This window comes from Lygodium microphyllum, chromosome 1 (assembly GCF_053477565.2).
Source record: "Lygodium microphyllum isolate KBCC chromosome 1, Lygodium_microphyllum_v1.1.10, whole genome shotgun sequence".
Classification (NCBI taxonomy): Eukaryota; Viridiplantae; Streptophyta; class Polypodiopsida; order Schizaeales; family Lygodiaceae; genus Lygodium; species Lygodium microphyllum.
The window spans coordinates 88,875,502-88,947,590 of NC_141135.1; the positions used below are offsets into that span (position 1 = coordinate 88,875,502).

Genomic DNA, 72,089 nt, shown 5'->3' on the forward strand with positions numbered 1-72,089 from the left:
ATGATGATATTATTATAATGTTATTATTTATTATTGTTTAGATTTACATATTATTAGTTTTTTAGTTTGTTGTTAGTTTATAGATTATTTTATTGTTGTGGTATTATTTTATTTAGAGTTAGATATTTATTTTTTATTATATTAATTTTATATGTTATTGTTATGTTAATAGTTATAGTTAATAGTTAATGGTTAATAGTTAGTAGTTAATTAATGTTATAGCTAATAGTTATTTATAATTATGTTATAATTTATTTATAATTATGTTATGGTTATTATTGTTATTGTTAATAATTGTTATTAATAATATTATTTTGTTATTTTAATTAGTCTCTTTAATTGTTATTATTATATTATTATTTTATATTTTATATTATTAGTATGTAGATGTAGATGTAGATGTAGATATATGGATAAATAGATATATAGAATATATAGATATAGATATAGATAAAACAATATAAAATATTAGATTAGATAGATATAAATATTAGTTTATTGTTATTGTTATCTTATTTTATTATTGTTGTTATCTTGCTACTAAACGTTTTAGGATATGTGTTTTAAGACATGGAGTGGAAGGTAACTTTAAGATACGTGGAGCTAAATTATATAAGATAACTAGCGTTCCTGGCCTCAACGGTCATGCCCTCCCCACCCCTAAAGTTATACCAATTTATACCAGCTTTACTCTCCTCTGCTCACAACCCCTCTATCTCTCATCCCATTTACACCTAAGCCCTCTGTATCTGTTATTGATATTAAATATAGATGTAGAAGATATAGAAGATTAGATTAGATAGATATACGTACAGATATAGATATACATATACATATACATATAGATACAACTATCCTTCAGAACTCATTACGATTTGTGGGGTTGGTATGGATGTAGTAACCCTTCATGGCATTAAGAATCCATTATTGATGTTTTTAAACTTAGGAGATTGTTTTATTGGTAGGGGTGGGGAATGTTGCATTGTCTTGGGGTATGATTTTCTAAGGATATTTTGTGGTGTGCACCGTGCAATGTTAAGTGCACCACCTAAAATACCAACTCACTGGTCATTGTGGCGTTGGCTTTTATCCTTGACTGGATACAGGAGCCATGAGAATTTGCTTCAAATAATCCAAATGCATCTTGAAGACCCACTCGAGTCATATGGTTTAATGCACGTATATTTAAATTTAATGCATTGGAAGTTAATCTAATGTCATCTAGGATTTTTCATTGTTTCTAATTTTTAATATAAGATAAGAATAGTTGATATGCACCTTGATGTTGACGCATGTGTTTTGCGCAGCATGGAGGAAAAAAATGTGTATGTAGCAAGTGATGTGCAGTGCGCTCCCAGTGTTATACGGAATGTGTACAAAGGGAAAGAGGTTATAAGGAAGAAGGCAATTCGTCGTGCAATCAGGCACGTTGGAGGATATGAAAGTTCGGTTAGTTTTTTGAGAGTCATTCATCGCTTGGATGGGCTTGAGAAGCAAGTAAAGGCACTCTTTCGACATCAAAGGGCTTCAGTTTCTCTTGGTGAGAGCATTGATAGCCGTCTACAAAGGATTGAGAGAATTTTGGAGGAGAAATACGAAGGAAACCTTTGTGATGGGGTGAGGATAAAGGATGAGTTGGAAGAAATCAAGGGTTACATAGGGGAGATATATGAACATGTCCGCAAGTATTGGCCATGTATTGGATCCTTGGATGATCATGATGAGAAGATGAAAGATCTTATTGACAGTGCTGGTCGTATAGAGGATGGCGTATGTGAGTTAATTGCTCACAAAAACGAAAACGTTTCCTTTGATGTGCAACTTACTTCTTTGAAAGTTTCCCTTAATAGGTTTTCGGCAATGTTGACCCAGATGAATCACCGTGTGGGGTCATTGCCTTTCACTCAAGAGCATTGCCCTTGATGTGCGATTTGCTTCTTTTAAAGTTTATCTAGATAGGTTTTTGGCAATGTTAACTTGGATAAGTCGTTGCTGCATAAGCGCGTCCTTGAAAATCTCCATTTTGAAAAACATTCTCTCTTTCAAATTGAAAATCGCCACATGCTTGATATATATAATCTTTGCAAGACTTTTTAAATGAGTTGTGTTTTATTCAATTGTTGAAAATCTCCATTTTAAAAAGCATTGTCTATCTCTTTCAAATTATTAAGATTTTTTTATCTCATTTTAATAGTTTATATATTTCATATTTTCACCTTGGTATTCATTCATCTTTGACACATTCGAGCCTTTGGCAAGATCTATGTATGGATCTACACGAATGAACATCCATTAGTAGGGCTTGGCTGGAGAGAGAGAGAGTGTGTGTGTCGGAGGAGAAGAGGTAAGGCATGGCTATATATTTCGTGAGTGTCATGTGCTCATGTATGATTATTTACACGTGTTTGTGCATGACTATTCTTTTGTCTTTGAGTTCAATACACTTTCAATTTGTGGTTTTCGGTTGAAAATGTGTTTGTCTTCAATGGCTTTGAGATTGAGATTTCTCTATTGGGACTCTTACTTATACTCTATTGAAAGTGTAGTGTAGTCATCATGGAACAAAGCAAAGCTATGGATGATGTTCCAGACATAGTGCATTCGACTCCATTGAATGCAATTGATTTGGTTGAATCAAAGAAAACAGCCACAACATCATCTCTTCGACGCTTGCCTGCTTGGAGCCATTCGCATGGGTATGGGAGATAGTTATTCTAATAAATTGTATATTTTTTCCAAGGTATTGTGTTTTTTTTTTTGGAGATAGTCATTAGTGCATTTTGTTGCAGCCAAAGTGTTGAGTTCAATGGAGTGAATAAAGTTAATGTGCGAAAGATGAAAGAAGTGGCGAGGCAACAGGGAGGGCATGTTAGTAAATCCACAAGGACATCAACGATCTGAAGAAACACAAAGGTTGCTTCAAGCTCTTTGGAGTTTAAACGCCTCGAGACCAAGATGAATGAGTTGATGGAATTGCAGACGAGTTTATCCACTCGTGTCGATCATGCACTTGCTATTTACTTTGCAAAGTTACATGAACAAGCTAAGGATTTGTTTGGTGTTGTGTGCGAGACAAAGCACACCCAGAGTGTTCTTCAACAAGTCTCGAGTGGTTGGGTGGTGAAGTGAGGGAACTTTCAGCAATTGTCTCTGAGACAAGTAGGTTGATGAATTTGTTGTTGAATAATATGTGGGCATCGTTTTGGGGGGCTTGGAGATGGCCACGAGCCTGTGATTTTCCAGAGGGGTTGTCGACTACCATTTTTGCAGTTCCAAATGAACGTTAATAGGTTCAATACCTTGCTACAACAATTGAGTCGTCAAATGAACGGTCCCAATTGAGAAGATCTATTATCGTCTCGCTTATATCTTACTTGAAAGTGCTTGGACCAATGTTTTTTTTTTGTGATGATGTGTGCTTCCTTTTTGTGAAGCTTATATTGGTTTTAATGTAACGATGTGATATCTCTTTCTTGAGGTTTGATCTCTCTTTGTCTCTCTTCAACATTTGGATGAAGGTTATGATCTATTGTTGTCTCGCTTATGAAGATATTGAAATGCTTGGGCCACTGCTTTTTATTTATTATGTGTGCTATCTTTTTTTGTAACGAGACTAAATTGAGTAGACTATATTGGGTATCTACAGTGTGGTGTGATGTCTCTTTCTTGACGCTTGATATCATGTGAGTAACTTTATTCATTTTTATGGTGTAATGCATGCGAGTAATATTTTCTAATTCTATGGTCTAATTGTAATATTCTCTCTGTCCCTCTCTCTCTTTCTCTCTCTCCAGTGTTTGCTTCAATTTATTGGGGGTGATGCATTCTTCTCTCTTTTAAAGAGTTTGTAAACATTGATCTGTAGTTTATTTATAGATATGGATTATTATGTCTTGCAATATAGTTTATTTATAGATATAGATATAGAGTAATATTCTCTGTAAAATACGTTTCAATGTCCAGGTACTTGCTATGGATTGGAATAAGATTATGTATTCTTCCTCTTTTCAAGAGTTTGTAAATTTTAATTACATTTTTATTTTTAAGTATGCATACATATATATATATATGTATGTATGTATGTATGTATGTATGTATGTATGTATGTATGTATAGCCTCTTTCTTGAGGTTTGGTCTTTACAAATACTTATTATATCTTAAGTATCCTAACGTTTTATAGTTTGTTGCGCATTCATGTTGAAGAGTGATGTTTGGGTTTGAGTTATAGTTTTCTTTTAAATCTTTGGGTTAGATATATCTAATTGTATAGAATAGATAAATATATATAATGATTCTAATTTTGACTGTTATTGTTCCTTGCACGTAGGAGGATTGTGCTGATTTAAATTGTCGTGCTGTTTTTCGATTATGTGATTCTAGATTGATTCTACTTTTAAGTCTTTTTGGAAATACTAATCCCAATCAAGTCTCTGCTTGAAAGAATGCATGTTTTCTCTTGATGTGCAAGCTTTGTGAGAATCCAAACAATATGGGATTAAATAATCAAAGAACTAGCACGGATTATGTGTTGCGTATTCATAGGCATAGACTCAACTCTACACGATATAGACGATGACAGATTGCTAGGCTTAGGGCTCAAATGGCAAGACATGACCGGAGGGGGTATAAAGAGATGTGTTCTACTATAGTTGAGTGCCGAAACGTTTTGCAAGGACGGGCTCTAAATCATGATAGCTTGATACGTGAGGGACTTCACAGTTTGGTTGAGCAACAGTTTGCTAATGATTATAATTGTGATGCTGGAAATCACCAAAACTTAGGAGATGCTGTGATTGATGAGTCACGTGTCAATAATGCTCCAACCTTTAGTGCTCGAAATGGGGGTTTTTGCTCCATTTTACATGCTTTGCCTGCAATGGATATTCATCCTGCAACTATAATATTGCTATTTCAAGACCCGATTATGCATTCCATGGGGAGTCTTTCTGAGATGTGTGAGCGATGTTCGGCTAAATTGTGGAGATGTGAGGCTCAAGTGCAGGGGTCAGTTTTGTTTGGTAAACATTGTTGTCGAAATGGAAAAGTAATGTTGCCACGGTTGCAAGATCCACCACAACTATTGCATGATTTGTTGCATGGTATGCATCCTCAAAGTAGAGTATTTAAAAATAATATACGAGCATATAATAGTGCTCTTGCATTTGTGTCGCTTGGTGCCAATATTGATGAGCTTTTGTCTGTTGTGGGAAATTCTTATACCTTTAGAGTGCATGGCTCCATTTATCATCGTATAGGCCCTTTGATTCTTGATGTGCAAAGACAGGAAAGGCCAAGATTTGCACAACTTTATGTTTATGATACTGAGCATGAGTTATCTAATCGGTTGGATGTTATGCCTAATTTATTGCCAAACTTGCTTGGGGAGCTTCAGTCTATGATGCATATGCATAATGCATATGCACAAGCTTTTAGATCCATGGGTATGCAATTGCAAAACAATCCCTTGCATGATTTAAGAATGACTATTTTTAGGGTTCAACGTGCTAATAGACAATACTCAGCTCCAGTGGCAACTGAGGTTGCAGCTATCATGCCAGGACAAGGCGATGAGAATACTCTTGATCGTCGAGACATACATGTTTATAGTCGGGATGGACGATGTATTGCTATTTCAAACTTGCATAGAGCATATATGCCAATGCTATACGTTCTTTTTCCTATGGGTGATGATGGTTAGCATGTAAAGGTACCTTATAGTGGTGTTAATGTTCCAATTAATATACATGGATTGTCTAATAAGGATTGTGTTACTCAGATGCAATTTTATGCATTTCGACTACAAGTGCGTGAGGACACTGAGGTGTGCATGTTGCGGGGTGGCCGATTGTTGCAACAATTTATTGTTAATGCTTATTGTAGAATAGAGCAATGTAGGTTAGCTTGGTGTCATCAAAATCAATCAGTTTTACGCTCGGAAGTTTATAAGGGCTTAGCAGATATGGTGGGAGTGATGGATGATGGGCCCATGGGGATTGTTGGTGCCTCTATTGGAAAAAGGGTGGTTTTGCCGTCTTCTTTTACTGGTGGGCCAAGACACATGTATCAGTTGTATCAGGATGCCATGGCTATAGTGCGAAGTAAGGGAAAACCTGATCTGTTTATAACGATGACATGTAATCCAAAGTGGTTAGAGATAACTAATGCTTTGTTGCCTGGACAGACTGCTTATGATCGTCCTGATTTGACTGCTCGGGTATTCCATAAAAAACATGCTGATATGATGCATACATTGTTGAAAAGAAATCTGTTTGGAAATGTTGCAAGCTATGTTAGTGTGATTGAGTTTCAAAAGAGCACCCTTTTAAACCCTCTGAAGCATGCCATTATGATAGATTTGTTTGTGCTGAGTTTCTTGATAGAGCAAAGTTTTCAGATTTGTTTGAAACTATCTCAAAATGCAATGTCCATGGTCCTTGCGGTGTAATGAATCCCAAGAGCCCTTGCATGCGCAATGGTCGATGCACTAAAAAATTCCCTCAGAGGTTTGTGAATGTAACAACTGTTGATAGCTCTGGCTATCCTGTTTATAGAAGACCAGATGATGGAAAGACAGTCACAATAAAGGGTAATACTATTGATAATCGATGGATTGTTCCATACAATCTGTACTTGAGTAAAAAATACAATGCACATATAAATGTTGAGGCGTGCTCAACGGTGGCAACTGTTAAGTATTTGTATAAGTATATATACAAGGGACATGATCGTGCAACAATCAAATTTTTTGTTCGAAACTCAGGGTTAAATGGTACGACCATTCGTGAAGTGGATAAGATCGAGAGTTATTTAGATGCACGGTATGTTTCTGCTTCAGAAGCGTATTGGCGAATATATGGCTATGCATTTCACAATGAGAAGCCTGATATACAGCGGTTGCAGGTGCACTTACCTAATGAGAATTATGTAGTGTTTCAAGATACAGACAATATATCAGATGTTATGCAAAATGAAGATATCAGGAAAACTACTCTTACAGAATGGTTTGTGTGCAATCGTATTCATCCAGAGGCTCGAGCTATTCGGTATCAAGACTTCCCGGTGTATTGGGTGTGGAATGCACAATGAAATGTATGGACGAAGAGAAAGCGTGGAAATACGTGTGATCGAATATACTTTATGCCGCCCACATCTGGTGAGCGTTATTACTTGCGAATGCTCTTGACAGTGTCTCCATGATGTATGTCTTTTGATGATTTGCGTACTATTGGCAACGTGGTGTACAACACCTTTAAGAAAGCCTACATTGCAAAGGGCATGTTAGAGGGTGATGATGAGTGTGTTGTGTGCTTGGAAGAGGCTGCATCTATACAAATTGATGCCCAGTTGCGTGCTTTATTTGCTGCAATTTTGGTCTTCTGTGAGCATGCACAGCCTAGTCAGCTCTGGGATAGGTTTATGTCACCAATGGTGGAGGATATTTTGTATAAGTTACAGCTAGAGCATGTGCATATATCTTCTGCAGTTCTACAACAAGAGGCATCGAAGAGGGCTTTATTGCATCTTCAGGATCTTTTGCGACAACATGGACGAAGATTGTCTGACTTTGATGGATTGCCAAAACCTCATCAAAATGATTCTCAGTTGTGTGCTAACCCTCTTTTAGAAGATGAATATGCATATGATATACTAGAGCAACGTAGAGTTTGTGTTTATATGGAGGCCATGTTGAATGATGAACAGAGGATTGCATATAATGCAGTTATAGGTGCCATTGGTGGAAACTTTGGGGGTGTTTTCTTCTTGGATGGTCCTAGTGGATCTGGAAAGACATTTCTTTACAAGTGTTTGCTTGCTAAGGTTGCGCAGTGATGGTCATATAGCATTGGCAACGGCATCATCTGGCATTGCTGCTTTGCTTCTGCAAGGCGGTCGTATTGCTCACTCGAGATTTAAAATTCCATTGGATCTATGTAATCGATCCACCTGTAATATTTCTGTTCAGAGCGATCTTGCTCAACTGTTCAGGCAATCCAGCCTTATTTTATGGAATGAGGCTCCCATGATGCACAGGTTTGCATTTGAAGCTGTTGATAGAACTTTAAGAGATATTATGAGCTGTGATAAACCATTTGGTGGAAAGGTTACTTTGCTTGGGGGTGATTTTAGGCAAATCCTGCCTGTCATGATGAAGGGCTCCCGTGAAGATATCGCTAATGCGGCACTATGTTGCTCTCATTTATGGCAGTATGTTAAGGTGCTAAGGTTGTCTGCGAATATGAGAATATCAACCGTTGGTGGTGTAATGGATAATGGATTTGTTGCTTGGATTCAAGGGATAGGGGATGGAGTGGGTATTACGGAGAATTGTGATAAGTTACATATTCCATCTAGCATGCTATTGAAAGGGTGCTCTATTGAAAACTTGGTTAATAGTGTGTACGGTGAAGTGTCCGCGGTGAGAGACTTTGGGACATATTTTAGTGAGCGTGCTATACTTGCAGCGCAAAATGCAAAGGTGGCTTCTTTGAATCGTTGTGCATTGCAATCGATGCCAGGAGAAGTTATACAGTACTATAGTGCGGATTCAATTGCAGAGGCAGGTGATAGCTCATTTTTGTACTCTGTAGAGTATTTAAATACACTGGATCTTGGAGGTGGATTTCCTCCCCATCTATTGTTGCTAAAGATGAATACACCTATTATTTTGCTTAGGAACTTAAATCCAGCAAAAGGTTTATGTAATGGTACACGGTTGATGTGTAAGGCATTTAATAAAAAGGTGATAGATGCTGAAATAATAACAGGGACAAATATAGGGGAACGAGTTTTTATTCCTATGATCACTTTTATTCCTAGCACCTTGCAATTTCCATTTACTAGAGACGGAGGCAATTTCCTATTCGATTGGCATTTGCTATGACAACCAATAAGTCGCAAGGCCAAACATTGTCTGTTATTGGTCTTTACTTAAAGACACAAATATTTACACATAGACAGTCGTAAATCCTCATGCGGTGTGAGGGTGTTATTGCACGAGGATGGGAGCACTATGAATGTCACGACGAACATTGTGTACAAGGAGGTACTTCACAAGATGCAATGAGGTGCATTGCTTTTTTGCAAGGATGCATACGGAGATGAATTTGAATTGCATATATCTATTGAATTTTGATGGCTTTGTAGTCCTAGCTTGGTGTATATGTAAGATAGCCTCAAAGCTGTATTCAGTTGGCATATACTCAATGGTAATTGAGTATATATATATTCCCTATACTGTATATAAGTGTTTGATTGACTTTTGCAAAGATGCCATCCAGCTTCTGAGTTTCAAAAGAAACTGCAGTGTGACTTGCGCGCAATGACAACGGATGATATTATCAAAAGAACACTTGCAAGGGTCGTTGAGCATTTGTATGATGATATCAACATAGAGATTTTGCTTCTAGTCTTTATTGAGGTGGTGCATTGTGGATATACCCAATGCTTTTGAGTGCATATGGGTGAAGCTGAGCAAGACGAGGTTTCGGCGATCTCACACTGATAGAATACAGAGAGGGTGGCCGACATATGAATTTAAGAATCTCAGTTGTTTTGTGACGCTACATCAAGTTGTGACAATGCCTACCAAGTGGTTTGCAAATATTAAGCCAGGTATTGTTATTCCGTTGTTAAGTGATTTGTCAATTGTTTGATGTGTTCATGTTTACGTTGAGCTTTTGAAATTGTAAGTGTAAGAAAGAGAGAAAAGACTATCATGGCCCCTATACCATCACCGGAACGAAGAGTGGCAATGAAACTTGCTTCTCCTGAGCATGCTATATTGGAGAATGGAATTTTTCCCGATGATTCCTCAAAGAAAAGAAAGCTTCATTTTGGTTAGGCCCGATGGAAAGTTTCAACATCTTTGTAGTGTTTGGATGTAGATGTATCTATATCTTTGTAACGTTTAGATATAGCATTTCAACATCTTTGTAGCGTTTGGATATAGATGTATCTATATTTATATTCATAGGTATAATCAAGAAGTGGTACTTCATGGTTTGTTGATCCTTGGATTTATGATACAAAGTTTTCGGCTCTGGAGCAAGATTTGGTTTTTGCCTTTGCTTCACCTATTTATATTTGAATCTTAAACATGCTTACGCTTTGTGGTTCATTTCAACGTAGCAATGTTATTTCTGATTGTAACATCAAATGATCATGTAGAGCTGCTTCTGCCTGTTGCACATAGCAAGTATTGTTGTTTTAATGTTAAGTCCCATGTACCATCAACAAGACAAAGAGTGGCGGCGATCGGACTTCTTCGCCTGGCCATGCTATATTGGAGAGTGAAAATACTATTGTCTCCTGTACCATCAACAAGACAAAGAGTGGCGATTAGACTTGCTTCGCCTAGCCATGCTATATTAGAGTGGAAAATTTTCCACTTATTTCTCATGGAAAAGGAAGCTTCATTTTGGTTAGACCTTATGGAAGCTGTAAATCGTTTTGTAACATTTGGATGTAGATGCATAAGCACAATCAAGAAGTGACACTCTATGGTTTGTTGATACTTGAAATTGTGGTGCAAGGTTATTGGTGCAGTCTTTAGAAGAAACTGGTGCGCAGATCGGACGCAGGTAGCTCACGTAGTGAATTCCCAAAGGTCCCCAAGAACAAAGCACTCTACTTTTTAGCACAAAAATCAATGTAAAAACAAGCACGACATGAGACAAGAGACAAATTGGGTTGAATCTCCCCCATGCCTTGTGTGAGCGCTTCACAAAGCATGTATTTAATATATATTTTCAATCTTTTTGCTCAAAAATAGCCCAATTACAAAAATATACAAGCTTTTAGCTTTTGAGTTTGCTTTCTACCAAAAATAGGAAAATAAAGCTAATGGACGGTGCCCAAAGAGTCTGGCACGCCCAATCTCAATGTCCAAATAAAAATAACATATCCAGGCGCATAAGCGCATACAAAATAATAATAAATAGTCGATGTCTCTATAGACATAATCAAAATATAGGCGTGGCGCCTATCAAAATATATCCAAAGGTCGGAAACCCGCTAGACTCCAATGCTTTCCTCCGCCACTGCTGCTATCTCTACACATCAACTGAAGCATTCACAATCGTTAGTAAAATAACACAATTAAACCGACAAAAGTGAATACCTAGCAGTCTTCAGCTACATAAATAAATCAACTGGTTAGAAATAAATCCTAACCTTAATTTATTACGAGTGCGCACTCTAAACTCATAAACGTTTATTAATTTAATATGCATTTTGCGGAATCACCCGCTATGGAATCACCCATGTACACACTAAATTAATGAAACGCCCGAAAAGGACAGGCGTCCCCATCAACTTCTCGCACAAAGAATCCTCTTTGCGTATGAGCCCCGGTCATCTAAGTTTACGGAATCCACCGTAAAACCTCACGGAATCCACCGTGGAATATGCCTCCTGGCATCATACCCCCGGGGTGGGATAGCAATTGACCTCAATTGCTATTAGCTCAATGTGGAGCTAACAGAGTGGGGAAAGCATTTAGGTCTCTAGCGTGCATCCATTGTGCTTCCTCTACAGGATGGTTCTTAAATTTCACGAGATATCTAGAGTACCTTCGGCCAGTTCTAGTGGTCATGTAATCAGTGTCTATGATGGCTTCTGGTTCAAGGATTTCAGTCTCTTCTTCTAGTAAAGGTGGGTTTTCATAGACAGGGTGGATAGGTAATTGTCCTCTAAATGGTCTTAATAAACTAATATGAAATGTATTATGAATTTTCCAATGAGATGGCAATTCTAACTTGAATGCATTGTCATTAATCTTATGAATGATTCTAAATGGTCCGTAGAATCTAGGGGCTAATTTAACAACTGGATGTCTATCTACACTTTGCAGTCTACGCTTTTCTATTCTAAGCCAAACATAATCATCAATTTTGAAATTCATGGCTTGTCTTTTCTTGTTGGCTTGTTTGGTATATGATTGTTGGGCTTTAGCAATCATATCCTTTACTTCATCAAAAATAGTGTTATGCATAACAGCAATATCATCGGCACTTTGTATTCTATTAGACAAAGATGCAACAGGTGTAGATAATCTATGTCCATAAATAACTTCAAAAGGTGCTTTCTTTGTAGATGTGTGCGGTGTATTATTATATGCAAACTGTAATAAATGTAGATGAGTATCCCATGTTTGAGGTTTAGAGATAGTGTATGCACGTAAAAGATCTAGAATAGTGCTATTTGTGGCTTCTGTTTGTCCATTTGTTTCTGGATGAAATGCAGATGAGAAATCAATCTTTGTGCCTAGATTTGCAAACAGTGTAATCCAGAAATTATTACAAAATCTAGAATCTCTATCTGAAATAATCACTTTCGGCAATCCATGGTTAGTAAAAATAGTTTTCAAAAATAACTGTGCTGCTTGTGATGCTGTTAAAGTTTTCTTACATGCAATGAAATATGCTTGCTTACTAAATCTATCTACAATTGTCCAAATCATGTCATGGTTAGATTTAGTATTTGGTAAGCCAGTAATGAAATCCATAGATATATGTTCCCAAGGTTTAGATGGAATAGATAAAGGCATTAATAACCCATACTGTTTACCATGATGTCTTTTTATTCTTTGACAAATCAGACATTCAGAAACAAAATTAGATACATCTGCATCCATATGCGGCCAATAAAAATCTTCAGTTAACATGCGTAATGTAGAAATGATACCTCTATGACCTTGATATGGGGGACAATGAATTTCATTTAAAACAAAAGATCGGAATGGAATAGTAACACACAGTCTCTTTTCAAAGAACATGAATCCATCATTATATGATAATGAATCAACAGGAATGAAATTATTTTGAACTAATTTTTGCCAATCAGAATGAAAAGTAATATCCTGGTGATATGTATCTTTCATAGCAATCAAAGAATCAAAAGATATGATAGAAATGTTATGAATTGCAGGTCTTCTACTCAATGCATCGGCAACTACATTTTCTTTTCCAGGTTGGTATTGAATGATAGGATGGAAACTTTGAATGAATGAAGCCCATTTGATATGACGGTCAGAAATTTGGGGTTGGCTAAGTAGATGTCTAATGCTTTGCTGGTCAGTCTTTATCATGAATTCTGAACCCATTAAATAATGCTTCCATTGTTTCAATGCTTGGACAACTGCTAAGAGTTCCTTGTCATAAGTGGAATATTTGAGCTCAGAGGATTTCAGCTTAGAACTAGAATACGCTATTGGATGGTTGTCTTGCATTAGCACGGCTCCTATTCCTGATCCGCTAGCATCGGTCACAACTAGAAAGAATGGTCTATTAAAGTCAGGCAATTGTAGGACAAGGGCATTGGTCAATGCACGTTTAAGTAAATCAAAAGATTTCTGCTGGTTTTCAGTCCATTGATAAACAATACCTTTCTTAAGAAGTTTGGTCAGTGGTAAAGCAAGTAATGAGAAATTACGTACAAACTTCCTATAGAAACTAGCAAGACCAAGGAATGAGCGTAATTCATGTACATTTTTAGGAATAGGCCAATGCAATATTGCGTCAATTTTCTTAGGATCAACTTTTATTCCTTCTTCTGATACAATATGTCCTAGATATTCTATTTCTGTCTTAAAGAATTCACTCTTGTCAGGATTTGCAAACAATTGATTTTCTTTCAGTAATTGAAAAACTAATGATAAATGCTCATAATGCTCTTTTTCACTTTGACTGAATACTAAAATATCATCAAAGAAAACAATCACACAATATTGATATTTTAGAAAAATACGGTTCATCATTCTACTGAAAGTAGCAGGTGCATTAGTTAATCCGAATGGCATAACTAAGAATTCGTAATGGCCAAACTGTGTTCTGAATGCAGTCTTAAATATGTCGGATCTATCTAACCTCACCTGATGATATCCAGATTTAAGGTCAATTTTACTAAATATAGAAGATCCTTGCAGTTTGTCCATAAGGTCATCAACTCTAGGTATAGGATACCTATTCTTTACAGTGATCTTGTTTAATGCTCGGTAGTCAATACACATCCGATAAGTATTATTCTTTTTCTTGACTAAGAGCACAGGTGCACCGAATGGGGAACTGCTAGGTCGAATTAAACCTCTATTTAGTAATTCTTCTACTTGACTCTGGATTTCTTTTTGCTCTATTTGATTTTGCCTATATGGGGCTTTGCAAGGTGGTTGTGTGCCAGGTATTAGGTCAATCTTATGGTCTTCTGGACGTGATGGAGGTAAACCTGGTGGTAGGTCTTCTGCAAAACAATCCTTAAAATATGCAAGAAATTCCTTATGCCTAGGGTGCATATGAGTTTCTTTTGCGTGCAATTCATTCACCCAAATGAGATATGATTTAGTGTTCTTGCGTAGTGCACGTTTTGCTTGAGTATGCGAAAGCAGTGGAAACATATGAGATGCATGCATACCAAATAATGTAATAGATTTTCCTTGAAAATTAATATTCATTGTGTGTGTGGAATAATCTATATTGGGATTATGTTGGTGTCTCCATGGCATTCCTAGAATAATGTCGCTAGACTGTAATGGGACAACTAAGAAATTTCTTCTTTCAATATATGGACCAATTTGAATTTCTAAATTTTGAACTTCTTGTGTGCCATTGTACCTAGTGCCTAAAAATGCAGCTTTTATGCGATAATGCGTAGGTACAGTATGCAATTTCAATTCCTTTACCAATTTTGCTGAAATAAAGTCATGCGTACTACCGTCATCATGCAATACAGTTCTTTCTTTTCCATGCACCATACATTTCATAGTCAACAATGAATGTAAAGTAGGCATACCTGGTAAAGTGTCGAAAGTAGTAGTAGGATCATCTTCTTCTTCAGTGAAATCCGGCATATCCTCATGCTCGTCCTCGTCCATAGCTCCAAGGTAGTTGATATGTGCTGATGGCTTCTTTGAATGACAATTTGCTGCGAGATGGCCTGGCTGGTGACACTTGTAACATACGATAGGCTTGGCTTTGGTCACATTATTTGCAATGGCTGGGAGTCTGGGTATATTTGGATTTGCTTGTTGGATAGGCTTAGGATTTGGATTGATAGTGGATGGTAATGCAGGTGGTTTAGGCCAATTCTTGCGAAAAGATGGTGATGAGAAACGACCTGGATTAAACCTTCTGAAATTTGAATTGAATTGTTTAGATCCATAATTACCGTTTGCTTGGAATGGCTGTGGTCGTCGATCTCTTCCACGTAACTTATCTTCAGTGTCGTGAGCTAAGGAGATGGCATCTTCAAGGGTAGCAGGCTTGAACATATTCACCTCAGCGTAGTAATGTCCAAGAAGTCCAGACATGTACTTCCGCTTATGGGTCGTCTCTGGTACGTCTTCAAGCATGCGTAGCTGTAGAAGTGCATTCCAAAAACGCTCTGTATACTGTGGTATAGGCTCACGGTCGCGTTGTTGAAGTAAATCCCATTGCTTGATAGCCTTCTCATGAAATTGCGGTGGAAGGAAATTTTGCATGAACTTCTTCTTGAAATCTTCCCATGTAGCAGGACATTCTATGCTCTTGCGGACGACAGTCCACCAAAGTGAAGCGCTATCTATCAGATGATTAGTAACACACTTGATTTTATCTTTCTCAGGATAAGTTTCCTCATGGAAATAGTCATCAAACTGGCTAATGAATGATAAAACAGTCTTTCCTTCTCTTATGCCATTGAAAGTGCGAAACTTGAAACTTCGTTTACTTATCTTGGATTCCTTGCGAATGGTTTGTGCTTCAAGAGTGGCGTCGATGGTACGGCGTATCAAATCTTCAGCTTGGGGTTCTTCTTTATCAGTGGACGCTCCTTGTAGCTTTGTCAATTGCGCTTGCAAGGCTTGCCTAGCTCTTCGCTCTTCGTCTAATTGCAACATGATAAGATCCAGCTTTTGTTCCATGGTAGGCTCGGGTAGGTCGTCTTCAGCCATAGGATCATCCATATGTGGGGTAGTCATCCTGTAAAACTCAACAAACCTTTCTCACTCAAAATCAGTTAGCGGGATGAGCGTAGCTCAAATTTGGGGTTACAAGGCTATGTATTTTTGGGTATTTTCTTCTTCAATTTTCAGAAATTCTGAAATATTTCTGTCTCTGTTTGCTGAAAGTACTTCAACGAAGTTGCAGATAGGTAAAACAGCTTGCTGCGAACAACTTTCCAGTTCTGAGTTTTTGCAAACGAACAAGTCTTCTAGGAGTTTCGAGCGTTAGTCAGTTCTGATTTAGTCTGACTTGCAGAGTTGCAGACTTAACAGACTTGCAGGGTTGTGAACTTGCTGAACTTAGCTGATTTGCAAGACTTGCAGTACTTGATTAGTGTCGACTTGCGAAACTTGTGTTTTGGAGTGCGTGACCCAGAGTTTTTTGACTTATCTGCCTTCACTGACTTGCAGAGTATAGAGGTAACTTAAGCTTAATTAGTTAAGCTTAAGCTAATAAGCTTAAATAAAGAAGCTACAGGCCGCCGTTTTTCTGATCGTGGGGGGGGGGGGGGGCCGTTTTTGATTCCGCCGAAAATTTCGGGGGTCCTCCTCTTGACGACGAGTTGAAGATTTGAAGCTAATCAAGCTTCTTAAGCTTAAAACTAAGCTTTTTGATGAAATAAATAAAAAATTTCTCACTGGTTGATCACGACTTGTTCATGGAGTTGAGGGAGTGGTCCTCCGCCGACTGAGAGTGGTCCTTCGCGATCTGAGAGTGGAAACAGGGGTTCTTGATCGCCAGAAGTCTGCCTGTATCGACGGTTCGCGACGAGATTGACTGTAGAGGTCGTTTGTTCCTGGAGCTCCGCCTTCGCTCGAGATTGGTAGCGATTGGAAGCCCTTGATCTCTGCTCCGCTCTGATACCACTGGTGCGCAGATCGGACGCAGGTAGCTCACGTAGTGAATTCCCAAAGGTCCCCAAGAACAAAGCACTCTACTTTTTAGCACAAAAATCAATGTAAAAACAAGCACGACATGAGACAAGAGACAAATTGGGTTGAATCTCCCCCATGCCTTGTGTGAGCGCTTCACAAAGCATGTATTTAATATATATTTTCAATCTTTTTGCTCAAAAATAGCCCAATTACAAAAATATACAAGCTTTTAGCTTTTGAGTTTGCTTTCTACCAAAAATAGGAAAATAAAGCTAATGGACGGTGCCCAAAGAGTCTGGCACGCCCAATCTCAATGTCCAAATAAAAATAACATATCCAGGCGCATAAGCGCATACAAAATAATAATAAATAGTCGATGTCTCTATAGACATAATCAAAATATAGGCGTGGCGCCTATCAAAATATATCCAAAGGTCGGAAACCCGCTAGACTCCAATGCTTTCCTCCGCCACTGCTGCTATCTCTACACATCAACTGAAGCATTCACAATCGTTAGTAAAATAACACAATTAAACCGACAAAAGTGAATACCTAGCAGTCTTCAGCTACATAAATAAATCAACTGGTTAGAAATAAATCCTAACCTTAATTTATTACGAGTGCGCACTCTAAACTCATAAACGTTTATTAATTTAATATGCATTTTGCGGAATCACCCGCTATGGAATCACCCATGTACACACTAAATTAATGAAACGCCCGAAAAGGACAGGCGTCCCCATCAACTTCTCGCACAAAGAATCCTCTTTGCGTATGAGCCCCGGTCATCTAAGTTTACGGAATCCACCGTAAAACCTCACGGAATCCACCGTGGAATATGCCTCCTGGCATCAGAAACTTTGGTTTCAAGCTTTGCTTCACTGTGCGAGTTATTAATATTGAGAGTTTGCATGCAATGCTTGGACAAACTTAAATTTCGTTTGACCGTAAGAACGTCATTTCTCATTGTAACATCTAAGGATACAAGTTGTTTCTAATTGTTGTGCAAAGCAAGTTGTTGTGCAAAGCAAGTATAGATACAAGTCTACAAGTCTGGTGCGTGGTCATTGCATGTATATACGAGTATGTATTTTTTGACGCAAATGCATATTTGGCCTTTTACACATGGATAAAAGAGAGAGAGAGAGAGAGAGAGAGTGTGTGTGTGTGTGTGTGTGTGTGTGTGAGTGAGTGGATACAAAGGAGAGAGGTGTAAACGGGATGAGAGATAGAGGGGTTGAGTAGAGTAGAGTAAAGCATGTTATATTTTTGTGATAGCATTATCCACTGCGATAGGAAAGTGAAGCTGTCGTGCAATAGCACAATAGCTTCACTCCCCTCACACCTCGCTTCACAACAGCTTCGTTGCTGCGAAGCAGGATAATGTTTCTTTCACACAAAGCACAACAAGAACACTAGTACTATATAGTAGTGTTCATCAAGATGCAACAATGAATGATACCAAAAGCCTACAAGACTTAAGATCAAGTACCCTTGCCTAAGAACAAGAAAGCTATAGACTTATACAAATTAACTATACAAGTAAGCTTACAAAATTAAACATAATACAAACAGTTTAATTGGCATGTTTAAAGCTAAGCAAATTGCCAAAAGCTATGCTCAAACATGTGGCATAGTTTATATATATAAATCTAATCCAATTGCTAAAATGAATTGTTAAATTGTGACTACTTTAGCAATAGCCAAAGGTTAAAGCTAACAACAAATGAATTTTAAAAATCTCTTCTTGCATGGTATATATATACATCTAATCCAATTGCTAAAATGAATTGTTAAATTGTGATTACTTTAGCAATAGCCAAAGGTTAAAGCTAACAAATGAATATTAAAAATCTCTTCTTGCATGGTAAATTGGAAGGTGTAAATGAAACAAACCAACAAATTATGATAATCCAAGGCACTACATATATTTGCAAGTTTTTAAAGTGGACTTTACATCTGACCAACCAAGCATCTAAAGCATGATCTGATAAAATCAACCAAAGCATAACTTACTAATATTAACTTATAATATTTTTAATATCAATCACACGTATATTGAAATAATTAAAGATTTTAATCATTAAAGATTTTAATCATCACAGTTTTTTATATGGATAGCTCGGTTATATCAAGTGACAATTATAATGAAGCTACTAAAGATTCGGCTAAGCGAAGATCCTATTCGATAAGATATGATATTGATATCTATATTTATGGACAAAAGATGAATCTAATAAAGATAACATTAAAGAAAAACGACTCACAAGTTTTCTATATTCTTTTCTTTCTATTTATTTTCTGCCTTCAAATAAAATTTTAAAAAAACTTCAAAATTCAAGATGGATAGTTGCAAGGAGTCCTTTATATACTTATCCAAATATCCAAATAATCTTTCCCTCCCAAACTTATATCCTCGACTGAACACTCTATACTACAAAAATTAATCTTCAAAGACATACAATTATTTTTTCATAAAGATAAATCTAAACTAGTCAAGTTCAACAAAAAATAAAACAAATTGGGACTCTTCCATAACCTACCCTTTCTACAACATCAAGTAGAACTGATAATCGTCCATAGCCTTGCCCTCAACCATGAGGGTCCCTTCCTATTTCTCCAGCTACCTTTTAGATAGCTCAAGATGAACAAACATACAAGCATTGCACGTGTAACGTTACAAACATACCACATTGCATTGCATGTCAAGTTGGTTTAAACCATGATATATTGAGTTGGTGAAAGAGTTATACTAAACGTTACAAACATGCCACATTGGATAAATTTTCTAACATATTCATATTCCTTTTGACCTCAAGTCCCAAAGATACTAAATTTGCCACAAAATTCCACTTCACAACAAGAGCAACAAGGCTTAGTGACATTGAAGTTTAGCAACAGTATAAAACTTCACGGAAACCAAGTGAAAGGTTAGTATTACTAAAACGCTTATACAAGCTAAAGCGTTGCGAACAAAAGCTATACATTAGCTATTCATGTCACTTTCCTTCATTTTTTCTCACAATTCTCAAATCAAAACAAGGGGCGATAACATTTTACTTTATAAATAAGAATCTGAAATTGAAGGAAAGGCGCGTCCAAACCATCAACTTTCAAGTGTCCTGCAGTGATATGGAATCAATGACAACAGCGACTCCCCATTGCATGCAGGAAGTGATCATCCATTCCTCCCTACGATTAAAATATCTCAAAAAGAGACTAGCACGCGACAACATAGCTCTTGCGGCTCGATACGGAAGGCTCAAACTAACACGGTAGCAGAAATGTGTGAGAGCCTCGTAAAGCTCGGTGTACTGCTAGGCTCAAAATAACGTTTATTTGACGAGTAGGTACGTGTAAGATTAGAACTGAATAGAGGGCGTAGCGACAGGAGCACAAGGAGAACAGGAAAGAAAGTGCCTCAGAAGAATTAGACTCTGATGTTAGCTTGCTCAAACTTTACAGCCTGCTGTCGGGCGAGATCAGGAGAGACGAGGGCATCTTTGAACTGCTGCCTCACCTCCTCAGGGCCCCAAGCGAAGTTCTGCACAGTATAAGCGTTAAGTAGGGAGGCGGTCCCCTGACGAGCCAGATCGCTGTACTCGTCCTGGTTCGGGTTGAGTAGCGCTTGCATCAGCGTCATCCGGCTCCCAAACACGGAAGCCGCCCGCCCTCCGAAGATCCTAGCAAGACTGCCAAGTGCCGACAAGACACTAGGCCACTTGGCACCGCTGCCCTTCCAGTAGCTGCAAACAGTTGCATTAGATCATCAGCATTACCAATGCACGTGAAAACTTACGTCGCCTCTAGCTACGTAGAGCACCACTACCAGACCCCATAACGTGTCGTCAAATACTTACTCGCACGAGCCTCTACCGCCACCGCCGCTGTATCCCCCCGAGGGCGTGCTGGGCGGCGTTAGAACCACTGGAGTGGGGGACGACAGTGGAGACCCGGTCACCGGGGTTGTGATTGGTGTCCCCACCACAGGAGATGATATCGGAGATCCCACCGCAGGAGACGAAAGGGGAGAGCCGATCAAAGGTGACGATACGGGCGAGCCAATGGTGGGAGAAGAGCCAGAGCTAGGTGTGGAGCTGCCGTAGGGAGGACTCAACACAGGAAAACTGCCAGAACCAGAGGGTGATGTGTACGTCGGGGGAGCCTCTGTCACCGGAGAACTCCCGGAAGAGGGTGTTGTCGGAGTGTACGACGGAGGAGATTGATCGACAGGTGAGGAGCCCGATGGTGCGGTGGGGGTTGAGTATGTGGGGGAGCTACCAACTTCGGGAGAAGATCCCGACGACGGAGAGCGATAGACCCCGAGACTGCGAGCCGAGCGTTTGCCGAAAGCCGATGGAGTGCAAACGGAAACGGTAAAGAGAAACAGAAAGAAAAGAGCCTTGCGCTCCATATTGAAGACTCGGACGTAGTACGTCGGAGGATGAGAGAGCCTACTCCAAGAAACAAACTCTACATCCAATCCAATCCCTGGAGAGAAAAGAGAGAGGCATGACTCTAATTTATAACCAAGAAACTAATGCCAACTCTTCCTGTAAAGCAGCAATGCACCCTCGCACATTAGAAAAATCTATACTACGACGAAGCCAGCCTGCGGCATGCCGCGCCCATGTGCCGCCGCGCCGCATTTAAGCTGCTCTCGCCAAATTCGCGCGCTCATTGTAGTTCAAGACTCAAGTAGATATTAGGTCTGTTGATGTCATTCACTGGAATTTCATGCTAGGGACTACGGTCTTCTGTAGCTCTGGCACCTGCGTCCTCTCTCTCTCTCTCTCTATTTAATGATCGTTTCGGTGGCAGAGATTTGGAGCGCGAATTCCAACTCTCTCTCTCGGACGCGCATGGGGTTGGTGAAGCCTTTAAATGGTCTGCTTCCATGTCCTTGATAAAATGACGTTGGAGTACTAACGAGGGAAGTCGGTTCCGAGTCTCTCGAGTCCCAATTTCACTTAGCTTCTGTTTCTCAAAAATTATCATATATCCTCACCCATAGCACCTAGCTGCTAGCTATGTATCTATACGTCGATATTTCAATGTGCAATATCCGATCTACGACAAGGAGATTGCAAATAGTTTTTTTTTAATAATGCGCTCATAACATAATACTAGCATTCCGCACAAAATTGACGTGCAACAGTGAACGAACTTTAATAATCTACTAGTGCTCTGCGAAGCGGCGAGCGAGGTAACTGTGTTATCGCACGGCAATTTCGCCCAACAATTTATTTCTCATTTTTCTCTTTTTCCTCTCTCTCTCTCTCCCCTCTCCAAATTCCCTATGTCTAATTCACTCTCTGTGCCTTCTATTTTAGTTTATTTTTTCTTCTTTTCTAGTTCTCTCTCTCTCTCCTTTTTTTCTCTCCCCGCTTTTCTTCTCTCTCTCTCTCTTTTTATTCTCTCCCCTTTCTCCTCTCTTTTTCTTCTCACCCTCTCTTCTTTTTTTCTTTTTTTTTCTTCTTCTTCTCTCTCTCTCTCTCCTTTTTCTTCTTCTTCTTTTACTTTCTCCCCCCCCCCCCCCAAGTCTCTCTTAAAGTATGTAAATTTTATCTTTTCCCTATATATAATTCTCTCTTTATGTTTTTCCTCTCTCTCTCTCTCTCCGCCCCCTTTTTTTCTTCTCCCATTTCTCTTAATTTTTCGTTTTTTCTTCTCTCTCTCTCTCTCTCTCTTTGAAATTTTATCTTTTTCTTCTCTCCTTCTCTCTTTTTAATTATATATTCTCTCTCTCCCTTTCCCCTCTCTCCTTCTTCTTTCTCCCTTCCTCTCTTTCTCAAATAATATTTAAATTTTAAAATGACTTTTCTCTTTTCTCATTTTTCCCATCTCTTTTCCTCTTTCTTCTTCTTATTCTTCTTCTCTCTCTCTCTTCCCCCTCTCCTTTCTTTTACTTCTCTCTCCTCTTTTTTCCCTTTTTTCTCTCTTTGATTTCTTTTCTTTTCTTTTTCTTTTAAATTTTATATTTTCTCTCTCTATAATTCTCTCTGTATTCAAATTCTCTCTCTTATTCTTCTTATTTTCTCTCTCTCATTTTCTTATCTATCTCTCTCCCCCTCTCTCCTCTCTTTTCCTTCTTTCTTTTCCTCTCTCTCTCTCTCTTAAATTTTATAGTTTCTCTCTCTATAATTCTCTCTCTTTCTCCCTCCCTCTCCTCTTCTTTCTTTTTTGCTCTTTGTCTCTCTCTCTCTCTCTCTCTCTCTCTCTCTCTCTCTCTCTCTATTAAAAACAAAGTTTTTCTTTTTTCTTTTTCTTTTTTTTCTCTTTAAATTTTTTTTTCTCTTTCTTTTAAATTTTGTATTTTCTCTCTCTATAATTCTCTCTCTATGTTTAAATATCTTCTTCTTTTTATTTTTTCTCTGTCTCTCTCTCATCCTCTCTTCTCTCTTTTCCTTTTTTCTTTTCCTCTCTCTCTCTTAAATTTTATATTTCATCTTTCTATAATTCTCTTTCTTTCTTTTAAATTTTATCTTTCCTCTCTCTATAATTCTCTCAATGTGTTCAAATTCTTTCTCTTCTTCTTATTCTCTCTCTCTTTCTCTCTCTCTCTCTCTCTCTCTCTCTCTCTCTCTCTCTCTCTCTCTCTCTCTCTCTCTCTCTCTCTCTCTCTCTCTCTCTCTCATCAAACTTAAAATTAAAAGTAGCTTATAAAATTTACAATATAGAATGCCAAAAATACAAACAATCTCTTCAATGCATTATACTTATAAACGTTTACACTTACACAAAGGTAAGAAAAACATATTTGCTTTGCACGATACTTAGAAATAACAATGTTATACTAAAAAACGGATCATAATTGAAATAGAGACCAAGCACCACAAAATGACTTTCTCTAATAAGCAATAATCATTTTTATCTCCAAGCAAGGTATTCACAAGTGTAGTAGAGCATGATGCCATTATCATTAGCATCTTTCTATCGATCATACTATGAAGAGAAGGTATAAGATATCTTGCTTTCCATTGGTAAGCCACGAAGGTCAATTTAAGACATCCTATATTTTGTTCATACACGCTATTATGTCACTACGCAGACATAATATGAAAAACCGTGGAGTGCATCATTATACGGCTTTCTTATTGATCTAGAGAGTCAATGCCATATTAGTCATTAGTGTTAGTATCCATAGTATAGATAATTCCAAAATACAAGATTTTTTTGACAAGTTTAACATATTTTTAATATTTTGAAAATGTTTTTTGTAAATAATAGAAAACTTCTAGAATAAGGTGACATGCAAAAAGCAAGTGGCTTTTCAACCAATTTTGGAAAATTTCATACAAAAAAGAGGCTTTTCGAAACCGCGCAGCGCACAATCATAGTTTTCAAACAACAAACAATAATCCGAATAAGGAGAAGAAGAATGAGCAATCTGGGAGAATTCTAACCAGGTGTTTTTGTATTTTATCCCCTTTTTTGGAGCCAATAGAACCATCAGATTTACGGTCTTACCAATAGAGAATAAGCTAATGTTTGCTGCATATTTTTTGTTTATCAGGGAGCTCCATGAGATCTAATGCTTGGAAGTTGCTTCCCAGTAGTCCTAGACAAGGATTCTGTTTATTATCTCTCAGATTCTATCAATACATAGTGCTTTGATTCATTAAGCTTTGCCTTTATCTTGTGTACCTCTTATATATTCTTTTTTTCCTATTCTATATTCTATTCTCTACTTCATTCTCTCTCCGATCCTCTGTGGATACAACCTTTCAACTAATTCTCTCTCTGGTCCTCGGTGAATACGACCTTTTGACTAAAACCCCTCTGACATTGGTGAACGCGATGTGAAAGGTCGTCAGAAGGAAAGATAGGATGGGAGAACCTTCAAGGATAATTTTTAGTGATGTTTTGCAGCAATTAGTGCTGAATATGAACATACTTACGCAAGTACAACAACAATAGGTGATACAGGCTTCTGCTTAGATAGAAATTGTTGTGATGAATGCTTCGCAAGTAGTAGAGCATGAGATGAAGTTGTTTAATGGTAGGAATGTATCTGCATATTTGCACACATATTGCTTAAAAGATGGATTTCTTCGGGGTGGGTCAACTTGCATGGAGCCAGTATTTTATATGGGTCACTATACTAGAATTGAAAGCTCGAATTACTGAATTATATATGCAAGATATTGATTGGGTAGATTTTAAGAAGACACTTCGGAAAGAATTTTACATTGAAGACACTAGTTCGATATACCAGTTTGATTACCTGCAAGACTTTCTAGAAGTGGATTCTAAAACCCAATAAGGATTTTGTGGCTACAAATTTATTAAGAAATTTTGAAAGTCTATTTCAGCAATTAGGTCTTGTAAAATAGAAAGCTCTTGCAAGTCAGAAAATTGAATTATTTATACAAGTAGTAGAAGCTTGATGATTTGTTAAAGGATTAGACTATAGAGGCAAGGCTTAAAACAAAGTGGATACATGTTAAGAAAGTTATTACTGTACTGGCAAAAAAATATAGAAGGAGAGAAAGATTCCATATATCTAGCTTGATGGCTGTGAAGTTGTTATATTCGTGAAATAATTAGCTGGGAATCATCGATAGATGGACGTAGATAGATATTTAGTGTGTACATATTTAGCAAATGTGCAAAACACATATGTACTTGTGGAAGAGAAACAAAAAAGAAATAAAGATAATACAGAGACATCTAAGAGAGTGACAAGAAGAAGTGTGGATCAATCGAAAGCTGCAAATTAGACACATCCTGAGCATGTTATGGAAGAGATTGGGCAAAAGCAAAAACAAGATAACAAACAAGAGGGAAAAAAGAAGAGCAAGTAGCCAAGATATAAGCTACAGTCTAATATTGAGATAGCCATGGATCTTTAAAAGGTTCTTAAAGAATATATTTAAAACAATTGGGTGAAATTCGCCATAGGAGAACTGTTTGGCATTACCAAGCGGGAATTTCATAATGAAATCATTGACATAATTAAGAGGAAGCATCAGTTTCTTGGTGATACCACTAGTGCATTGCTGTAATTTGAAGAGAAAATTAGTTTGTTGGACATTCAGGCTAAATATGAGCATGATGTAAGTGTTGGTTTATCTATGCAAGATATTGCTAATTAGTGGAGACATCATGTGAAAAAGAGAAGAAAGTGGTTGAAAATACATTGTCTTGTAGTAATATACATGGTGAAGTAAGGCAAATATAACAATATGGGGAAGAGAATCTAGGATTTATTCCTCGGAGTCATTACATAAGAAATCACTAGGCAAGGGCTACCACTGAAATGATAATGAAAATAGGGGAGCGTAAAACTCTTATGTTGCTTTACTTGACCATGGGTCCAAGATTAATATCATTGAGAGTGGATTGTATGAGAATGGTGTTGCATGGCTCGTGGACATTGATCATGGTTGACATATGAGGGTTACAAATAATTCTTTAGGGGAACTCTATGCTGCACGTCCTAATGTAAAAGTGACGATTGGTGATATACAAGAAGAGCAATACTTCTTTGTGCAATATAGTTCCTCGTATGTAGTGATTTTAGGACACCCCTGTATTACAGGAGTGCGTATAGAAACAAAGGTGCTTAATGATGGTTCTATTTATGTAAGAGTTAGAAGCAAGGATGGGAGGAAAGCAGTCCAATTTCTTACCATTTGTATTAATCATCCTAGGAATTGGGATATGCTTTCAGAGTCTCCTTTGCCTCCAAACGCAAGGGAATTTAAAGATCTGGATTTTCATTGAGTATTGTTGTTATGCGAGGCTACAATAGTGTTGTTCAAAGGATGTACTTGCCTCTTGATAGAATGAAGCATGTATTTACTACTAGTTATTCTCAGTTTATAGCAAACAGTTCACGTTGGTTTAAGCCTATGGAAGTTATGTGCAAGGCTAAATGCATATCTATGAAACGAGCTACTAAGGAACTGAGAGTATTGGGATTGTTCCTTGAAAACAAAGACATTTCAAGCCTCTTTTATGGGCTGAATATTACCGACACTATGGTTGAAATTTTAGCAACCATACTTACTAAAAATGAGGTTGAAAATAGTGTTGTCAGTATATTCTTTGGATATGTATGATGTTATAGCATTATTTGCTTTGCAAGAAAGATTACAATGGACTAAAGCAGTTGTGGAGACAAAGTATAAGACAATTGACAAAAATGTGAAACCAATTGCTTTGTCTCTTCTACTTGACAATGAGAGTCTATATGAGAAAGTGTTAAGGCAGCCAAGTTTATGGGATCCTAAAGATATATAAGATCATTAGTTTACAACTGAAACATTATAGGAATTGAAAGTTGGTGCAGAAGGATTTCTTTGGTCTGCTAAAAGAGATTGTTTTATGCAAATGTTGGCTAGGCATGGGAAAGCATTTGCATTTCAACCAGCTAAAATAGGTTGTCTGGATCTTAATGTTGTCTTTCTTATGGTAATATTTACTATGCCACATGTACCATGGAACTTGGGGCTTATTCCAATACCTAAAGCTTACTTGCCAAAGCTAATGGATTTGCTAAATGAAAAGGTTCACATGAAGATCTTGGAGCCCTTTTCAGCCCCGTACTCAACTCATTAGTTTACTGTGCCCAATAAGAATGGGGCTTTGAGATTTATTCAATATATGTAGCCAATCAATAAAGTGACAATAAGAAATATGGACGCAGGTCCTATGGTTGATTGATTTGCTGAGGCTTGTGCGGGCAGAGTGATCTATTATTTGGGTGATCTTTACTCAGGGTATGATTAGCTTAAGTTTTGCAATTAAGAGTATGGATATCACAACCATGAAGACTCCCTTGGGGTTAGTATGAATATGTACTCTCTCCAAGAGGGTGCAACGAACTTAGTGGCACATATGCATGAATATATCTGAGGTGAGTAGATTCTTGGGTGCATGTGTATTCTATTTGATATGGATCCCTCAATTTACACATGTAGCTAATGCTTTATATCAGCTCTTGAGGAAAGGTCAGAGGTTTCACTGGGAAAGGAAGCACAAGAAAGTAATGAAGAAATTGAAGCAACTTTTAAAATCTGCTTCTACATTGAGAAAGGCTAATTATTCACAAGGAAAGTCTATCATTATTACTATTAATACAAGCCCAATATCAAGATTGGATGGGCAATTGGGCAAGATAATGAAGGAAGGGCAAAGATATGCAATTGATTCTAGTGCTAAAGTATTAATTGAACGATAGAGAAGGTATCCACAGGTAAACAGAATATTATGGGGAATTGTGACAGCCCTTAAATGTGATAAGGAGTATTTTATGGGTGCTTGTAGAGTCATTGAGAGTGATTGTTTGTCAGTATTGGATATGATTACTAGTTGTGCTACCCCAGACATTGCTATGGTCCGATGGATTGCATATATCAAATCTTTGAATCCTAAATTTTAGCATATTGCACGAAGAAATAACCTAGTGGGTAGACATGTTATCTCGAGCATTCTATAAGAATGAAAATGAAATGATGGATGAGAAGGAAAAAGATGACTTTCTTGCAGCTGAAAATGATGTTTTGATTGGTAAAACTAAATTGGCAGCTATTGTAACTACATGTATAGCTCTCATGAATGCAAGGATGACATTAAATGTCATAAATATAACAAGTGGTTTATCAAGTACAAGTGTTATAAGGGTGAATTTGGCAATGCAAGGAGTTGCTACAGTATTAACAGAAGCTTGGACAACAAAGAGAAAACACTTGAGATATTATATGTTTATTGTGTAGAAGTGTTTCTAGAAGATAAATATGCAAGAGAGTGGCTAAGAATTGGTCAATACCTCAACACATTAATAAAGAGAGATGAGTGGTCAAATGAGAAGCTTAAGAATATCAAGAGAAAAGCCTATGGGTTTTTCTTAAAAGATAAGTACTTGTGGAAACATGCTAAGAAGAAACAGGGTATGCCATTGCGAGTTTTGGGTAGCAAAGCTTCACAAGTAAACGTTATGCAAGAATTTCATGAAAGATTATGGGCTGGTCATAGAGGTGTTTGGGATACTTTTGCAAAGATCAAAGAAAGATATTGGTAGTAGAGCATGTATAAGGATGTTACTCACTTTGTGGAAACATGTACGACATGTCAAATGTATTCATATGTGAGACATCGGGATGGATTGGAACCCATATATCCCTTGTCTCTTCATTTTAAGTGGGTGGTGGAATTCGTCATGATATTTATAGGTCTTTGGCAAATGAGATATCTCACACTTGCCTGTAAAGACTTAACTAATCATGTGGAAGGGAGAGCTCTATGCACCAGGATAACAAATGCAGTGTGCACTTTTCTCTTAGAAGTGATTTTTTATTGGTATGGCTGTATGCAAAAAATTAAAGCAGATAGGGGTGAATTGGGATTCAGATGAAGCCCATGATTTCTTTGCACAGTTAGGGATAAATCTTGCTTTAACTTTAGCTTATAATCCTAAAGAAAATGGCAAAAGTGAAAGAGGTTATCCACCTATTGTGAAGGCATTGGCAAAAGCATGTGGAGAGAAGGTAAAAGAGTGGCCACGATTTCTCCCTTACGCTTTGTGGTTGACAAAACAATTCATAGTGCTATTACAGGATATATGCCTTATTGAATTGATGTGCAATCAAAAACCTATAATGCCGATAGAAGAGATGATAGACACATAGAGTGTGCTACCTTGGAAAGAGGAGTTAAATCGAGATGAGTTGTTGACCTTATGTATTAGATAGTTGGAAAGAAAGTTAGAAGACATAGAGACATTGATTGCAAAGCTAAGGGCAGCAAGGATACAGAACAAGAAATAGCTTGACAAAAGACACAGACTAAGGCCAAGAACCATACAATATGGGGATTGGATAAGTATTGGTTTATGACAATAATTTAGACAACCAACATATTGCATTGCATAAAGTCTCCAAACAATGGTTCAGACTCTATGTGCTAAGATAGGTGTTTGATAATGCTACTTATGCATAAAATGAGCTGGATGGGACAACCATAAAACTTTTGGTAGCAAGAAAAAGAATCAAATTATTCAAGATACAGGAATCTATTGCCTATGAGTTGCCAAAACTAGAAGAAAATAGTGGCCATGATACAACGGCTAACCAATAAGATATAAAAGATAAAGAAGTAAAGGATATGGTTGCAGAGGATGAGGACTCAGAATCTGATGACAACTAGGACCTTGGCACATATCAAAGGATGTGCATGTTCAGAGGGATTGGATGTTGTGTCACTATGCGTACACACTATTAAAAACCTTGGAGTGCATCATCATCCAACTTTCTTGTTGATCTAGGGAGTCAATGCTATATTAGTTATTAGTGTTAGTATCCATAGTATAGATAGTTTCAAAATAAGATATTTTTTGACAAGTTTAGACTATTTTTGATATTTTGGATATTATTTCTTGTAAATATCCTAAAAAGATATAGAAAACTTCTAATGGACCTAAAACCGGGCCGGCACTGGCTCATGCACTAGTCGGGCCTCGTCACTATGCACAAGACAACCCCTCGGCCTCGCGGCCAAGAGCGTCTATCAAAATCTTTGCCTTCCTAAACATTGCGTTTGTAATACGTTGTTTGTAGTCCACTCTTCTCTCACCCACTACTCCTCAGAGGGAGTCCCTTACACATTGCCAAAAGGCTCGAATCACATACACATGGGGTTCCTCCTACGGCTGAATGCCGTCAACCCTCTGCGACTCTCCTACACCTTGGGGATTGGCCCCTCGATGCGTCGCTCAACATATAAACATTTCGCACAAAAGTCGCTCAAGGTACCAAATAAGCGTATACAGGAATGTACCATTGTCCTTACTTCTCTTTTCCCTAGACCCCATGACTAGCCTATGGCTTAGGGTGCCCTGTCTCTCACTCAAGTGGGTCAAGATCCTAATGAAAACAATTGCTGTGCATCCAGGATTTCTGATACCTTTAAATATTTCCATGATTTATGCATAGTGTAGATGCCAAATGCTCAAACAATTATGAAATCAATATTGTGCACATGTGGAAAACATCCTTTCAATGATTTTCAACTACCGTTCTTATGCGGCGTTGCACAAACCTAGCACCGAGGAAACCCTCGTGCTACTAGGCCCTTATTTTATAATTATTATCCGCCCTAAATGCTATGCATAGAAATCAGCAACTTTTCCATCATCTCACACGGCATTTAGACATATTTCAACTACTCTACCCTCCTATCGATCAAATGTTGCATTGTTGTATAGATTTATAGGGTATTTTGCCATCATTTTATGTGTAGAAAGCGAAAAAAACACACTAGAACAAGAAGGTGGGGTTGAACTGAGGCAAATCCTCATGCTTCAGTCCCCACAAGCATTCACAAACATTGCTCTTAATTCTCATTAATTTTCCGCACCCAAATTACATTTTTCTCCTATTTTTAGTGATTTTTCTCCATTTTCCTTGTATTTTCCCTTATTTTCTGCATTATTTAATTACTGAAAATTCAAGATAGGTTATGGGCTGTGGCCCTTAGTTCCTTCTTGCAGCAAAAATGAAAGTTTAGTTGGTGTTCCTATTCATTTTCCCATTTTTATGCCCAAAAACATCATTTTCCCTTGATTTTCCATATTTTACGTGTTTTAGCGTATTGTTTTGAACCACAAGATGCATATTTTTCTGATTTTTTGATTATGATCAGCAAGTACTCATAGAAAACAGCAACATAAACAATTTTTAGCCCACATGAACAACATCTTATCAATCAAAAGCCATGAAATCTCAAATTTCCTTTGAAAAACTTGAATTACCGCTTATTTGCGTGTTTCGGGTTTCATGTCCATGGCTGCAAATCTGAAAATCAGCAGCACTTCATGTCCAGCACAATCACAAATCACCATTTCCAGCCCGTGGAGCAATCCGATCCATGCCGGACAAGCCTCCATCATTCTTTCTTCTTCCTTCCTCTTCCCACATGAACTTGCCTTTAGAAGGGAGAGAGGGAGGAGAGAGAAAGACTGATTTTCTCTCTCCCTCTACAGGCTGTCATTCCCCGCGTAGATTGAAGCGATGCGGAGCGAAGGTCGAATGTGGAAGCCTGGCATAATTCAATCCATGGCTTACTTGACAAGAAGAATCTCCATTTGAGGGGGGGGGGGGGGCACGTTTTTTTCGGCGGTTGAAAAAACAGCCGGCGCCCCCCTTCCATCACGTTTTTTTTTGAAGGGGGGGGTGCCAAAGGTCACCCCCTCTATCCACACCTTTTGAGATTTCCAATTTGGCCCCTTTTTGGGTACCCTGGTTGGTTTTTGGGCCACTTCCTCATACGGACTCCGATTGACGTGCTGTAAATTTCTGAGCGTCCCTCTCGGCATCTCGGACAGGTCTGCAGCCCTGTCCTGACTAACAGAAAAATTACTAAAAATCCGGACGTGTCACTTGGGCGCCCGTGGACTGTTTATGCTTAAAATCGTCCTAGATCGCGCCGCCGCCTTTGACGGTGAATATTTTTCCCTTGATATTCATAATTTTTAGCTATTTTTAAGCACTTCCCGTCACCTAAATTCCGCTCTCATTAGCGACCACGGGATAGGGCGACTCAGCCCGTCGAATCCACGAACACATCTGCACATAACCAACCAAAGAAGCATCAAACTGATACAAAACAAATATATAATAAAACTCAGCACAATGCTCCCCCTACCCCTGGACAGAACCAAGGCATGACATCCACAAGGAGTAGGCCTAGCATCATCTAATAAAAGATGCGAAGTGAGTCACTAACCAGCTGCTCCAACACAACCAAACTAAAAAACCTACCCAAGAGGTTGCCCTAAATGGTAGTCTGCACTACTTACCAACTAAAGACAACACAACTAGGAGCTCCTACAAGGTGAGGACTCCTATAGCCTGATCAAAGAGTATTTTCTTTCAGTACATCTCTTCTTTGAGGGTTGATATTGGATGAACAGACTTGGGCATGTAAAAAGGAGGGATCTGAGCATAGTGACCCAAGGAGAACAAGGCATAGGGGTTAGAACCCCTTTTTACACACCTTCGTATTTCTTTTCTTTTCTTGGGATAGGGGTTAGAACCCCTTTTTACACACCTTCGTATTTATATTCATCTTCTAAGATGTACAGGATTTCTTGGCATCATCATTATTAGCTTCTAGCAGGCTTTTCTAACTGCCTCACTACTAACAAGAACTCCCAGAACGGCTGCCTAGCAGGCTAGCAGAATAGGGCCACTAGGACTTCCTTCTAAAACAGGTCTTTCGATGCCTGACAATGTCTTTACAGGAGGCAATAACTACTCCGACCTCCCTCAAACATACTCAACCTAAACCTGGGATTTCATACCTTGGTTACCGGTCCCCAACAAAAATGTATCCCTTCGACAAGTACAAATACACATATAACAGGAAAGAAAGGTACTCGTAAAGGAGAGGTATCACCTGGATTGGCCACAAGAAGCTTCCATCGCAGTAAAGGCTCCTCCAGGCTCCACCAAAGTCCACGAACCACGAAATCTGTCCAGCACAACACTTAAACCAAAAACCCAATTAAAAGCACCCGCACTAGACACGGAAATGGCTCTCTTGGCCTAATGAAATCAAACACTTCACTACAAAACTGAATCGGCCCTCTTGGCCTAATGAAACAAAACAATACTACGCATAACATCCTCCTCGAAACAACTATGATAGACATCAAAGCATACCATGCCCAGGGGGACACAGGCTCGTAGCCCTAAACTAGGTGCATTAAATTATGACCCATCCCTCCTACGTATATCGCAAGAGGTGTTCGCATCACATGTCGTCTAATCAGTCTGTGGGTCCAAGATAATAAAGGCAGATGAGTCTCGCTTACCCTCTGCATCACCCAAATCAACCATCGTCTGCCAAAGAGGGCATGTTCAAAAAGCATACCCCACAAACGACCGGGTCTTGTCTCAGCATCAATAGATATATCGGGACAAGGGCCACAATTAAAGAAGAGGTCTTCTTCATACGCAAAATTAGCCAAAGAATCGGCAAACTGATTCCAATTCCGTGGAATCAGCTGAAAAGACACTCTATCAAATTCGTCTAGCAGGGCTATGGCAGTATGATGGTACATACAAAGGATGGGGTTTCGTACCATGTACGTCCCATTGAGTTGATTTAAAACCAACTGAGAGTCCCCTTTCACCAACAACTGGCGGATACCACCCTTCTTTGCAATATTCAAACCCATAATCAGGGCTTTGTATTCTGCCATATTATTGGTAAACTTCACCCCGAGATAAGCAGCTAACTTCATGACAATGCGTCATCGGGGGTCTCGGATGACAACTCCTACACTTCCTTTTTTGCATGCACCCCTGGACGCCCCATCAAAGTACAAGGTGTACGTCCATAAAGGGTTTACATATCCCGCCATCCTGAACTCTACTCGTAATTATGGTAATCGAAATTCAGCATATTCAACGGGTGGACTATAGGCTCCATCCCTTCATCATCATTGAATTCAACAGGGATGCTCGTCAAAATTTGTAGGCAATGATGGCAGAAGACCTTGATCTCCCAAATAAATGTCCCGCCTTCTTGCTCAATCACCTTGTATCCTTTGCTCCACCAAATGAGCTTTCCCTGATGATACCTTTGTTCCGAATATGGGTGTTCTAAATAAGGGATCAGACGACCCATCAACCTCTATCACGATGTCCTTGCAGATGTTTGATCGATCTCGCCTAGACCTGCAAGGCAGTCATAGCATTAGTGCAATCAGAAATAATAAGGTTTAATCTTATTAAGATTAACCTTATTTTTAAATTCTATCCCCTCAAGGTCAGCTAACAAGACTGTGGATTTATTCTTTCCTATTCTAACGATCCTATAGGGCCCATCCCATTTGGGCTCTAGCTTACCTCGAAATAATTCACGTCGTGCATCATAATACAGAACAAGCTGTCCTTTCTTGAAGGTGTATTTCTTGGCTTTGAGGTCGTGTAGCTGCTTCATTCGGCGCTTCGCCACTTCTTGGTGTAATAAGCTCTGCAGCTTAAGCTCATCTAAATGTGCCAGTGTCGTCAAGCGCTCAAAAAGTGCGTCTTCATCGCTCAAAGAATGATTGATGGCAAACCGAATAGTCGGCAGCTCAATTTCTAAAGGCAAGACACACTCCTCCCCCATATACTAACTTGAACGGGGTATGGCCGGTGGCTCGTTTGAAGGTCGTATTATAAGCCCACACTGCCACGTATAACTTTTTATCCCAATCTCGTTTCTTTTCCGACACAATTTTGGACAGGATGCCCACAAGCTGCTTGTTGGTGCTTTCAACTTGCCCATTGGCTTGCGGATTATATGGGGTTGTCTTGTTATGCTTGATTTGCTACATCTTTGTCAAACCTTTAATCACCTTATTCAGGAAATGGGTTCCGTGGTCCGACACTAATTCTTTCGGCAGACCAAACCGGCATATTATCTGCTCTAAAAGGAAACTAGCAGTTTCTTTAGCATCATCTTTCCTTGTTGCACGTGCTTCTGACCACTTTGTGAAGTAGTCAGTTGCTACAATGATGTACCTCTTTTGTGTAGTCGATGACGGAGTAATAGGACCCACAAAGTCTATTCCCCACTTCTCAAATGGAAGTATCGCCATAATAGGGGTGAGTGGTCGTTTCCTATTCTCTCGACTATCATGTCGTTGACAAATATCGCATCTCTTAACATATGCAAATGCATCCTGGAAGATGGTAGGCCACCAATAACCTCCTCTTAAAGCCTTTTGTGTTGTAAGCCGTCCAGCAAAATGGCCACCGCAAGCAGAATCATGGCACTCTTCCAAAATGAATAGCATCTCGTCAGGCATCACACACCGGCGATAGATATCATCAACCCCTTGCCGATATAATGTACCTGCGATCAAAGCAAACTTTAGTGCTTGCTACTTAATTTTCCTTCTCTCAGCTTTGGATAATTCGGATCCCGCCTCTCCTGTTGATAAATAATGCGTTATTGCAGCATACCAGGAGGGAATAGATGCCGTATCTATTTTAAATAACAACTCCATGTCACTGCCTTCAGCCACAGATTCTTTCGGCTCCCCAAAGTCCACAAGACATTCCACGATGCCTTGCAACCTTGGTGGCTTACTCCTGATTTCATAATCAAATTCCTGCAAAGTGATCAACCACTTTGCTAGACGATCAGGCGGCTATAGCTTATTCATCAATAATCGAAGTCCCTCCACCTTCGTATAAAGCACGACTTTCTCATAGAGAATATAATGCCTGAATTTCTTGGTCCCAAAGACCATCGCTAGACACAGCTTCTCCATGTAGATATAATTGATTTCGGATACCCCCAGCTTTCGACTAGCAAAAGCAATCGGGTGGTACCACTTCTCTTCCCAAATTTGGGCTAAACAGCAGCTGATACTATACATGGTGGCTGCTGAAAATATATAGAACACCTCACCTCTTTTAGGTGCTTTTAAAACGGGCGCTCTTGCTAGCTCTTGTTTCACATTCTCGAATGCTACCTTACAAGGGTCACCCCATACAAACGAACAGCTAAAGGACAATAAATTTGTAAGCGGCAACGTTCTTTCTGCTAAGGCGTTGATGAATCTACGGTAGTAACCAACCGAAGACAGAAAGCTATGAACTTCTTTCGGAGTGCGTGGTGGACCCATGGCAACTATAACTTTGACCTTCTCGGGGTCTGTCTCAATTTCTACCGAACTAACCACATGACCCAGCAATAGTCCATAAGGTACTCCAAAAACACACTTCCGTGGGTTTAAGGCGATGCAGAATTGTTTACAGTGCTCAAAGCATTTTCTTAAAATGATCAACTGCCTTCCTCTCACGGTGGCGGTCCCTAAGTCATCAATAAACACCTTCAACTCTTCAGGGGATATGTCACCGAATGTCTTATCTGCTGTTCGTTGCCACAAACTAGGCGCATTGCATAAACCAAAGGCCATCACATGGTACGCAAAAGTACCAAATACAGTAATAAAAGTTGTTTTCAACTTGTCTTCTTCCGCAATTGCCATTTGATTGTATCCTGCAAAGCAATCCATAAACGAATATATCTCCCTACCCGCTAATTGATCCAAAATCTGGTCAATAAATGGCAACGGGTAGTAGTTCTTAACTGTCTGCTTATTCAGCTCCCTAAAGTCTACACATAAACGGATTTGATTATTCTTCTTCTTTCTAATCACAACTGGTGAACACCATTCCGTGTGTTGCACAGGAAAAATCAAACCCGCTTTTTGAAGCTTCTGTAACTCTTCAAACAGGCCATCCCTCAGTTCGAAAGGCATACGCCTTACTTTCTGCCGTACAGGACGACTGCCCTCTTTCAACGGAATTGTATGAACAGCAAGACTAGGAGGAATGCCTCTCAACTCATTATAACTCCAGGCAAAGATATCACGGAATTCCTGGATCAAGGCCACATAGTCCTCCCTTTCTGCTGAGCTGAGCATAGAACCTAATTTGATTGGCCGCGAATCATCAGGCGTACCAAGGTCTAGCTCGATAACATCTGCATCTCTTATACGATCTTGGCCCTCTATCGGCTCATTCAAAGTGATCTGATAGATGTCTTCCGTGGTGGATCCCTCTTTGGACTCATCACTTGATGATGTCTCACTGGCAGATAAATCTTCTAATGTCTCCAATTCTGTAGAAGATAGAGGAGCTCTCTCACTTTGCGGGGACTCAGGATAAGCATCAACCAGCACACGCTGGGCACCTCTGCCGAATATTAGCCGACCGGCAGGTATATCCACTTGGCAGTGCGCTTGCAAGATCCAAGGTCGTCCGAGTAATACTTGGTAACTTGGACGGCCTGCAAAACGAATCACCCGAAAGTCCAACATGCATTCTACATTTGCAACAGTGACATGGACCTTAGTAATGCAGCCTTCTGGCTGTCTCAAACTATCATCTGCCATTCTAAGAATTGTGGAGGTATCTTTCTGGATCTCAAGACCCAACCTTTCCATCAGTTCAGAACTCATAATGTTAACAGATGATCCCGTATCGACAATGGCATAATCTACTAATATCCCATCGACATAGGCTGCAACCCTTGGGCAATGCTTCTCAGCATGCTTGAACCAGTCATCACCAACTCGCGCAATACCCAAAGGTTCTACGATATACTCGGTACATAGGATCTTTCTAAATTCCTTGCGTACTCCTGGGGAAAGCTTAGTAAGCTGTAAAAAATTCACATCCGGCTTGACTTCGCAAAGAGAGCTCGCCAAATCGAATTCATGATAGTTTGATAGAGCTCGCTTTTCACGCCAAACCATCCACTCTTTAGGTCGCTGAACCGGCTTTATTGCCTCTTTTTTAACTTTCACCTTCTTCTTTGGTGGTTCCTTATCGGCTTTACTCTCTACGGGCTTCAAAGATCCCCCTTCCAGGGCAGGATCCAAAACTTGCATTCCTTTGTTGCCTTGTTTAGGGTTTCCGTCGACAGGCTTATCCTTGTCGGCTTCTCTACCCTTTTGACCTCTTGTAAGAACAGCTCGCAGATTAGAGGTTTCAGCATCGTTCACGCGTACAGCCTCAATCAAACTAACCCCACTACAGCTTGGTAGCTCCTCCAATGTAGTATTTGGTCGTTGAAGTGTTTGTTTAGGCCCGTCTTCTCGCTGGGAATCATTTCCTTGCACGCGATGATTAACAGGCCCTGGTTGCCGACTACCTCGCTGGAGGGAACTGATCTTACTCCAGCAAGTAGCTGCTAAATGGCCGGATTTTCCACAGATGTCGCACTTAACATTTGGGCAATTTCTTGGATAGTGCTGCCCACCACACCATTTGCAACTAAACCTCGACGGTGCACCCTCCTCTGGGTATCTACTTCCTATCAAATTTTATTGTTTTTTAAGGAAGTTGACATCAACGGCTATTTGTCGATACTGCTCCATAATCATGTCGGTATAATGCTTCATCATGTCCTTAACCTCGCCAAGAACATTGGAAGCACTCGACTCATAGCCTTGGTCATTACCATGTCGTTCCATCGGCCTAACAATTCGATTAGGCACTGGTTGTTGAGTCACAGGCATGGTGTTAGAATTGACAGCCTGGCCTCCACCACTTGGAGCCATTTGACTGCCCGTAGGCATCAATATGCTAGGGGGAGCTGGTAATAAAGGGACATTCTGTATCATGTTCCCTCTTCCATTAGGGTTAGCCATCGCTATCCCTTGACCACTACTGCCATTGGCCATTGCCATATTGTTTCCCAATACTAAACCCATATTCGAATTGCCTCGAGAAGCATAGGCTGCTTGTAGTCGGGATTCCACCTCTTGTGCTCGTGTAATGGCAGTATCTATGTCCCCCAAGGGGACACTACTCAACTGCAATTGGATATTAAAGTCCAAACCATGTAGGAAATATTGCAATGGGACATCTGCGGGGATAGGAATAGAGGTGTCCAACTTACAGAAAACCTCTTTTATTTTCTTCACATAAGCACGAATATCCTCGTGTGGTTCTTGGCGGGTCACGTTGAGTACACGCAACCAATATTGCCCACCCCTTTCAGGGGCAAACTCCCTTCGAAAAGCTCCATAAAATGCATCAATGTTCAATATGGTTCCGGCTTCTAAACCATGATACCATATAGCGGCTCTTCCTTTGAGAGTCATATTGAAGAACATCATTAAATGTGCTTCTTCTTGAATGCGACAGTTAAATATCAGCTTTTGAAACTCCCTAATGTGGAGTTCCGCATCTTCCTCAACTAGCCCATTAAAAATGGATAGCGGGTAACCTAGAGCCGGCAAATCCGTCGTTCCTGCTGGAATTGCAATAGGCTGCGCCATGACGAGGATTGGATTTGCACTAGGAATAAGGGACGGTGGGGTTACACCTCCCGCACTTGATGTGGACTGGCTTATGGCAGAAAGGGGAGCACTAGAGCTTCCACCTTCTCCTAACTTACTGCTTGTGGCCCCAAGACCACTAAATCCACTCCCTCGTAAGGGTTCAGCACCGCTACGCTTAGGGGAATATCTCCTAAAAATTTCAGCACGTCGCCTAGCTCTTTCGTCTCTTTCTTGCTTTTGGATTTCTACTAGACGATGCTTATCAATAAATAACGAATCAATCTCAGTATCCTTTCGCATAAACTGCTAGTTGGTCCCTAAACAACCAGGATTCGAGGACCGCCACTTTTAAGCGGCTCCCAGCAGACGCACCACTGATGGACCTAAAACCGGGCCGGCACTGGCTCATGCACTAGCCGGGCCTCGTCACTACGCACAAGACAACCCCTCGGCCTCGCGGCCAGGAGCGTCTATCAAAATCTCTGCCTTCTTAAACATTGCGTTTGTAATACGTTGTTTGTAGTCCACTCTTCTCTCACCCACTACTCCTCAGAGGGAGTCCCTTACACATTGCCAAAAGGCTCGAATCACATACACATGGGGTTCCTCCTACGGCTGAATGCCATCAACCCTCTGCGACTCTCCTACACCTTGGGGATTGGCCCCTCGATGCGTCGCTCAACATATAAACATTTCGCACAAAAGTCGCTCAAGGTACCAAATAAGCGTATACAGGAATGTACCATTGTCCTTACTTCTCTTTTTCCTAGACCCCACGACTAGCCTATGGCTTAGGGTGCCCTGTCTCTCACTCAACGTGGGTCAAGATCCTAATGAAAACAATTGCTGTGCATCCAGGATTTCTGATACCTTTAAATATTTCCATGATTTATGCATAGTGTAGATGCCAAATGCTCAAACAATTATGAAATCAATATTGTGCACATGTGAAAAACATCCTTTCAATGATTTTCAACTACCGTTCTTATGCGGCGTTGCACAAACCTAGCACCGAGGAAACCCTCGTGCTACTAGGCCCTTATTTTATAATTATTATCCGCCCTAAATGCTATGCATAGAAATCAGCAACTTTTCCATCATCTCACACGGCATTTAGACATATTTCAACTACTCTACCCTCCCATCGATCAAATGTTGCATTGTTGTATAGATTTATAGGGTATTTTGCCATCATTTTATGTGTAGAAAGCGAAAAAAACACACTAGAACAAGAAGGTGGGGTTGAACTGAGGCAAATCCTCATGCTTCAGTCCCCACAAGCATTCACAAACATTGCTCTTAATTCTCATTAATTTTCCGCACCCAAAATACATTTTTCTCCTATTTTTAGTGAATTTTCTCCATTTTCCTTGTATTTTCCCTTATTTTCTGCATTATTTAATTACTGAAAATTCAAGATAGGTTATGGGCTGTGGCCCTTAGTTCCTTCTTGCAGCAAAAATGAAAGTTTAGTTGGTGTTCCTATTCATTTTCCCATTTTTATGCCCAAAAACATCATTTTCCCTTGATTTTCCATATTTTACGTGTTTTAGCGTATTGTTTTGAACCACAAGATGCATATTTTTCTGATTTTTTGATTATGATCAGCAAGTACTCATAGAAAACAGCAACATAAACAATTTTTAGCCCACATGAACAACATCTTATCAATCAAAAGCCATGAAATCTCAAATTTCCTTTGAAAAACCTGAATTACCGCTTATTTGCGTGTTTCGGGTTTCATGTCCATGGCTGCAAATCTGAAAATCAGCAGCACTTCATGTCCAGCACAATCACAAATCACCATTTCCAGCCCGTGGAGCAATCCGATCCATGCCGGACAAGCCTCCATCATTCTTTCTTCTTCCTTCCTCTTCCCACATGAACTTGGCTTTAGAAGAGAGAGAGGGAGGAGAGAGAAAGACTGATTATCTCTCTCCCTCTACAGGCTGTCATTCCCCGCGTAGATTGAAGCGATGCGGAGCGAAGGTCGAATGTGGAAGCCTGGAATAATTCAATCCATGGCTTACTTGACAAGAAAAATCTCCATTTGAGGGGGGGGGGGGGGGGCGCGCGTTTTTTTCGGCGGCTGAAAAAACAGCCGACGCCCCCCCTCCATCATGTTTTTTTTTGAAGGGGGGGGGGGGGGGGGGGGGGGTGCCAAAGGTCACCCCCCTCTATACACACCTTTTGAGATTTCCAATTTGGCCCCTTTTTGGGCACCCTGGTCGGTTTTTGGGCCACTTCCTCATACGGACTCCGATTGACGTGCTGTAAATTTCTGGGCGTCCCTCTCGGCATCCCGGACAGGCCTACAGCTCCCACATCCTGTCCTGACTGACGAAAAAATTACTAAAAATCCGGACGTGTCACTTGGGCGCCCGTCCAAGGTATGAACTCCCAGAACGGCTGCCTAGCAGGCTAGCAGAATAGGGCCACTAGGACTTCCTTCTAAAACAAGTCTTTCGATGCCTGGCAATGTCTTTACAGGAGGCAGTAACTACTCCGATCTCCCTCAAACATACTTAACCTAAACTTGGGACTTCATACCTTGGTTACCGGTCCCCAACAAAAATGTATCCATTCGACAAGTACAAATACACATATAACAGGAAAGAAAGGTACTCGTAAAGGAGAGGTCTCACCTGGATTGGCCACAAGAAGCTTCCATCGCAGCAAAGGCTCCTCCAGGCTCCACCAAAGTCCACGAACCACGAAATCTGTCCAGCACAACACTTAAACCAAAAACCCAATTAAACGCACCCGCACTAGATAGGGAAATGGCCCTCTTGGCCTAATGAAATCAAACACTTCACTACAAAACTGAATCGGCCCTCTTGGCCTAATGAAACAAAACAATACTACGCATAACATCCTCCTCGAAACAACTATGATAGACATCAAAGCATACCATGCCCAGGGGGACACAGGCTCGTAGCCCTAAACTAGGTGCATTAAATTATGACCCATCCCTCCTACGTATATCGCAAGAGGTGTTCGCATCACATGTCGTCTAATCAGTCTTTGGGTCCAAGATAATAAAGGCAGATGAGTCTCGCTTACCCTCTGCATCACCCAAATCAACCATCGTCTGCCAAAGAGGGCATGTTCAAAAAGCATACCCCACAAACGACCGGGTCTTGTCTCAGCATCAATAGATATATCGGGACAAGGGCCACAATTAAAGAAGAGGTCTTCTTCATACGCAAAATTAGCCAAAGAATCGGCAAACTGATTCCAATTCCGTGGAATCAGCTGAAAAGACACTCTATCAAATTCGTCTAGCAGGGCTATGGCAGTATGATGGTACATACAAAGGATGGGGTTTCGTACCATGTACGTCCCATTGAGTTGATTTAAAACCAACTGAGAGTCCCCTTTCACCAACAACTGGCGGATACCACCCTTCTTTGCAATATTCAAACCCATAATCAGGGCTTTGTATTCTGCCATATTATTGGTAAACTTCACCCCGAGATAAGCAGCTAACTTCATGACAATGCGTCATCGGGGGTCTCGGATGACAACTCCTACACTTCCTTTTTTGCATGCACCCCTGGACGCCCCATCAAAGTACAAGGTGTACGTCCATAAAGGGTTTACATATCTCGCCATCCTGAACTCTACTCGTAATTATGGTAATCGAAATTCAGCATATTCAACGGGTGGATTGTAGGCTCCATCCCTCCATCATCATTGAATTCAACATGGATGCTCGTCAAAATTTGTAGGCAGTGATGGCAGAAGACCTTGATCTCCCAAATAAATGTCCCGCCTTCTTGCCCAATCACCTTGTATCCTTTGCTCCACCAAATGAGCTTTCCCTGATGATACCTTTGTTCCGAATATGGGTGTTCTAAATAAGGGATCAGACGACCCATCAACCTCTATCACGATGTCCTTGCAGATGTTTGATCGATCTCGCCTAGACCTGCAAGGCAGTCATAGCATTAGTGCAATCAGAAATAATAAGGTTTAATCTTATTAAGATTAACCTTATTTTTAAATTCTATCCCCTCAAGGTCAGCTAACAAGACTGTGGATTTATTCTTTCCTATTCTAACGATCCTATAGGGCCCATCCCATTTGGGCTCTAGCTTACCTCGAAATAATTCACGTCGTGCATCATAATACATAACAAGCTGTCCTTTCTTGAAGGTGTATTTCTTGGCTTTGAGGTCGTGTAGCTGCTTCATTCGGCGCTTCGCCACTTCTTGGTGTAATAAGCTCTGCAGCTTAAGCTCATCTAAATGTGCCAGTGTCGTCAAGCGCTCAAAAAGTGCGTCTTCATCGCTCAAAGAATGATTGATGGCAAACCGAATAGTCGGCAGCTCAATTTCTAAAGGCAAGACACACTCCTCTCCATATACTAACTTGAACGGGGTATGGCCGGTGGCTCGTTTGAAGGTCGTATTATAAGCCCACACTGCCATGTATAACTTTTTATCCCAATCTCGTTTCTTTTCCGACACAATTTTGGACAGGATGCCCACAAGCTGCTTGTTGGTGCTTTCAACTTGCCCATTGGCTTGCGGATTATATGGGGTTGTCTTGTTATGCTTGATTTGCCACATCTCTGTCAAACCTTTAATCACCTTATTCAGGAAATGGGTTCCGTGGTCCGACACTAATTCTTTCGGCGGACCAAACCGGCATATTATCTGCTCTAAAAGGAAACTAGCAGTTTCTTTAGCATCATCTTTCCTTGTTGCACGTGCTTCTGACCACTTTGTGAAGTAGTCAGTTGCTACAATGATGTACCTCTTTTGTGTAGTCGATGACGGAGTAATAGGACCCACAAAGTCTATTCCCCACTTCTCAAATGGAAGTATCGCCATAATAGGGGTGAGTGGTCGTTTCCTATTCTCTTGACTATCATGTCGTTGACAAATATCGCATCTCTTAACATATGCAAATGCATCCTGGAAGATGGCAGGCCACCAATAACCTCCTCTTAAAGCCTTTTGTGTTGTAAGCCGTCCAGCAAAATGGCCACCGCAAGCAGAATCATGGCACTCTTCCAAAATGAATAGCACCTCGTCAGGCATCACACACCGGCGATAGATATCATCAACCCCTTGCCGATATAATGTACCTGCGATCAAAGCAAACTTTAATGCTTGCTGCTTAATTTTCCTTCTCTCAGCTTTGGATAATTCGGATCCCGCCTCTCCTGTTGATAAATAATGCGTTATTGCAGCATACCAGGAGGGAATAGATGCCGTATCTATTTTAAATAACAACTCCATGTCACTACCTTCAGCCACAGATTCTTTCGGCTCCCCAAAGTCCACAAGACATTCCACGATGCCTTGCAACCTTGGTGGCTTACTCCTGATTTCATAATCAAATTCCTGCAAAGTGATCAACCACTTTGCTAGACGATCAGGCGGCTGTAGCTTATTCATCAATAATCGAAGTCCCTCCGCCTTCGTATAAAGCACGACTTTCTCATAGAGAATATAATGCCTGAATTTATTGGTCCCAAAGACCATCGCTAGACACAGCTTCTCCATGTAGATATAATTGATTTCGGATACCCCCAGCTTTTGACTAGCAAAAGCAATCGGGTGGTACCACTTCTCTTCCCAAATTTGGGCTAAACAGCAGCTGATACTATACATGGTGGCTGCTGAAAATATATAGAACACCTCACCTCTTTTAGGTGCTTTTAAAACGGGCGCTCTTGCTAGCTCTTGTTTCACATCCTCGAATGCTACCTTACAAGGGTCACCCCATACAAACGAACAGCTAAAGGACAATAAATTTGTAAGCGGCAACGTTCTTTCTGCTAAGGCGTTGATGAATCTACGGTAGTAACCAACCGAAGACAGAAAGCTATGAACTTCTTTCGGAGTGCGTGGTGGACCCATGGCAACTATAACTTTGACCTTCTCGGGGTCTGTCTCAATTTCTACCGAACTGACCACATGACCCAGCAATAGTCCATAAGGTACTCCAAAAACACACTTCCGTGGGTTTAAGGCGATGCAGAATTGTCTACAGCGCTCAAAGCATTTTCTTAAAATGATCAACTGCCTTCCTCTCATGGTGGTGGCCCCTAAGTCATCAATAAACACCTTCAACTCTTCAGGGGATATGTCACCGAATGTCTTATCTGTTGTTCGTTGCCACGAACTAGGCGCATTGCATAAACCAAAGGCCATCACATGGTACGCAAAAGTACCAAATACAGTAATAAAAGTTCTTTTCAACTTGTCTTCTTCCGCAATTGCCATTTGGTTGTATCCTGCAAAGCAATCCATAAACGAATATATCTCCCTACCCGCTAATTGATCCAAAATCTGGTCAATAAATGGCAACGGGTAGTAGTCCTTAACTGTCTGCTTATTCAGCTTCCTAAAGTCTACACATAAACGGATTTGATTATTCTTCTTCTTTCTAATCATAACTGGCGAACACCATTCCGTGTGTTGCACAGGAAAAATCAAACCCGCTTTTCGAAGCTTCTGTAACTCTTCAAACAGGCCGTCCCTCAGTTCGAAAGGCATACGCCTTACTTTCTGCCATACAGGACGACTGCCCTCTTTCAACGGAATTGTATGAACAGCAAGACTAGGAGGAATGCCTCTCAACTCATCATAACTCCAGGCAAAGATATCACGGAATTCCTGGATCAAGGCCACATAGTCCTCCCTTTCTGCTGAGCTGAGCATAGAACCTAATTTGATTGGCCGTGAATCATCAGGCGTACCAAGGTCTAGCTCGATAACATCTGCATCTCTTATACGATCTTTGACCTCTATCGGCTCATTCAAAGTGATCTGATAGATGTCTTCCGTGGTGGATCCCTCTTTGGACTCATCACTTGATGATGTCTCACTGGCAGATAAATCTTCTAATGTCTCCAATTCTGTAGAAGATAGAGGAGCTCTCTCACTCTGCGAGGACTCAGGATAAGCATCAACCACCACACGCTAGGCACCTCTGCCGGCGGGTAATCCACTTGGCAGTCCGCTTGCAAGATCCAAGGTCGTCCGAGTAATACTTGGTAACTTGGACGGCCTGCAAAACGAATCGCCCTAAAGTCCAACAGGCATTCTATATTTGCAACAGTGACATGGACCTTAGTAATGCAGCCTTCTGGCTGTCTCAAACTATCATTTGCCATTCTAAGAATTGTGGAGGTATCTTTCTGGATCAGAAGACCCAACCTTTCCATCAGTTCAGAACTCATAATGTTAACAGATGATCCCATGTCGACAATGGCATAATCTACTAATATCCCATCGACATAGGCTGCAACCCTTGGGCAATGCTTCTCAGCATGCTCGAACCAGTCATCACCAACTCGCACAATACCCAAAGGTTCTACGATATACCCGGTACGTAGGATCTTTCTAAATTCCTTGCGTACTCCTGGGGAAAGCTTAGTAAGCTGTAAAAAATTCACATCCGGCTTGACTTCGCAAAGAGAGCTCGCCAAATCGAATTCATGATAGTTTGATAGAGCTTGCTTTTCATGCCAAACCATCCGCTCTTTAGGTCGCTGAACCGGCTTTATTGCCTCTTTTTTAACTTTCACCTTCTTCTTTGGTGGTTCCTTATCGGCTTTACTCTCTACGGGATTCAAAGGTCCCCCTTCCAGGGCAGGATCCAAAACTTGCATTCCTTTGTCACCTTGTTTAGGGTTTCCATCGACAGGCTTATCCTTGTCGGCTTCTCTACCCTTTTGACCTCTTGTAAGAACAGCTCGCAGATTAGAGGTTTCAGCATCGTTCACGCGTACAGCCTCAATCAAACTAACCCCACTACCACTTGGTAGCTCCTCCAATGTGGTCTTTGGTCGTTGAAGTGTTTGTTTAGGCCCGTCTTCTCGCTGGGAATCATTTCCTTGCACGCGATGATTAACAGGCCTTGGTTGCCGACTACCTTGCTGGAGGGAACTGATCTTACTCCAGCAAGTAGCTGCTAAATGGCCGGACGTTCTACAGATGTTGCACTTAACATTTGGGCATTTTCTTGGATAGTACTGCCCACCACACCATTTGCAACTAAACCTCGACGGTGCACCCTCCTCTGGGTATCTACTTCCTATCAAATTTTATTGTTTTTTAAGGAAGTTGACATCAACGGCTATTTGTCGATACTGCTCCGTAATCATGTCGGTATAATGCTTCATCATGTCCTTAACCTTGCCAAGAACATTGGAAGCACTCGACTCATAGCCTTGGTCATTACCATGTCGTTCCATCGGCCTAACAATTCGATTAGGCACTGGTTGTTGAGTCACAGGCATGGTGTTAGAATTGACCGCCTGGCCTCCACCACTTGGAGCCATTTGACTGCCCGTAGGCATCGACATGCTAGGGGGAGCTGGTAATAAAGGGACATTCTGTATCATGTTCCCTCTCCCATTAGGGTTAGCCATTGCTATCTCTTGACCACTACTGCCATTGGCCATTGCCATATTGTTTCCCAATACTAAACCCATATTCGAATTGCCTCGAGAAGCATAGGCTGCTTGTAGTCGGGATTCCACCTCTTGTGCTCGTGTAATGGCAGTATCTATGTCCCCCAAGGGGACACTACTCAACTGCAATGGGATATTAAAGTCCAAACCATGTAGGAAATATTGCAATTGGGCAGTTGCGGGGATAGGAATAGAGGTGTCCAACTTACGGAAAACCTCTTTTATTTTCTTCGCATAAGCACGAATATCCTCGTGTGGTTCTTGGCGGGTCACGTTGAGTACACGCAACCAATATTGCCCACCCCTTTCGGGGGCAAACTCTCTTCGAAAAGCTCCACAAAATGCATCAATGTTCAATATGGTTTCGGCTTCTAAACCATGATACCATATAGCGGCTCTTCCTTTGAGAGTCGTATTGAATAACATCATTAAATGTCCTTCTTCTTCAATGCGACAGTTAAACATAAGCTTTTGAAACTCCCTAATGTGGAGTTCCGCATCTTCCTCAACTAGCCCATTAAAAATGGATAGCGGGTAACCTAGAGCCGGCAAATCTGTCGTTCCTGCTGGAATTTCAATAGGCTGCGCCATGACGAGGATTGGATTTGCACTAGGAATAAGGGACGGTGGGGTTACACCTCCCGCACTTGACGTGGACTGGCTTATGGCAGAAAGGGGAGCACTAGAGCTTCCACCTTCACCTAACTTACTGCTTGTGGCCCCAAGACCACTAAATCCACTCCCTCGTAAGGGTTCAGCACCGCTACGCTTAGGGGAATATCTCCTAAAAATTTTAGCACATCGCCTAGCTCTTTTGTCTCTTTCTTGCTTTTGGATTTCTACTAGACGATGCTTATCAATAAATAACGGATCAATCTCAGTATCCTTTGGCATAAACTGCTAGTTGGTCCCTAAACAACCAGGATTCGAGGACCGCCACTTTTAAGCAGCTCCCAGCAGATGCACCACTGATGGACCTAAAACCGGGACGGCACTGGCTCATGCACTAGCCGGGCCTCGTCACTACGCATAAGACAACCCCTCGGCCTCGCGGCCAGGAGCGTCTATCAAAATCTCTGCCTTCCTAAACATTGCGTTTGTAATACGTTGTTTGTAGTCCACTCTTCTCTCACCCACTACTCCTCAGAGGGAGTCCCTTACACATTGCCAAAAGGCTCGAATCACATACACATGGGGTTCCTCCTACGGCTGAATGCCGTCAACCCTCTGCGACTCTCCTACACCTTGGGGATTGGCCCCTCGATGCGTCGCTCAACATATAAACATTTCGCACAAAAGTTGCTCAAGGTATCAAATAAGCGTATACAGGAATGTACCATTGTCCTTACTTCTCTTTTCCCTAGACCCCACGACTAGCCTATGGCTTAGGGTGCCCTATCTCTCACTCAACGTGGGTCAAGATCCTAATGAAAACAATTGTTGTGCATCCAGGATTTCTGATACCTTTAAATATTTTCATGATTTATGCATAGTGTAGATGCCAAATTCTCAAACAATTATGAAATCAATATTGTGCACTCGTGGAAAACATCCTTTCAATGATTTTCAACTACCGTTCTTATGCGGCGTTGCACAAACCTAGCACCGAGGAAACCCTCGTGCTACTAGGCCCTTATTTTATAATTATTATCCGCCCTAAATGCTATGCATAGAAATCAGCAACTTTTCCATCATCTCACACGGCATTTAGACATATTTCAACTACTCTACCCTCCCATCGATCAAATGTTGCATTGTTGTATAGATTTATAGGGTATTTTGCCATCATTTTATGTGTAGAAAGCAAAAAAAACACACCAGAACAAGAAGGTGGGGTTGAACTGAGGCAAATCCTCATGCTTCAGTCCCCACAAGCATTCACAAACATTGCTCTTAATTCTCATTAATTTTCCGCACCCAAAATACATTTTTCTCCTATTTTTAGTGAATTTTCTCCATTTTCCTTGTATTTTCCCTTATTTTTTGCATTATTTAATTACTGAAAATTCAAGATAGGTTATGGGCTGTGGCCCTTAGTTCCTTCTTGCAGCAAAAATGAAAGTTTAGTTGGTGTTCCTGTTCATTTTTCCATTTTTATGCCCAAAAACATCATTTTCCCTTGATTTTCCATATTTTACGTGTTTTAGCGTATTGTTTTGAACCACAAGATGCATATTTTTCTGATTTTTTGATTATGATAAGAAAGTACTCATAGAAAACAGCAACATAAACAATTTTTAGCCCACATGAACAACATATTATCAATCAAAAGCCATGAAATCTCAAATTTCCTTTGAAAAACTTGAATTACCGCTTATTTGCGTGTTTCGGGTTTCATGTCCATGGCTGCAAATCTGAAAACAACACTTCATGTCCAACACAATCACAAATTACCATTTCCAGCCCGTGGAGCAATCCGATCCATGCCGGACAAGCCTCCATCATTCTTTCTTCTTCCTTCCTCTTCCCACATGAACTTGCGTTTAGAAGAGAGAGAGGGAGGAGAGAGAAAGACTGATTTTCTCTCTCCCTCTACAGGCTGTCATTCCCCGCGTAGATTGAAGCGATGCGGAGCGAAGGTCGAATGTGGAAGCCTGGCATAATTCAATCCATGGCTTACTTGACAAGAAGAATCTCCATTTGAGGGGGGGGGGGGGGAGGGGGGGCGTGTTTTTTTCGGCGGCTAAAAAAACAGCCGGCGCCCCCCTTCCATCACGTTTTTTTTTTAAGGGGGGGGGGGGGGGTGGGGGGGTGCCCAAGGTCACCCCCCTCTATCCACACCTTTTGAGATTTCCAATTTGGCCCCTTTTTGGGCACCCCGGTCGGTTTTTGGGCCACTTCCTCATACGGACTCCGATTGACGTGTTGTAAATTTCTGGGCGTCCCTCTCGGCATCCTGGACAGGCTTGCAGCTCCTACATCCTATCCTGACTGACAAAAAAATTACTAAAAATCCGGACGTGTCACTTGGGTGCCCGTCGACTGCTTATGCTTAAAATCGTCCTAGATCGAGCCGCCGCCTTTTGACGGTGAATATTTTTCCCTTGATATTCATAATTTTTAGCTATTTTTAAGCACTTCTCGTCACCTAAATTCCGCTCTCAACTTCTAAAATAGACTAACATACAAAAAGCAAGTGGCTTTTTAGCCAGTTTTGGGATATCTCATACAAAAAGAAGGGGTTTTTTGAAATTACGCAGCACGTGATTGTAGTTTTTAGATAGCTAATAACACTCCAAACGAGGAGAAGAAGAAGGAGCAATTTGGGAGAATTTTGAGGTGGTATCTTGGGGTTTTACCCCCCTTTGAGAGCCACGGAACCAGTAGATTTGCGATCTAAGGAGCAGTAGAGAAGAAGCTAGTGTTTGGTGCGTGTTTTTTATCTACCAAGGAGCTCTAAGAGATGTAATGATTGGAGATTGCTTTTGAGTAGTCCTAGACAAGGATTCTATTTATTGTCTCGAGTTCTATCAATACATAGTACTTTGATTCATGAAGCTTTGTTTTTATCTTGTTTACCACTTGTCTGTTCTTTTTCTTATCTTCTATCTCCTATTCTCTACTTCCTTCTCTTTCTGATCCTTAGTGGATATGACCTTTTGACTAAAACCCTTATGACAACACCTAACTATTTCCAAGCACCACATGTAAATGGCCAATGACAACAAAAAAATGTGTCACTTCAGAGTTGCCTAATAGAAAGAAAGCTTCCTCCCCTTTGAGGAATCAATGGATATGACCTTTTGACTAAAACTCCTATGACAACACCTAACTATTTTCAAGCACCACATGTAAATGGCTGATGACAACGAAAAAAGGTGCCACTTCAGAGTTGCCTAATAGAAAGAAAGCTTCCTCCACTTCAAGGAGTCATCGGAAAAATTGCCATCCTCGAGCATAACATGCAAAGGTGGAGCAAGGGTTGATTTCGTAGTTTTTGTCAGTAATTACATGGGCGATGAAATAGTCCTACCTCTCTTTGTAGCACTTGCATTATCTGAACAAAATCTCAACATATGCACTTGGAATAACTAACAAATACCATATTATTTCCAAAATAATAATACCTAGCCGAACACTTGTGAACCATTTAGTAGGCACCAACATACGTTGATGTAGTGTACCAAAACAACCTAAATCCTTGAACCTATACTTAAACTAATGTGTTGGTATCTTATTAGTATGAGAGCGTCGAAACCTCTTCTCCTAGTCAACCTTGTATATATGCACCCGAAAACATTACATGTATCTACAATGTACAACTTCAATAAAAACCAAGAGCTAAATGTCTATGTTGGCATCATCATGCAAATGCTCGATAACTCTTGTAAGCGTCCTTCTTATGATATCATTGCTTGTTATCACACACAATGCACACTATAGCTCCTTTTGATAGTCAAAAGCCATGTAATAGGCCTACTCTGGGATAAGCACATGCAAATGTCAAATAAATATCAAAACATGAAAAATAATTCAATTCTAAAAGGTACATGCTAACCAAACATGGCATGAAGAGCAATTCAGACATATGCCAAACTAGTGACCCTACATGGTTAGCAATAACAAAGCACATCATTGCACATTTCGAAGTACATCCTTGTATACAATGTTTATGGTCATATCCCCATCCTTGTCACCCAATATGACTTTCACACAATGCAAAGATCTCACCTCTGAAAATGCAACATATAACTGACCATGCGTAAATACTAGGGCTTTTTAATAAAGTCCAACAATGGATAGAGTCTACCCCTGCGACTTGTTGATTGTCATAGTAAATGCTAATCGGAAGGGAAACTGCCTCCGTTTCATACTAAATGGTAGTTACACAACATTAAAAATAAAAGTAATCCTAGGAATAAAAACTCGTTCGCTCATATTTTCCCTTATTATTATCTCAACATCTATCACCTATCTATTGAAAGTCTTACAGATCAACTGTGTACCATTATTATCTCAACATCTATCACCTTTCTATTGAAAGCCTTAGAGATCAATCATGTATCATTACATAAACCCAACCCTAGATTAAGGTTTTGAAGAAGAATAACATGTGTATTTACCTTTAGCAACAATAAATAAGGAGGAAATCCACCTCTAAGATCCAACGTGTTTAAATACTCAACGGAGTATAAAAATGAGTCATTTGTCTCTACGATCGAGTTTGCACTATAATATTGTCTAACCTCCCCTAGCATCAATTGCAATGCATGCTCATTCAAAGTAGCCACCTCCATATTCCAGGACGCAAGTATAGCTCTCTCACTGAAATATGTCATATAGTCACCCACACTAGATACGTCACCATAGACACTACCAATCAAGGCTTTGATAGAGTGTCCATTTAACACCATGATAGGTGGAACACACAACATGTCATAGTTTTCGGTAATGCAGCCCATCCTATCTCCTATCCCTTGAATCCAAGAAATGAATTCGTTGTCCACCACATTACCAACTGTTGACACCCACATATTCCCAGATAGCCTTAATACCCTCACATAATGCTACAAACCAGAGTAACACAGCATGGCATTAATCGTATCCTTGCATATTTCCTTCACCACATCTAGCAAGGCCCGCCTAAAAGCCCCTCCAAATAAAACAACCTTTCCATCAAATGGTGTGTCACAACTCGTAATGTCTCTCAGAGTTCTATCAACTTCTTTAAAGGCATATTGATGGGCCATAGGCGCCTCATTCCACAAAATAAGGATCGATTGTCTCAACAACTGAGCAATATCACTTTGAATATGAATGTTACAGGTGGACCGACTATTTAAGTCTACTGGGATTTTAAACTGTGAGTGAGCTATACGACCACCCAGCAAGAGCAAGGTAGCAATGTCACACGATACTGTAGCCAATGCTATATGACCACCATTAAGCACTTTCACAAGGAAGCACTAATACAAGAAAGTCTTTCCAAATCCACTAGGGCCATCTAAAAAGAATACACCCCCAAAATTTGCATCAACAACATCCCATAACAGCACCAAAGGCAATTCTCTGTCCATCATTCAACATTGCCTCCATAGATTCAGAAACCCTACATTGTTTAGATGTGTTATATGCATACTCATCTTGCAAAAGGGGGTTAACATGTAGCTTTGATGAGGTCTTGGCAAACCATCAAAATCAGACAGTCTTTGCCCTATATAGCATAAACGGTCTTGGAGATGTAACAAAGCCATGTTAGATGCCTCATATTGCATAACATCAAGAGAGGCATACACACATTGTAATTGCAATCTATGTAGGATATCCTCTACCATTGGAACAAAAAATCTTTTCCATAACTAGCTAGGCAGAGCTAGCTCTCATAGAATACCGAAATTGCAACAAACAAAGTACAAAGTTAAGCATTGGTTTACATAAAGGCATCTTCTTCCAAGCACATAGCATACTCATCATCACTCTCCAATATACCCCTTGCAATACAAGCATCTCGAAAAGGATCACATACCACATTGTCAACAATACGTAGATTATCAAAAGAAGTACATCCCTGACAACCCATTAAAAGCATCCTCAAATAGTAAAGCTCACCACAAGTAGGTGCCACAAAATACATATGACCACATGGATTCCTACATTTTCTCTTTGTCCACATCCTTATGTTGTGCATTCCACACCCAATACACTAGGAAGTCTCAATAGCAGACAGTTCTAGCCTCCGAATAAACATGATTGCACACAAACCATTCGGTAAGACTATTCTTTTGGAGGTCTTCATTTTGCACAACATACGATATACTATATGCATCTCCAAATACCACATAGTTCTCACCAGGCAAGTATACCTGCAACCACTATATATTAGGCTTTTCATTGTGCAATGAGTAATCATAGATCTGTTAACATGCCTCAAAGGCAAAAACATATTATGCATCCAAATAACTCTAGAACTCGTCCACCTCATAAACACTGCCACCATTTTATGTTGAATCAACATAGGTAGAAAATTTGATGGTTGCATAGTCATGTTCCTTGTACATGTACTTATACAAAGACTTAGCTGCCACTGTCAAACACACCTCAATGTTGATGTGTGCATTAGAATTCTTACTCAAGAAAGAATTATATTGAACAACCCATTGATTACCAAGGACATCTCATCTATGATAGATGGGATAGTTGAAACTATCAATTGTTAGCATGCCCACTAATTTTCGAGGGTAGCCTTTAGTACATTTACCCTTTTCCATGCTAGGACTGTTGGGGTTCAATTGTTTGCAAGGGCCATGAATGTTGCATTTTGAAATTGTCTAAATAAGGCTGGAAACTTAACTCTGTCAAGAAACTCAACACAAACCATTCTATCATTGTGACATGCTTTAGAAGCTTTGAAAGATTGCTCTAAAATTAGCAAAGTATGAGAATTTTGTAGTCCCCTTTTTTGAAATTCAATCACAATAACATAGCCTGCAACCTTTCCAAAGAGGTCTCTTTGCAACAATGCGTGTATCAAATCAACATGTTTTTGTGAAATGCACTAGCAGTCGAATCTAGATAGTCATGAACACTCTATCTAGGAAACAAATAAATGATGATGGAAAAATTATTCTCTTTCCAATAGAGGCCCCAACAATCTGCATTAGCCCATTATTATTTGCCCCCACCATATTTCCCAAGCCTTTATAGGCTTCAGATCACAACATTGATTGACTGATTCTGACAACACCAAGCTAGCTTGCACTGCTCTACACTACAATAAGCATCAATAATAAATTGTTGCAACAGTCGACCACCGCGCAATATGCACACCTCAGTATCTTGACACACCTGAAGTCGAAATGCATAAAATTACATATGGGTAACATAATTTTTATTGGACAATTCATGTATGTTAATAGAAACATTGATGTCACTATAGGGAACCTTTACATGCCAACCATCATCACCCATTGGGAAAATGAGAACATATAGCATTGACATATATGCTCTATGTAAGTTTGAAATAGCAATGCATCGACCCTTGAGTGTCAACATGAATATCTCGGCGATCAAGAGCATTCTCATCACCCTGCTCCAACATGATAGCAACAACCTTAGTTGCCGTAGGAGCGAGTACTATTTTTTTTGTTGGTTCTTTGAACACCAAACATCCTCATTCTTAACTCCTGTGTGGGATTGTTTTGGAGTTGCACACTCATAAACCTAAAAGCTTGCGCATACACATTGTGCCAATGCATCATAGGTTGCAACTCTCTAAGCAAATCTAGTAATAGATCATGCACGATCATGAATCGATTAAGCAACTCGTGCCTAGTATCATAAACATAGAGATGTGTAAATCTTGGCCTTTCTTAACATTGCATATCGGGAAGCAGAGGACCTATACAGTGATAGATAGAGCCATGCACTCTAAAGGTGTAACCATTCCTGACAATAGACTACTCATAAATATTAGCTCTGAGGGATATAAACACAAGAACACTTTTGTATTCTCGTATGTTATTTTTAAATATCCTACTCCGAGGGTGCATACCATGCAACAAATCATGCAATGGCTGCGGTGGATATTGCAATGGTGGCAACATTACTTTTCCATTTTGACAATAGTGCTTTCGAAACAAAATCAACCCTTGTACCTAAGCCTCGCATGTCCACAATTTAGCTAAACACCTCTCACATATTTTAGAAAGACTCCCCATGGAATGCACATGTGGCTCTTGAAACAGCAATGTCGTTGCAACTAGATGAACATCAGTTGTTGCTGACAAAGTATGCAAAATAGAGCATAACCCACCATTTTGAAAATCAAAATCTACAATACTATAAACACGTGACTCATTAACCATGGAATTTTCCACATTGCAATGAATTCTAACACAACAACCATTGGTTGATGTTAAAATATTAGGCACAACATGATCAACATGCACCATAGTCAAATCCACATCAACATGCTATTCAACCAAGTCATTATTCCCATAAACCACTCCATTATGATTTCCTTGGTAGCTAAACATTGAAACATTATTAACTTGTGACTCAACAATCACATGATTTTCCACACTTCTACACTTCCGGCCATTGCAATTGCCTGGTTGATGCCAAAACATTAGTCAAATCCATACCAAACTATCATTGAGCGAGCTCACTATCGCCACTTGCATTCCCAATTTGAAAAGGTATACCTATCACATTATGTTTCACACCCATGCGATGTCGGGCATTGCAACCAATTGGTGATGTAAAAGCATCTAAAATCTCTCGATGAAAAGGCAAGTTTTAAACACCCCTATGAATGGATTTGTCATGCTCTAAAATCCCTCTTTGAGCCTTGAGCCTGGCAACCTGCCGTCATTCACACCTAGTGGAGCTAAGCACACCCCTATAATATACGCAACTCATAGTCTCTATCAGTTGCTCAATACGAACACTCCATGTTAATTCGATGTCCATAGAATCTGTTTATCAACACACTTTATCAAAGGCATGGCTCAATATACACATGCATGCATAGTTAATATTTAAATATTTACTATCAAATATTAAATATAAATATACCAACAATCACTTGATTATCAAAACTCCTCCATGTAAACCTTGAGAAAGAGATATCATATTGTACATACTCAATACACTTCACTCAAATATGCATTTTTATATTAGAAGCATTACATACCTTAGGACATTCCATGTAGCCTCACAAAAAAGAAGCATATATTATGACAAAAAATTGCTGGCCTAAGCACTTTAAAACATGGAGATAGTATGAGCTTATAAGTTTCCTCCCAAGGAAGTCTTGCACATCTTAACACATCCCACACAAGCTTTACAAAAAAGAAGCACATACTATCACAAAAAATGCTTGCTCGAGCACTTTGAAACATGTGAGATAGTATGAGCTTATGAGTTCCCCCCTAAGCAAGTCTCCCTCCCTAGTTGTGACCACCCGCCTGATGACTCAATTGTTGCAGCAAGGCATTAAACCTACTAACGTTCATTTGAAACTGCAAGAATGGAAACCCTCAACATCTTTGGCAAATCATAGGCTCATGGTGATCTCGAGCCCCCAGAACGATGTGCCCACATATCATTCACTAGTAGATTCATTAACCTACTCGCCTCAGAAATAACCATCGAGAGTGTCCTTACTTTACCACCTAGATCAGTCATCGACACCTAGTGAACAACACTCTGGGTGTGCTTTGTCTCACACACAACACCATGTAAACCTTTAGCCTGTTCATGCAACTCCACTGAGTACACAACAAGTATATGATCCACACATGTGCATAGATCTGTTTGCATTTCCATCAACTCATTCATCTCTTCTCAAGGTTTTTAAAGTTTGAAGAACTTGGAGTACTCGTGTTTATTTGAATCCTTGTAGTTCTTGCACACTTAGCAACATGTATTCCTTGTCTCCTTGCCACCTCTTTCATCTTTTGCACATTCACTCTATTACAACCCATGTCTTGGTTGTAACAAAACATACAAATGGTTATGTTCAAAAATATACATAGCACCTTCATATGCAAGCACAATCAAAACAACTAGCTTTCATACCCATGTGAATAGCTCCAACTTGGCAAAGCATTGAAGAGACCTAGGCTTGAAAGAGTCATTTCGAAGAGTCATAAGCCATTTTGACAGTGTAGGAATAATGCACTATCAAAATGGCTTAAAAATAGTATTATAGCCCGCAAGACTCAGCATACAATGTGCTTCAAAATGCAAATTTTCATCAAAAACTCATTTCAGATGTCGTGTGAAGATTATATATATTAGGAAAGCTATAGCGATGAGCTTATGCAATGATTCAACTATGCCAACATTGCTGAAAATCTATTAAGATAAACTTTCAAACAAGTAAGCCACACACCAAGAGCAATGTTCTTTGGTGCAACCAAGCTCTCATTCTTGTGAACAATCAAATCATAGACTTTATCCTCTATATGACCTATACTATGCGGGAATGTCGTAAACCCATGGTTGTATCATTAATCACCTCCAAAACACCTAGAGACTCGCCCGCTTCAGCATGAGCAACATAGCAATACATTATTATCGATGAATGCAATGGTAGAGCCTAAGCACACAACTTCTCAACAACAAATTCAATTGCAAATCTCGACCCCACTTTTCAAGGGTGGCATCACTTTTCCACACAAAAATATGATAGGAAGTCATTTTTGTGTTCCAATACCTTTAACCTTCAACTATTTATGTATCTAAACCAAGTAATGGGAGCACTTTAATTAAATTGTATCCACCATATTTGATTTAACGAAACTATTTATTGCCACATAAACCCCAAGGTACATTGGTTAAAAGAAACAATGGAGCATCAACACATGAATTTGCCCTTGAAAATGCAATATACAATTGACCATGTGTAAATACTAGCATTTTTAAATAGAGACCAACAATGGATAAAATCCATCCCTGTGACTTGTTGATTGTCATAGCAAATGTTGCCTCCATTTCATAGTAAATGGCAATTGCAAAGCACTTGGAATAAAAATAATCCTAGGAATAAAAACACATTCACCTACATTTTCCCCTATTATTATCTAAGTATTTATCACTTTTCTATTGAAAGCCTTAAATATCAACCATGTACTATTACATAGACCTTTTCCTAGGTTCAAGTTTCTAAGGAGAATAATAGGTGCATTTACCTTTAGCAACAATAAATGGGGAGGAAATGCACCTCTAAGTTCTAATGTATTTAAATACTCCCATGGAGTATAAAAATGAGTTATCATCTGTCTCTACAATTGAATCTGCACTATAATATTGCCTAGCCTCTCCTAGCATCAATTGCAATGCATGATCATTTAGATCTGCCACCTCTATATTTTGCAAAGTAAATATAGCTTACTCACTAAAATATGTCGTATAGTCATCCACACTGATCAAGGTTTTGATAGAATGTCCTTTTAACACCATGCCTCATGGGACACATAACTTATCACAATTTTTGATAATGCTAACTCCATCCCCTATTCCTCGAGTCCAACTATTGAATCCATTGTCAATCACATTGCCAGTTGTTGTTGATACTCGCATATTTTCCAAATAGTCTTAATATCCTCACATATTACCACAAATAAGAGTAGCATAATTCATCATTAACAATATCCTCATGTATACCCTTTATCACAATCGACAATACTTGTCTAAAATGGCCTCCAAATAAAACAACCTTCCCACCAAATGGCTTATAAAAACTCATAACATCTCTTAAAGTTCTATTAACTACAAAGGCATGTTGATGGATCATAGGAGCCTCATTCCACAACATAAGACTCGATTGCCTCAATAACTGATCAATCTCACTTTGAAACATGAATATTACAATTGGAACATTATTTAATTCTAGTATGACCACTCGCTAGAATCAAGGTAGCAATGCCATGCAATGCTGTTGCCAATGCTATACGATCATCACTGCACTTTGCAAGAAAACACTTATATACAAAAGTCTTCCCAGACCCATGAGACCATCCAAAAAGAATTCATCCCCAAAATATGCATCCACAACATCCATAACTGCACCAAAGACAATTCTTTGTCCCTCATTCAGCATTGCCTCCATAGCTTTAAAAACCTTACATTGCTTGGATGTGTTTATGCATATTCATCCTACAAAAGGGGTTTAGCATGCAATTGAGAGTTTGGTTTATTAGGTTCTGGCAACCCATCAAAATCAGAGAGTCTTCGTCCTATATGGCACAAAAGATATTGAATATATAACAAAGCCATGCTAGATACATCTTGCTGTAAAACACCAAGAGAGACATGTATGTGCCGTAGTTGCAACTTGTATAAGATATCCTCTGTCATTGGTACCAAAAACCTTTCCTAGCTAGTAGACTAAGCGAGCTCACAAAAGATCAGAATTGCAATAGATAAAGTACAAAGATGAGAACCATTTTGTATGGATGCAACTTCTTTCAAGCACATAGTTTACTCATCATCACTCTCAAAAGCACATAGAACTTCATTTTGCACAACATTTGGTATATTATTTGTATCTCAAGATACGACATAATTCTCAGAGGTAAGTGTCCTTGTGTAACGTGCTCGCTTATCGTCTTTCCAAGCACGTTTTTCGTGGTCCATCAAGAGACGAATCTAAGTGATGCCACTTGGCACTCCCATGGAATGTTACGTGATTTTTTGCCTAGGGTTTCATGAGTCCGCCTCGCAATGGAACGTTCACGGGCCGAACCCACTACAATCGAGTCTAGGTTCCTAATGGTCAAGCTCTCTTGACAGCATTCTAGCATCGGGTCCTAGACATCCTACTTTACACAAAGATACCCAAGCCAAAGCAGATCCAAGTCACACTTGGTTCAAAGAGAACAGGAAATGGGAGGGATACACCACTCAATCTCTCTGCCCGTAGGGTGTAGCCCCATTCCAGTCCCCTAAAACAGCACAAATTGGGGTTCTAACTTAACCATACGTAAAGGTCGATGAGCGACAATAAAACCTTATGAGAAGCCTCCCAGTTCTCTGGGACCACCCTGCCATAGACAGACTCGTCACGTTTTTGCCCACCCGCTTCCCTTGATAGCTTTAGTTTTCTAATTAGGTCCCATCACATTTATGTGTGACATTTAAAAACAGCTTTCTTAATTAAGTCTTTAAGGGAACAGGGTTCATTTGTGTAATTTACAACATAAACATGAATACAGAGCAAGAAATCCTTTTGAAAAACAAGTTCCTTAACTTATTTTCTAGTTAATCCTTGTCTCCTATCCATACAAGAGAATTATGTATCCCTTTCATCCAACAGAAGTACCCGGTCCAAATCACATGACACCATAATTTCTATCCTTTATCTAGAATAGGATCTTCCAACACCCTAGACGTTGGGCTCATGGCAGTCTTTCAGCTCGTTCCGGACTCAGCAAGGGATGTCCAGAGCTCCACTGACCCCAAGCAACCTAGGAGTGAGACACAATTTCCATGGTTGGCCTTTTTACCACTCGATCTTTGGCTTGTGAATCGAGGAGTGCCCTCTCGGATTGAAACACGGTGTGACCTTGGAGACGATCCACTCGTGAAAAATATCCTTCCTTAATTAATCCAATTAAGAATCAAGCACAATCATCCTAATATCATCTTCCAGGAAAACATTTCTTTATTTCCCATGGCAACTTGTCATTATTAACCCCTGCCATGCATTTACCATCAAACACAAGCACTTGGAATAATCATCCAAATCACATCCCAAAAATCTGTTTAATGCAAAAGCATTTAGGATGTTGTTTGATTAATCCACCAAAAACAATGGTATCCCTTTCCAAACATTACAGGAATAGTTGCGATAGCCTTTCTATCGCGTATTTGCTCTTTCCCTTGGGATCTAAGCGATCTTATGCAAAATTTACTTATCACTCCCTCCCTTTGGCTAGGGCATATGTCAAAGTTTCAAACATTGCACAAGACGTAAGTTCTAATAATCACTTACTTTGATCGATAACCAAACCTTGTTCCCAACAAGTACAAAAGCATCGGTCTTTCCTTCAACCTAGGGTTTCCTAATCTTTGAGCTCTTCATTTTCCATGGAGCTATTGTTGCATCTAGCCCAACCCTGAATAGGATTGATAAACATAATCGCTATCGAGTGGATCTCAAGGCATCTTAACTCTAATCCTTATGGTTGTTGTTTGTGTTAACTACGCACAATATCAAGATCCCAATGATCTAATAGATTCATGATATTAGTAAGAGCTTGGGCAAAGATATTAGAGATTAGAGATTGAATTTTCCCTAAGCTAAATTACTTACCATGCAATCCGCTAAGCATGTGGGCTACAACATACCTTCAGTGTGGGAAAATGTGTGTCTATTATTTTCATGAAAAGGAGAGTCGACAATACCTTGGAACCTTGTATGCCATTCATGCTTCATATGGATTTATCACATAGCATCTAGATGCACTTTGCAAACTCCACCTTTCGAATATGTGAAATGAAATTTATCATTTTCGAAGACCCATTCTCATGTAGCATAATATGGGGCCTAAGGCACTTCATGCGAGAATCAAAGCAAGCATTCATTAATTTAGAAATACGTTACTTACGACCGGTACTGCAGTTGGATTGGTGATGATGTCCTCGCCCGAGGTTTTGTCGCGGATTATGGGATTTCTACTAGCATTTGACATTCTTTGCTTGGGGACCATTTCCTGGTCTTCTTTGCTTTAAACGCAATCCCACAAGACTTCAGCTACCTCTTTCTCGAATGGCGAGGCCAACTAGGGGGGAAAATTAGTGCATCAATTTGCTTGAGAAGGAATTTCTTCTCTTGCATGACCGCATTTCTGGGTGTAGAAGGTGCCTGAAAATCAAGCCATACCACTTAGGTTATCCTATTTAAGATATGTCTACGAACCATACATAAATCAATCCCATATCATTATGAAGTTTCGCTTTAATACCAACTATAACATGCCCGCCTATCAGCTATCCAAGCACGTTTTTAGCAGTCCATTGAGAGACGAATCTAAGCAACACCACCAGGCACTCCCATGGAATGTTATGGGGTTGTTGCCTAGGGTTTCCCAAGTCCCTGCCTCCTCGCAACAGAACCTTCACGACCAAACCCACTAGGATTGTCTTGAAGTCTGGGTTCCTAGTGGTCAAGGTCTCATGACATTATTCTAGCATCGAATCCTGGACATCCTACTTTACATAGTGATACCCAAGCCGAAGCAGATCCAAGTTGCACTTGGTTCAAAGAGAATGGAAAATGAGAGGGATGTGCCACTCAACCTCTCTGCCCGTAGGGCATAGTTCCATTCCCATCCCCTAAAACGTCATGAATCGGGTTCTAACTTAACCATACCTAAAGGTTGACAAGTGATGGTAAAACCTTATGAAAAGCCTCCCAGTTCTATGGGACCACCCTGCTGTAGGATAGACTAGTCCACCCGCTTCCCTTGATAGCTTTAGTTTTCTAATTAGGTCCTATTACATTTATGTGCGACATTTAAAAACAACTTCCTTAATTAAGCGTTTTAGGGAATAGGGTTCGTTTCTGTAATTTACAACACAAACACGAATACAAAGCAAGCAATCCTTTTGAAAAACAAGTTCCTTAACTCATTTTCCAGTTAATCCTTGTCTCTTGCCCATACAATTATGTATCCCTTCTGTCCAATAGAAGTACCCAGCCCAAATCACATGGCACCATAATTTCTATCCTTTATCTAGATTAGGATCTTCCAACACCCTAGACATTGAGCTCATGGCAGTCTTCCAGCTCTGTTTTGGACTTGACAAGGGGTGTCCAGAGCTCCACTAACCCCAAGAAACCTAGGAGTGAGACACATCTTTCGTGGTTGACCTTTTTACCACTTAACCTTCAGCTCGTGAATTGAGCAGTGTCTTCTCGGGTTGAAACACGGTGTGACCTTGGAGATGATCCACCCGCAAAAAATATCCTTTCTTAATTAATCCAATTAAGAATCAAGCACAATCAAGGCAATCGGCCTAATATCATCTTCCAAGAAAATATTCATTTATTCCCCATGGCGACTTGTCATTAGTGACCCCTACCATGCATTTACTATCAAACACAAGCACTTGGAATAATCATCCAAATCACATCCCAACAATTTGTTTAATGCAAAATCATTTAGGACGTTGTTTGATTAATCAACCAAAAACAATGGTATCCCTTTCCAAACATTGTAGAAATAGTCGCAATAACCTTTCCATTGCGTATTTGCTCTCCTCCTTGGGATCTAAGCAATCTTATGCAAAATTTACTTATCACTCCCTCTCTTTGGCTAGGGCATAGGTCAAATTTTCAAAAATTGCACAAAACATAAGTTCTAATAATCACTTACTTTGATCGATAACCAAACCTTGTTCCCAACAAGTACAAAAGCATCGGTCTTTCCTTCGACTTAGGGTTTCCTAATCCTTGAGATCTTCATTTGCCATGGAGCTATTGTTGCATCTAGCCCAACCCTGAATAGGATTGATAAACATAATCGCTATCGAGCGGATCTCAAGGTATCTTAACTCTAATTCTTATGGTCGTTGTTTGTGTTAACTACGCACAATATCAAGATCCCAATGAACTAACAGATTCGTGATATTAGCAAGGGCTTGGGCAAAGATATTAGAGATTAGAGATTGAATTTTCCCTAAGCTAAATTACTTACCATGCAATCCACCAAGCATGCAAGCTACAACATACCTTCAGTGTGGAGAAATATGTGTCTATAATTTTCATGAAAAGGAGAGTCGACAATACCTTGGAATTTTGTATGTCGTTCATGCTTCATATGGATTTTTTGCATAGCCTCTAGATGCACTTTACAAACTCCACCTTTTGAATATACGAAATGAAATTTATCCTTTTCGAAGACCTTTTCTCATGTAGCATAATATGGGGCCTACATTACTTCATATAAGAATCAAAGCAAGCATTCATCAATTTGGAAATACATTACTTACGACCAGTAATGCAGTTGAATTGGCAGTGATGTCCTCGCCTGAGGTTTCGTCGCGGATTATGGGATTTTTGCCAACATTCAACATTCTTTGCTTGGGGGCCATTTCTTGGTCTTCTTTACTTTAAACGCGATCCCTCAAGACTTCAACTACCTCTTTCTCGAATAGTGAAGCCGATTGGGGGGGGGGGGGAATTAGGCTACAGATAACCAATCGAAACAAGGGGAAGAAGAACACCATGTGTGAGCACCCTCTAAGGAGGGGGAGAGAAGGAGAAGCCATGGAATATTCTCTCTCTCTCTCTCTCTCTCTCTCTCTCTCTCATTGTAATATTTCCACTCGAAATATTAAGATGACTTTAAAACCCGCACGTCTTGCGCAAAAGTAGTATAAGATAATTCCCCCCCGGTCGAATAATGTCGGAGGCCAAGTATTCCCTCCGCGCACCATGCTAAATTCCGGCTCCGCATTGTGCAAACTAAGGCCAAGCTTGAAGACCGCAAAGCCGCGTGAGAACACCCTTCTTGGAAAATAGGGGCAATTGGATAATGGGAAAAATTTAGGCAATTTTTTTTATTAATTACCCCTCCCCTCAGTCGATGCATGGCAAGGGGAGAGGGAGTGTGTAGAGGAGTGAGTTAAGGAGGAGTGTGGTGTGGATGCATGAGGGAGGGGAGGCACGAAAGCCTCCACGTGGTGGATCTTCCCCCCCTCCCTTACACTATATAACCTCCCCGTTAGCCTTGGGGGGAGGCAAGATCAGAGGAGGCTGCTATGCTGTTGACAAAGGAAGAGAGAGGAGGATTTGGAGCACCTGCTGCCATGCGTGCCGTCGTTGGCCGTCGCCATCCCGCCGCCACACAATGCCTACTGTCGTCGGGTGCTGTGCTGCAGCCGCCTACTTGCCGCCTTATCATCATAAACTCCCTCCCCTCTCGTCATTAATTTTCCCCCCCAATCATTACCCCTCCATGCTTTCTGTAAAAGGCAGAAGCTTATTAGAAGCTTCTTGAGAAGCTTATTAGAAGCTTCTTGAGAAGCTTCTAAGGATAAGGCCTCATAAGCCTTGTGCACGCGGCTTGTCCATGGTTGCTTATAACCCACATCCGTAAAAGGGTATTCCTGCGTAAGGGAGAAAGTAGGCAGACTTGGAGGCTGTTTTGCCAAAGCTCGAAGGAAGTTCGGAGATCGTGTAAAAGATCGCGGAGTTCAAATCATCAACGATGGCTCCAAAGTCAAAGTCGCAAGTCGCACCCGCGGAAGCCTTGAATCCAAGCTTACACGTGGACATCACCGCAAGTCCCTAAACCCAGGTTCTTGGAAGTTTAATTCCACATTGGGCACGCTTAAATTTCATGTGGAAATTATGAATACAAAATTACGCATTCATCCTACAAGTTTTAAATTGCATGTTGCTCTTGCTTGCATTTCCAAAGTTGTGAATGTAAATTACTTATCTATCTTACGAGCTTAGTTGCATGTTGCCTTTTTGTGCATTTCCAAAGTGACAAGCCTAAGCACATATTGCTTAGGGTTAAAATATGAAATTGTTAAGTGCATCTTTTGGTCGTGGAAAGAATAAGGGAATATTGCATTTAGGCAATAACCTCCTTGTAGTGATTCGCATGAGGAAAAATCGTTAACATCCGTTAGATGTTGTTTGAAAAATTCCATAGCATGGAAATGAAACTATGGACTTGCATGTTGCATATGCTTGTAAAACGGATTAAGTCAACATTAGTCTTATAATATTCGTTTTGCATGAACTTCATTAACTACGTTGTATCTAGAAAAGGGTTGCATGTGACATATTCGTCATGTGTAAACTTCATCCATCAAAGTTGCATTTAGAAAAGGTTGCATGGCTTATCAAAGCATGAAATTCAATTGCATTAAACGAAAGGTTATAGGCATAATTCCTTGATGTAAATCTTTGTAGGTTTTATACAAGTTATCCTCCAATTTGTCATTCGTCATGACTTTAGCAAGAAAAGAAAGGGTTATTGCAAACCATATAGTTGCATTGAAGGAAAAGTCTACATTTTGCATACTTACATGGAACGTTGTATCCTGAATCTATTTATTTACACCCTTAGAACAAATTTAGCATCTCTAAGAAGAGATCGTTTCTTGTCGCAAGACAAGTAGACTAGTTTGGCTGGATCACTTGTAAGGGTATAACCCTCAAGGGATTCGTATAAGCATAGCTAGTTAGTACAACGAACACCTCAAAGTACTAGCTAGGGTTTAACACGTTACAAATTCTGCCTAACATCGCACTTGGTCGCCAAGTTGAGACCCTCAAACCTAAAGGATCCTATCCACATTCACGGAATGGTTGGGTTAAGTGAATGCCCATACACTAACGATCTAGGGTTTTTACCCTAAGGATCGAATGACTCAATACTAAAATTCCGATTGAGCCTAGAAACCCTAGGCCCAAACATTATTGGCCTAGCAAGGTCAGGATTGTGTTGGGTAAGAAGACACCCCAAACGCTACGTCTTGACTAAAGATATTTCTTGACTAAGAAACGCCGATTTGATGGAAAAGATGATCCCGCAAGTCAGTGCGACTCCTATGCAACAAGTTGCAACGTTGCATGGTTTTGTGTTAAATCACAAAGTAGAGTTGCCACTCCTTAGAACGAGGTTGGCATGTTCTAACGCAAGTCTAACTTGCAAGTGGATGAGTAATCCTGCTACTGAGCTGCCAAGTTAGGGTAACAAGCAATTGACAAATCAAGTCAGAGCGACAAAGTCACTAGGATTTATTATCTATTTTTAAGAAACCTAAGGTGTTGGTTAATTTGGTTTGATAGGGTATGACCCTAACCCAAGGACAAAAGGGTAAACAAACAAACCCTTGGGGATCTTGCCAAGTTGCAGTTGATCCCATATCGAGTGCTGGATGCATTCGGAGAGAAGGATTTACTCCTTAGCAGTTGGCCAAATAAAGGGACCACTAGATTGTTTGTGTTTGTATAAGTTAGGAGCACTGTTTGTATTGCTTTGCTCAATGAACTAAAGATGGGAAGATAATTAATGCTTTAGGTTGAAGGCCTGAAGGGAGAGGCAGCATCAGTTACCCTCGACTGTCTGCCTGACCCTAACCAAGGGGGTTATTAGCTGCGCTGGGAACGTGGACCGAACCCATCGTGAGAGGTCTCTCCGTTGGGTGCTACTTGGAGCAGGAGGACGCTTGGGTGCCAGGGGGCTCTGGCCGTAAATCCCTCGCCTTCCGGGCCCTGCACAAGAGGCCGACGTGACTCGGGATTGGATCTCGAGGCCTGTATACTAGTCTACGGGCGGAACCTTGGATTAATAATCCCTGTGGATTGCTGGATTGCCTTCGGACGGATTATGGATTGCCTTTGAGTGGATTATGGATTAGCCTACGGGCTGGGTTATTATGATGTATTCCAAAGATAAATAAGAGCAATTGTTGAAAAGGAACTTGTTTGACATTGTTTTTCTATGTCAAGTGCTAAGATTATGTGAAGGAACCGGTGAATAATTGGCTAATTAAGGAATCTATTTTATGCGTGTCCAACTAAATGTGATAGGTAATTAGACAACTAAAGCTACCATGAGGAAAGTGCGGTGGATGTGGCCATGGGTCCGTCCTACAGATGGGTGGTCCCAATTGGCCAGGACTTTTCTCAAACAAAATCGACAGTAGGAAACTTTCCTTGAAGGAAATGAATAGCAAGGAATGATCACTACAACAGAAATGAGGCATAGACGCGCATGCTAGACGCGCAAAGTCGGGCACGTCTATCATCGCGTTTGTATGTGCGTGTAAAAGAGCGTGTAAATAGATGCGAATTTTATGTCTATATATCCGTGCAAATAGACGCGTTTTATGACATGTCACTACAACAAGCAGCAGTTATAGATACGCGCACAGACGCGCACTAAAATTTTAAATTTTTTTGAAAAATATAGACGCAATTGCGCATCTATATTTGCATCTAATTTGCAGGTGAAATCGTATCTATGTACGCATGTATATGTGCGTGTATATGTGCATCTATAAGTGCTTCTATAAGCAATTCGTGCTCTATATACACATGCTTATAGACGCGCGCACAGACACACACTAAAATTTTTAAAAAATTTGAAAAATATTACTAGTGTGCCATTCTTTTCAAAATAGTCCCGTCTTGCGTTTCTTTTGGGTTTTTTGATAAGCGCACGACACAAAGAGAGGAGAAAGGAAGAGGCAAAGAAGAAAGGGTAAAGAGAGGAGGAAGCAAGAGGCAAAGAGAAAGGAGAGGGAGGAGAAGGAGTTTGTAGCCCTGTCGCCGCCCATCACAACACCGATTCAAGGTGAGTCCTTCTTCTTGTCTCACTCACACACTCTCTCTCTCCCTCTCCCTCCCTCCCTCCCTCCCTCCCTCTCCCTCTCTTTCTCTCTCTATCTTTGCTTTGAGTTGTATTTTGCTACCTTCTTAGCTTTTGGTATGTTTGTTGTGACGAGGAGAACAACCAAAGAGCAAGGAGATGGAAGAAGGAGTTTGTAGTTGTGCCGCTGCCCATCACAACAAATATTCAAGGTGACTCCTTCTTCTCTTCTCTCTCTCTCTCTCTCTCTCTCTCTCTCTCTCTCTCTCTCTGTTTATCTGAGTTGTATTTTGGTTCCTTCTTAGCTTTGGCTATGTTAGTTGTTGCTTGCTTTTCCTAGTTTTATTTTGTGCTTCATTGCTAATTCGCGTCTACAAGTGCGTCTGATATACAGAGTAGACGCTCTCGTAGATGCGCAAGTGTTGAAGATCCATAAAACCTCCTAGGTTTTTTGAGTTTTGTGGACCTGGCGCGTGTAAGAGCGCGTCTGATCCACAGAGTAGACGTGCATGTAGATGCGCTCGCATGAAACAACCACATCTCCTTTGAGGTTTGTTTTTCATACATTGTTTTCCACGTCTATATTTGCGTCTAATTTGCAGGTGAAATCGCATCTATGTGCGCATGTATATGCGCGTGTATATGCGCATCTATAAGTGAGTCTATAGGAGCATCTATATTCGGGTGTATATGTGTGTCTATATGCGCGTGTAGTTTTCACTAGAAACGTGCTTTTAGACGCAAAATTTTAGATGCGCTAGTAGACGCGGTAATAAACGTGCCCGACATTTTTAAACACAATTCAAATATTGCGTCTACAAGCGTGTCTATGGAGCCTTTTTGTTGTAGTGGATGACCTAGAGTCTAGGTTACTAGAACCCTGATTTATGCTGTTTTAGGGGAACGGAATGGGACTATGCCTTATGGGCAGAGAGGTCGAGCTTTGGATCCCTCTCGTTTCCCATTCTCCTTGAACCAAGTGCAGCATGAATCCGCTTTGACCCTGACGTTTCTGCGTAAAGTAGTTCACTTGGGGTTCGACGCTAGCTATCGTTCTAGGAATTTGACCACTATGGAAAACCCTGATTCAGGTTGGTCTTAAGTGGGAACAGCTGGAATGCTTTCGCTTCGTGGGAGACTCGGAAAGACCTAGATCGCAAACCCCGTGACATTCTGTGGGAGTAACGGGCGGCGCTTTCTAGACTCTCTTTTCGATGGGCTTATGTGTCCTACGAGCGAACAAGTGGACACGTTACAGTTGGTATTAGAGCAAACCAACGAAGGATCTGCCTTTATAAGAAAACTTAATAAGGTGAAGTAAATAAAATGTTGCTGTAAAGAACATTTCCTTACTTATCGATGCTGTCTTGTAGAGTCATGAAGCATGGAACAGATTCTTTGTGTTCCACGTCATGTTTATGACCGCGATGCATGCCTCGGATTATCGATGGAGGATTGATATGATGAATATCCTAGATCGCATCTACAATCCTTCACCCTTGTACGTGGAATGGAGATGGACACGTGATTTAGGAATCTATTACATATCTGCCCATCGATTTGCATACCTTCAAACCAACCTAAAGAGAATCAAGTGGTTGGAGGACCTAAAGATCGTGAAGCTATTCATCTTTGTTGAGGCTCACGCAAACACAACCCTACATGTCGGAGGTCGAAAGGTCAAGCTAAACACGTATGTGTACAAGGAAGTGACCCGAATAATCCCTGTCGACAGGATTAAGGTGTTGGGATGTTACGAGAAGAACGGGTACCAAAGGAAAGGATACCCTAATCTTCCAATGACCTATCGATTCCTGAACATCCATGACCCAAATCCACATTATTACCCAGTTCCTGTAGCTGAATGCAACACAACCTTATTCTCCCCGAATTAATGTATCAACTTGTTCCATCCCCCCAAGAATAATTGTACTCCGAAAGGGCTATGCCCACATGAATAAAATAAGAATCCTTTTATCAATGATTGTCTTGACTATGAGTATTGATAAAAAGTTAAGTGATTAGGTCTCTTGGTTGAAAGCTGAATTGGGCATGAAATGTAATATAAGAAACATTTAGTGAGTTGTTAACGTTAAGAATCTCAAACCTAGGCACAATCCCAGGTATAGATTCCTAGTCCAACCCCTACACCAAGTATGGCAGTGATTCAGGAGAAGAAGTTTCTTCTCAAGCAGATCAAGCCACCAGAAGGACCGTCC

At 40.2% G+C, this 72,089-nt stretch overlaps 1 protein-coding gene across 1 annotated transcript; it reads right to left on the bottom strand.

The window, feature by feature from the left end:
- Positions 1 to 20,162: 20,162 nt before the first annotated feature.
- On the bottom strand, positions 20,163 to 21,520 carry LOC148041377 (uncharacterized). Its single transcript, XM_087679134.1, has 2 exons — positions 20,711 to 21,520; positions 20,163 to 20,596 (listed from the first exon to the last, which is right to left on the bottom strand). Exons 1-2 carry the CDS (start codon positions 21,262 to 21,264, stop codon positions 20,281 to 20,283), a joined length of 870 nt encoding a protein of 289 aa, XP_087535260.1. The 5' UTR covers positions 21,265 to 21,520; the 3' UTR covers positions 20,163 to 20,280.
- Positions 21,521 to 72,089: the final 50,569 nt, after the last annotated feature.

What these genes read in the sequence shown, in the direction of transcription:
- LOC148041377 (XM_087679134.1), bottom strand. Translation starts at nt 21,264, where the DNA reads ATGGAGCGCAAGGCTCTTTTCTTTCTGTTTCTCTTTACCGTTTCCGTT. An exon ending in GGCGGTAGAGGCTCGTGCGA is followed by an intron (nt 20,597 to 20,710) that starts GTAAGTATTTGA and finishes AACTGTTTGCAG; the next exon opens with CTACTGGAAGGGCAGCGGTG.